Consider the following 72089-nt stretch of genomic DNA (forward strand, 5'->3'; position numbering starts at 1 on the left):
TGATGCAAAAAAATGCGCTTGCCTTTCAAGTATGTTATCTCTCATTTCAATGGAATTTTTCAAAGTATTAAGAAGCGAGATGCCCGGTTCTGTCTACTCAGTTTTAAATTGGCATGAGATTCTGAAGTGTTATTGGTGCCCCTGGGTGTTTCCTGCCGTTTAGTTTCAGGCTAATAAGGAAGCACAGAGGTTGGCTAAATTCTGCTAAGAATACCGGAGTGCGCTGGAATACACTCAAAGACAGCTCTTTTGAGAACGCATTTTATCATACCAGGGACTTTGTTTTCTTGGCTATTGAAAGCCTTTGTGTGAGAAATCAGAATATTTCTCATCTCTTAGCAAATCTTTCACGAGGTCTAAACTTCTGTGTTTACAAAACCCTCTGTGACATCATTAAGTGGTTTTCATGATAAATAAACAATAGGCAGGGAAGGGGCCAATAGAAAATGCCATATATTTTAGAAAGAAATGTCTTTAAAGTCCTTTATTTATTTTTCTGCAATTTGTGCCTTTTACTGCGCTCCAAGACATCCCTATTTGTTTGCATAACCCAGAATCTGTTACTGCAGCTGAATAAAGCAGATCTGCTCAGTTCCCTCCTACACAGCTCCTTTTTTTCAGGAACATAAAACACCCCCCAAAGTGTTTTAGCATCTCCTTGTCTTTTGCGGCTTGCTGAATCAAAATCACTGAATTTGAGGCAAGTTCAAGATCATTTCTTTCAAGGATTCATTCTTTCTTCTGGGCTTGAGAAAGAGACCAGACAATACTTGTTCCCACCCAAATCCTGGGCAGGGGTCCTTTTCACCCAAGAAATTTCAGATTTTACCAGGGGAGCCCAGAGTCATGCTCTTGACTGTGGTCTGGGCCTGCCTAGACGGTGCGCATCATTACAAAGGAGCAGTAGCTGGTTCCTTTTTACTTTCCCACCAGCTGTCAACCTGCAGCCTCCTTTTCTTTCCAAGGGAACAGCGTTTTGATCTCTGTTCCCTGATCCCAGGGAAGTTTCTGTCACACCACTCCCAGCCTGTGAGAATCTGATCTGCTTGCTTAGAAGACAGGAAGAGAATTTGTAAAGAACCTCTAGGCATACACCTGTTCACCATAACTCTGGCTTTCTGAAGACCCGGTTTCAATGGTCGTACTCATTTTGTCCTATTAGCTGCAGAAAGACCAGGCGCTCTATGCCTAAAGTCCCTGGAAAATACAAATTCCTGGTGAATTCACTGTCATTGATTTTAAAATAAGCCTTACTTTTACTTCCTTATTTATTTATTTATTTAGTTAGTTATTGTGGGGGGATGTAGACAAACCTTGGCACGTGTGTGGGGAGGTAGTTGATTCTCTCCTTCTACCGTGTGGGTCCCAGGATCAAATTCAGGTCATCAGGCATGGCAGCAAGTCCCTTATATTGAGCCATCTCCCTGCTTCTCAAATATTGCCAATGCACCCTCAACTCAGTGGGTATCCGTGGCTTTATTTTTTCTGCTACTGGGGACTGAACCCAGAAGGACTCTATACAAGCTGGTCAAGCACACTACTACTGAATTACATCCCTCAGCTGTTTCTTTCTTCCCTTCCCCCTCCCTCCCTCCCTCCTTCCTTCCTTGTTTCTTGTTTTTGTTTTTGTTTTTTTTTTTTTCAAGACAAAGTTTCTTGTGTAGCCCTGACTATCCTGGAACTAGCTCTGTAGACCAGGCTGAATTAGAACTCAGAGATTCACCAGCCTCTGCCTCCCAAGGGCAGGCATGAAAGGTGTGAGCTACCATCACCCGCTGTTTTATTTTTTGACTGAATGAGAAAAAGTCTAAAACAATTTCCTGTTTGGTGGCAGGGGCAAATGTGGCCATTGCCCCCACAGCTCAGTTAGTGAATGCTAAGCTGGTGTGTTGGGTGGTAGAGTCAGGGAAGCCAGGATGCCCTTGGTGCTCACAAACTCCATTGGTGCCAAATCACAGTTCTGTGGTTAAATGGAAGGGGTCAAAATCCCCCCATAGTGGTATTTAGAGAGTGTAGGGCTGTGGAGTCCATGTACAATAGAGATCAGAAACAGAGATGAGACAGAGTTATGAAAACTGTAGGTTTGGTTTGGGAAAGAGAAGCCACCAGCCAGGCCCTCCAACTGGCTTTAAAGAAGGGAGCAGGTTGGAGAACAGACGTAAGGGTGTGTGTGTGGTAGGGCATCTTCTTAACTAGTTATTGAGAGTGAGGGCCCGGTCCATGGTGAGCAGTGACATCTCTGGGCTAGTGGTCCTAGATTCTATAAGAAAGCAGGCTGAGCAAGCCAGGGGAAGCAAGCCAGTAAGCAAGCAGCATCCTTCCATGACCTCTACATCAGCTCCTGCCTCCAGGTTCCTGCCCGGTTTGAGTTCCTATTCTGATGTCCTTCAGTGATGAACAGCAATGCTGAAGTGTAAAGTCAAATAAACCCTTTCCTCCCCAAATTGCTTTTCAGTCATGGTGTTTCATCCCAGCAACAGACACCGTAACTAAGACAGTGTGTCTGGATTCATACATACCTTTGGTGATGCATCACTTCTCCTATTAGGTTATCTGGACTTGAACTCAGTATAAAATGTCAATATGATCACATACCAGGGATGGAGAAGTGAGAAGCCACAGCTTCCCCTATGGTCTTCTTTCTAAGATTGGATTATTTCTGCCCGCTGAAGCTTCATGTAAGTGGGGCAATGCGTGAAAAGGAGTTACCTTCATAATCAGTGACTGTCCCACGGGCCAGCGACACTCTTGGCCCACTGTAGAGATTTTAGGACATGTGGTTTCATAGGTAAAGGAGGAATGCTCACGAATTTCCTCTAGAATCTACATGTCTGTAGGCAGTATTTGCCCAAACTGCCTTCATTTTTTCTTGGTGTAGACAAAGTCTTATGGGAGCTGTCTGGATCTCCGAAAGCTTGGGTGTCTACGTAAAGGCTGGGGGTACTGCATGGGCTCTGCTCACTCTTGTCTCCATCCCACCCTCTAGCACCCTATGCCTGACTAGAGTCCTTCTTGGATTCTGAGTCTCCGTGCCATGTGCTTAGAACTCTGGAGGGATTGGATGTAGCATTCAGAATGAATCACTGAAGGTCTGTGTGGGCAGCCATGAAAACCATGCGTCCAGGATAAGCTGAAAGAGATGGTGGAGACCAGATGTCTCTTTTACTGAAGCATCTCCCTCAGCCAGAAGCCACAAGACCCACAGGTTGTTTCTGCAGGCCATCGTGGACATCCCGGAACGCCAACACTAGTTGTGGCTCTTGATGTTGGCCACCGCTGAGTTGCCCCATGTCTGAGAAAATAGACCCTTTGTTTTGTGGCACATGAAGGAGAGAACTCCAACATTTTCCTTTTTGAACCGGGGTAAGGAGGGCAAATTGATTTTTAGGGTTTGAAGTCTTGATTACATCCAGATTTTATTGTCAACTCGAGGGACTGTTTTCTGACCCTTCCCAGCATGCTCCTCAGTAAGCAAAGAAGCCCAATGCTATGCTTTGACTGTGTCTTGCTGAATTTATGATTGGGAACCTAATTCCTCTACATGGCAGGGTCGGGATATGGAGCCAATAGATGTGGGGGTCAATGATGGAACCATGATGAATGGTTCTTGGCAGTTCTCAATCTCATGGAGTTGGATTTATTGCCAGGAGAACAGGTTAGATAAAGCAAGTTCACCCTTCATGCTTTGCGTAGAATACACATGCTGCTTGCTGCCAAGTCAGAGCTGCAGGGGCCTTCCTCAGATGCAGTTGTCTGATTTCAGACTCCCAGAACTGCAAGCCAACATAAACCCGCATTCTTTACACACCATCCTGTCTCATGCTCTGTTCCAGCAATGGCTTAAAGCCTAGCTAGCTGCAGCTGACCAACACGGTCTGCAAGAACCTTCCATGATCTCTGACTTTCCCCAGATCTAGAATTTACAAGCAGAATCATGCATCACTGACTGAGAGGGAGACTTGCTGGGCCCTGAGGACTTAACTACAGTGTACTTCAAACTTGTTATATAAACGGAATATTCTAGGCTTCCTCAGAAAACATCTTGTTCCAGGCCAGGCACAGTAGACCTGGCCTGTCAGCCCAGCATTTAGAGGGTAAAGGTGGAAGGAGCAGGAATTCAAGGCCAACCTGAGACACGTAGTAAAACGCTGCCTTAAATGACACAGGAGCTGGGGTGGGGTGGGGGAGTTAAACCGTGCACTACTCTTGCAGAGAAGTAGAGTTTGGTTCCTCTCACCCACACTGGGTGTCTCACAGCCCCCTGGATCTCTGTGCACTCTGTGGGCATGTGTGCCCCACTACCCGCTCCACTATATGCACATAATCAAAGCAAGGCAAATTTAACAAACAATAAACGAACAGAGCATCTTGGTCTTGACTTGTCGGTTTTGTCCTTGAGCCTGGAGGCCCTAGAAATCCTTTGAGCATTCACGGTCACTGGGAATTCCCTATCAGCGTGAGTCGTGTGACCTTGTTCTAGTGACAGTGAATCTGCTATAACCAAGCTGAGATGAATGCCCATGGGAAATACATTAACACACTTTAGTGTGCTGGTGAATCGTGAATAAATGGATTTCTTTTCTCTGTAAAGACTTATATTACATTAGAAAGTGATCACGCAAACTTCACATAGACTCATCATTCATGCATTTGGGGTGGTATATGTAACATATTTAAAAAGCAGAAATAGGCGAGTCTAGAAGGAAGGCAGGGAACTAAGTGGCTATAAACCCAACTCCTGGACAATCCCTGAATTGTGTCTTAGAGTCAGTATAGGTTTTCACTTTGAAGACAGTATCAGTATCAATTAAATTGTCAAATAAGACATATTTCGTGGGATTTCTTCCAAATTCTTTGTTTATTAAACTTAGTAGACATTAAGTTAGTATTTTCATTTTGGATAAAACCCCTCAAGTATGCACCGCGACTTAAAATATAATCTACATATAAAGCACTCTGGTACTCCATGCCATCGTTATAACTTAACACCACACGGAACGCTACTGCTCCATAAAGTGAATTCTTAAATACAGGACCGACTGCTCCTGGATCGTGGCCTCCATGTCTGCTTCTCTCTGTGTCTCGGCGCCTGCCTGCATGGGTTCCCCGTGAGCAATAGCACTTGGTGTCTATAGCATCAGTTGCGATAACACAAAGGAATGGGCGGCCATCCCCTCCTCCTTCCTAAGGACCGTGAAGCAGCTAACCCTGAAAAAGATGGCCCTGGAGCTCACAGCTGGGGCAGAACCAAGTAAATGCAGAGAGGAAGCCGAATCAAACCAGTCTAATAATACAGTGGCTTCTCATAAAGACTCCATGTTGCACAGAAACGGCCTCCAAGCAGGTCCCCAGTGAGGACGAGTCCCACCCAGGCCTCTTTCACCAGTGAGCCACTGGAGTACTGAAAAGCTGTCTCCGTGTGTGAGGATGGCATGGCGGAGGTGGGGTTCTTCTTCCCACTCCAACCACAGTGTGAGCCAGGAGACGGATGCCTCACCTGGAGAAAACCGCCACAGATGTTATCACTCCCGTGGCACTTAACACACCCTAGGTGCCCTTAGCACCGCTGCTTCTGACTGTCTGGGAAATGGGGCCCTTCTGAATTCTCCAACTGGACCAGTCTACTCCAGGGGTTAAGCAAGCAGCAGGCTATAATCTGAGTCACCAAAGCAAGTACATGGCACCCATCTTCGCTCAACAATTGAAAACTAGTGCTAGTAAACCCGGTCTAAATGACTTTGAAGATTTATAAACACCTCTCTCCTCGACATTCTGAAAGTGGTGATTGGCATTAAGGCTGGACCAATGATTTAGCTGAACCTTGCACCCCCTCTTACGTACACATTGATAGCCATATCTCTTCTGTATTAATACACAGGGTCTTGATGGCAGTCCCAAGCCAACTCTTCACTGGATTCCAGTGCCGAAAACTTGGAGTGTGGAAGGGGATTGGAGAAATAAGAGAAGCGATGGCAGAGAAAGCTGCAGCTTGACATGTCTATGTTTAAAGCTCAGCTCAGAGATACACAGGGAAGCGGAAGGGCCAGAGTTAAGAAGCTAGCTACTATCCTCGCTGCGGCTCCGACACACACTAGCTCCGACTTTCTGCAGATTTAAAGTGCAATCACTGCTATGAAGTTCTCAGGCCAGGGATCAGGCTGGAAGAAATTCAAAGCCGAAACTTCAAACACACTGCTCAGGACTCAGAGGCTGGAAGAGGGGACAGGGGAGAGACAATGGCAGATCTCAGGCATTCAAGTGCATCAAAAGAATCAATGTCTATTCTCTGTGTGAAGAAAAGTCATAAACGGTAGAGTCTTGCTTTAGAAAATATCTCCTATCGGAGGATGCTCCAATGCGGTAGAGTCCAAATGCAGGCAAAGAATGTAAGCACCAGGGGCCCAGCTGTCCTCCCTGCTGCCCTGCCAAACAGATGGGCCCGACTGTCGTCCAAGTCTTCAGCCCTTGGGGAGGAAGAGGCACACTGGACCAAGGGCATCTGGTATGAGGTTGCCCTCTTCTCAGGCCTGTCTGGACTGGAGCCATCGCTGGGCCTCTGGCCATTGAACAGCAGGTAGCGGCCCCGGGCATCTTGCTCCATTTTGAAGATCTCATATTCTGTGTGAGGTAGTTTGATGCCCAAAGCCACACAGCCATTGGTGTGTGTCACGTCCTGCTGGATACCCACTTGCCAGGAGCCCTCAGCCCCACACTCATTCCCGCTGAAGACATTCAGGAGGGAAGCTGTGGCTGCATCCATGGGCGTGACCTTCATATGATTCACTGTGGACAAGAGAGATATCCGTGACTCTCGGGGGACAACTGGGGAGGCAGACACTTCCAGCAAATGCTGGGGAACACTGTCTCAACAAAGCTTTCTTTTTAAAACAGTCTGATTGCTTGCCCCCACTGACCACAGTAATCACAAGAGCAAGCTCAGGTGGGAAGTTTCATATGCTGATCTGAATGGTGGTCACACCAAACAGAGTCAGTCAACTCATAGTATCACACACTCTGAAGCCACAGCTTAACTACACAGCCTCATGGGGCTACTGCAGCAGATATCAGAAGCAACCCAGACATGGTGTAAGGTATAAGGAGTGTGTGCCTTGGTGTTGTGCAAGGCTCCTCATTTCACAGAAAGGACTAGAGAAACTTTGAGTTTTGGTATATCCAGGGAGTCCTGGACTTAATTCCCCATGAACACATAGGGATGGAAGTAGATTTGTGCAGAAAACATGGGTGACATTTGATGAGCCCATTTGTGAGTGTGATATATAAAGCATTCCTCTAAAGTGTTCTTTGGGATACATAACACCCTCACAAAATGTTGAATAAACTCAGGTTTTATTTCTAAGAAGAGGTCTTGAAGCATCCGATGGTCTCATATCAAACATGTATCTGCATTAGCATCTTCACAGACTAATATGGACCCATCAGCTGCGCATCTAAATGCAGCTATGCTGCGAACAAGAACAATATGGAGGAATAACTACAAGCCTCAGTTCTTTGTGGACCCTTGGGGTCCTCCCAAGGGGCTACACTTTGCATACAGCACAGTGGGATTTGGGGCGAGCAGACATTTTCTCCTTGGTTAAGTTTACAAGGCCAGTGTACAAGAGCAAAGTTCCTCATCAAAGGAGAGCAGCCATACTCAGGGCTTCCTTGAGGCAACCAGACAGCTCAGACTGCTGCCCTGGAGGAGTCACCCAGTGACTTAGCTTCCCTCATTGTTTGGTATTACAGGATTGGCACTGCATTACAGACATTCAGACTTAACACTAAAGCAGCAAGACCTCCCTTGTGGTAGGGGCAGGCGCCTCCTGACCCCAGCTTCCCTGCTTGAGTGAGCAGTGCACAGCACGACCTTTCCCCCATGATGCTCTCGTCTTCAAGCCTGGGACAAGCGCTTGTGTGCAGCCCCAGCTCAGATCAGAAGTACCGACTCTGAGCATCAAGTCGTAACTGACACCTGCTTCAGATTCCTCATTTAGGAAAAGTACCCAGCACACAGTAAGCCTGATGCTACCAGAGAGGCTGTTAGGCTCCACTGCAGACACATTCTTGACTCTCGCATTACAGAGGCCTGCATGATGGTTTGGGTCCCATTGTACCTGACTGTCACATGGATGCCTGGTACTAGCCTGCTTGAATAGGAAGGAGATCAGATGTTATCGCCAAGGATGTTGCGAGGCAGTCATGGCTCTAGTCTCATCCCCAGCATCTCAAGCAGCAAAGACGCCCTCTCGCTGAGGTTCTGCCCTAACAAATGTCTCAGAGCTGCTCTTGAGCCGTGCTGTGAGAAGCAGGGACAGCAGACTTACCTTTGAACACAAACTCTGTGCCTCCCATGACCCTCGAGGAGAGCACACCGCGGCTGTAGCGGCCTCGAGCGTAGATGGTGAAGGTGGGGTGTTTGCAGACAGGGTCCGAGTAGTGGTAGTAATGGCCCTCCCAGGTATTATTGTTGTCGTGGAAGATGAAGTGGCGGGTGAGGAAGAGGACTTCAGGCCGCACCTCACAACGCTGGCTCACCCATTCCCCATGTAGGCCGATGGTCAGGTCTGCCTTGGGGGGCAGGATGGGGGGGTGGTGTTCGTCAGAGCGGTAAATGATCCGGCAGGCTATGCAGGCATGGTTGTGGTTCTGCAGCAAAGAAACCAAGACATTTGGAGACTTCAGTTTTCCCATGAGCTCAGTATGCATACACATCCCTGAAAATGGGAGCAGGGAGGTTCACCAAGATTAGGACTGGACACTCAGGACACCATCACTTGACCCCCAAAGCAAATGGTTGTGAACCAGCATGTGTTTGTTGGAAATTGAACTCGGGACCTCTGGAAGAGCAGTCAGTGCTCTTAACCACTGAGCCATCTCTCCAGCCCCACAATTACATTTTGTAAAGCAAGAAACTGCAAAATATGCTAAGGAAAACAGAGCTGTGACTATAGATGAGCGGAATCTCTGAGTCCCTTTGCTAAAGTGAATGAGGGAGGTACAGGAAGCAGACAGGAGGAAGTGGGGAGGTCTCTGGAGCATGTGCACGAGCTGTCCATGTGTGCCACGAGCCTGAGGTTCAGAGCTTCTTAGCTTTCGAAATGTCTGCTTTTCCAACCTTCTGCAGCTAAAGGTCCACAGAGAAGCCATGCTCTCACTTCCAGGAGGCGTGCCCTGTGGGTGGTGTTTTCGCTGGTGTTCATATATATCGCAGATGTGAGCTCTGATTACCCTACTTGCCTGGAGGCTTCAGAGTTGACAACCAAAATCTCTGGCTATAAATCAGGAGAACTGGTCCTGGGCACAGCACCATGAGCCTGCCACCTAATCCAACCTACAGGATAACTGTAATCCAGGGGTCTTCTCCAAGTTTCTACTCCCTCAAAGTCAGTACAAATCGTCGTGTCCGTGCTCCTCCCCTCCCCCTCCCCCAGTGAACAGAACATGGGCCAGGGCCTTTGATCTCAGTCCTCTTACCAGCAAGGCACAGCTCACGGGGACCTGCAGCCCCACACTCCCAGCCCATCTGTATCCAGGCCCATAATCACACCTTGATCCCTCCCAGGACAGGAAAACACTTGTTCTCAGCATTTTTCCTGCAGTCAAAAATTCACCTCCTTCACCAAGGTAGGCTTGTTGCCCTCGTACCTGTGACTTGGCAATGGTGACAAGCTTGCCTTTCCGGAAGACTGTGGTAAGGGTGGGAGGGTAGGCAGCTGCCACCTGCCTCTTCCACAGCCCCACCAAGGGGAAACCCTGTACTCACTTGACCCCTTCATCCATTAGATGAGCTCAATTACAGCCTATAGCAGAGAATGTGTCCTTTGTTCGGGTGATGTGTGGTTTGTAGATGGCGAGATAACTAGGGGTGCAGAGTGAAGGGGAAGGCCAAGCTGTCCCTGTCCCAGAGTCCAGGTGCATTTTCTGGCCAGGGTTCCCTGCAGAGAACCTCTGGGCACACAGGAGCATCTAAACTGAGCTCTAGTCTGTGATCAGCAGACCATGGGGAGATAACAAGTACACAGCCCAAGGGAAACGAGTGCTGATTCTGGGCAGATAAGGGTAGATCTGGCCAGACCCTGAAGGCCGAAGCCAGCCCCACTGCCTGCCTCACAGCTGGAGGCCATGACAAGTCATTTATTTCTCTCTCTTTCAGCTTCCTCACTTACACACTTGGTGTCTATCACAAGGTACACTCTGGGACTCCTGTACAGAGCAGAGTATGGCAGAATATTATTACCACATTCACCATGAAGCCAATTCACAATGGCACCAAGGCCCTGTCCAAGCATGGCGGTCTAAAGCACCTGCAGGTGGCCTGCATGCTCCAGAAAGGGGAGGCATCAGAAGCTGATGTTCAGTCAGGGTCAGAAATATGGACCCACAGGGTCTCCAATGGTCCACACAGAGCTGGGGCCCCTCCTTGCCACCATCTCCACAGCAAAGATGCTTGCTGCCTACTGTGCCCGCTCCCCAGCAGGCCCTACCAGGTTCTGTGGGCTGAATCACTTACTTTCACCCATCCCAACATCCACTTCTTCTCCATCCCACTCTTCACAACTTGAATTTCTGCATCGGCTGGGAATTTAGGGACATCCACTGTGCCTCCTTCACTTAAGGCCTTTCAAGAAAGTTAATTCTCAATCCCCGAGAAGATGTGATTTTTCCCTTCAGCACTAGTCTTGGTTCAAGGAAAGCTCAGTGCTGATGGGAGAACATTGAAGATCAAGGCTTTTTAGTTCAACGGGAAAAGACTGTGTGAGGGGAGGGCACAGCTGTCACCCAGGCTGCTCCACAGTGCACCATGAGAGGCAGGTTGGATATTCATGAGGAGCACTTCTTTAAGAAAAGGAGGCAGAAGTCTGGGACTCCACAAGGATTCTGCTGCCCTGTGGCTCCTCCAGATGAATGGCATCCCTGAGATAAACAGTTTCAGTTGGGCAGAAGAAAAAAGCAGGCTGGGCGTGTTTGAACCCGCGAGCCTATGGGATCTGGGTTTGTGTGCAGTGACCAGAAAGAGCCTGGCTCTTAAGCACGAGTGTTACCAAATTCTTAATCTGATTGTTTTTGTTTTATTATGCATATATATATATATATATATATATATATATATATATGCTAGAGTACTGATCATCTTAGTAAATTTTAAGTGCATAGTACTGTGGCATTAAGTATAGTCACATGGTTAGGTGGCCACCACCACTGCCTATTTCTAGAATCTTCTCATCATCCCTAACTGAAATGACTTTCCATCCTTCCCTTTCTTAGCCCCGGCAACCACCCTTCTACTTTCTGTCTTTGAATATGACTGGTTACAAGGAGACTCACACAGTATTTGCCATTTTGTGACTGGCCAATGTCATTAGCAAATGTACTGTAGGTTCAAACATGCTGCGGCATATTTCAGAAAGCCCTTCCTTTCTAAGGCCTAATCATTCCATGCAGAGACACAGACCATGTAGAGACACATGCTGTAACATGTTTCAGAAAGTCCTTCCCTGCTAAGGCCTAGTCATTCCATGTAGAGACGCATTTTGCTTATCAGTTACTCTGTTCGGAGACACATAAACTGTTTCCCACCTTTTCGCTTCTGTGAATAACACCATGAACGTGGTTGAATGCCTATGTATTTGCATTTCTCTTTCAATCTTTTTGAGTATCTGCCTAGACGTAAAAGAGCTACAGCGTATGGTAATACAGTGTTTACTTTTCAGAGGAACAAGCCTGTGTCCCACAGTCGTTGCACCATCTGACCCTTCTATCAGCAAACTAGAAGAGTTCCAATTCCCCTACATCCTTGCCAACATTTATTTTCCACTTTCCCCCCCTTTGGTAACAGCTGTCCCAATGGGCAACTTGGTATCCTATTGTGGTTTAAATTTATACTTCCTTAACTATTCGATAAAGAACATACCTGTTATTTGTATGAATTCTTCGGAGGAAAGCCTGGTTTGCTCCCCTAGTCCCGTTTAAAACAACGTTGCCGTTACCATTAAGCGACCAAAGATGTCATAAGCAGAGGCAGTGTTTTTGGCCTCCATGGAGAGAGATCAACAAGGTGACAGTTTTAGTCATGGGTGTGTAAGGAGATACTTTTGTTTGTGACTTAAACTTTAACAGTGCTTTTCATAAATTCTCATACTCTTCGGCATGAATAAAAATTAAAGGCACCTATAGCAGTAATTTCACAGGAGCAGGGTGCAAAGCCTACCTGCTGTGATGTTCTACAGCCCCTTTTCTAGGGTGGTTTAATGAGAGAGCCTTTAAAAATGAGCAGATAAGAACTGCATTTGGAGACTTTTTCAAGTGAAAGTTGATTTACACCCCTGACTTGCTGTACACTTGAGAAGTATCTTTTCCTGAGCTCGCGGGCTTGGCTGTGTACCGCTCCATTTCCCTCCAGGCTAGCAAGGGCTATTTAAAGTCAGGGATTCTGTGAGCACATGATATGAAGGTTCAAATCAGAGGAGCCAGGAGATGTTTCCTGGCTGCTATTCTTTACACCCACTATGAAAAGCTTTAATCTAGGGACCTAGGGCACTGTGGAGAGGCAGAGTACTTGTCCGGCATGTAAGTGATTCTGGGTTCCGTGCTCGGCATCAGGGCTGGGGTGTAGACTTAACTCAAGAGGGCTGGAGCTAGAAATAAGCCCCGGGCAAGTGTTCTCTGAAAAGAGGAACTGGTGTTAAAAATGGGAATTGACCTCGTAGCCCCCAAGTACACCACACTGCTGGCAGGGAGCAGGGTTTGCCTCGTCTGCACGCTGTTCCTGGGCAGCAGGTTCAAGAATTGTAGCCTGTGCATATGGACACGGGATTTGGAGCTTCTTAAGCTTTCCACCGTCCCAGTGGGAACCTCAGTGCAGCTCACCAAGGTGCAGAGAGAGAATGACTTAGGCCAGATGACCCTCATGAACTTGGCTCTCTAATTTGGTCCTGGGGCTTGTGGAGTGTGGCCTTCATCTCCTTCAGCTCTTAGGCCTGAGGTTCCGCAAACAGCAAATGTCCCCTCGACAAGAACTACAGCCCCATGGAAAAGGGCTCTGGGGCTGATGACTGATGGGGGCTCTTGAGGCTTCTCCTGTTTCCTGCCAACATTTATTTCGGGAGGGTTGGTCAAGAGCATCTGCTGACAGTGCCCACTTGTTTCCACGGACTTCCCGGAATGGAAGAAATTACTTGAGAAGAGCTTGTGAAAGATCAATCAGAGAAGCAGGCTGGACACAGCACAAGCCTTCAAAGCAGCAATTCTTGGCTAAAAGTTTTTTGTTCAAGGAGAGAAATGGGAGTAGATGATGGAAACTTCCTTTCCATTGGAGCAAACTTCCTTTGCTCCATTGCATTAAAAAAAAAGGTATTCATGATTCTCATACGGAATAACCATAAGTAAGCGACGGCAGCCATAGTCTCCGGTGAAAGCTCTGCTTGCAACGACAATTTGCAGCGGGCTGGGTGACATTTCTGTTGCGTACAGTCTCATATGAAGACCCTCCCTGGCATCCGCTCTCAGGCCAAGCCCAGAGAGCTCTCCCTCACATTTCCCAGGTTAACTGATGAGGCTCCAGATGGACAGACTGACAGGGAGAACGCTGTCACAGGTTAGGTGAGAAGGAGCTGAATGACAGAAGTCACATTTGTCCACCTGGAGAGATGCTGTCTGTGGGGGCAACATCAACATCCCGCAGTGCTTCCTGGGTCTGGATTCAGAGTCAGGGACATGGTCAGGGATAAGGACACTCGCTGCACTTGAATTTGAATTTCTCAATTTCTGTATGTGTGCACACACATGAAATCAATAAATGTAATGAATAAATCTAGATTCAGATTCTAGACCATGACCCCTGGTTCATTTAGATCCCTTAAAGGGGGGCAAGATGACGCCGCTGTCCACAGAGGAAGCATCTTTGCCTGCTCCCCCTCCTGTCTCCCCTAGCTGCTGAGACATACTTTTCAAATGGCCAATTTCCTGCTTCTTGGGGGTTTCACTCTGGCCTCTCAGTGTTCTTGCCTTTTAAGGGATGAAATGTTTACCGCTTGCATTGTCCCTGACAACAAATCTTTCCTAGCCTGCGAGCTCCTTAAATAAAGCAACCCTGCATGCCTGTTTGTCTGCCAAAAAATCTTCCGGAGGAGTCAAGAAATAACAAGATCCATATCGGCAACCAGGGCGTGGCCGCAGCCCTGCAGCATAACCACAGTGTGACCCTCACCGTGGTCAGAAGCCCCAACGGCCAGTTCTGGGTCTGTATCTACTGTCAAGCATCTGCTGCAGAGTGAACACCTTGGCCCAATAGGGGGAAGAATTTTCTTCAGGAAAATTTACCTAAGAATGGCCGGGGAAACTATCTCAGGCCATGACTCTCCAGATCTGAAGCTTTGCACCATATCCATCTCCCATCATCTCTGCAAGGGCTTCCACAAGTACCTGGCTCCTTCCCTGAGCTAGTGTTGATGTGGGATGGCCTTCTGTATGTGTTACTTTTATTGACTAATGAATAAAGCTGTTTGGCCAGTGGCTTAGCAGAGTAAAGCCAGGTGGGAAATCTGAGCAGAGATATAGAGAAAAAGAAGGTGGAGTCAGGTGAGCTGCCAGCCAGCCACAGAGAAAACAAGACATATAGAAAATGTGGTAATGCCATGACCACGTGCCATGTGGCAACGCATAGACTAATAAAAATGATTAATTTAAGATGTAAGAGCTAGCTAGAAATATGCCTGAGCCATCGGCCATATAGTGTCGTAATTAATATAGTTTCTGTGTGATTATTCAGGTCTGGGTGCCTGGGAAATGAAAGTGCAGTCTCCGTTTACATAGTGTCCTGTCTTCTCGCCCAGTAATCTCACTTCATGGACTCAGGGTCCTAACAACTAACCTAGCCTGCAGCAGCAATGGGCTGAGAAAGTCTCCTGCCCATAGAGTCCGCTCCAGGCCCTCTGATGTCATCAATACCAGGAAGTTTCATGGATCGCCTGTCCTTTTCACACACAGTCAGCCCTCTTCATGCACGAGCTTTTATCTGAGGATACATTCAAATGCAGACCAAAACACTGCGGGGGAAACACTGCACTCGTACTGTTTCTGCTTGCTGAATCCTGAAGGATAGTTTATATATACTCGCATCATCTCAGAGACTGTAAGTCCACCAGTGATGGTTTAAAGTCTAAGGGAGGTATATAGAACATCTATGCACACACACTCCATGTCACAGGAACTGTGCTGTCTTGGAACCAATGCCGTGCAGACAAAAGTCAGCGCCTTGTAGAAAGCCACGATTCTCAAAGGAGACTGAATTACAACGTGATGCTGGTTCCCAGCCTGACTTCTGTAGAACTGGAGAGTGTGTCAGAGTTCTAGCCCTTTTCTTCCTCTGTAGGGGCCAGGAGCTGTGAAGGCCTGATGCCGCCCTCTCTCCCACCCCTAGGTAGCTACACGGTTAGAATATGTAAGACAAGCAATGCTTGGGGGTTGCTTTTAGACAGCCTCTTTGATTTACAATCCTATGGATGAATCCATGGAGAATTCTAGAGAATGATCAGTTCCATCTGCTTAAAAGTCTTGCCCTTTCTAAGGCTCCTGGCAATGATTTGCTTTTCGGAGTCTATCACTGTATTTGAACTTGGGTGTACATTCCAACTACATGGCTCTAGTGAATCGAGGCGGAGGGCGGCGCTGTGCTGAGGTTAAACTCCCACTTGGAGTATCTTTTTAGGGGTTATTTTAGGCCACCTTGATTTTTCTTAATGAAGAGTAGCCAATTCCCTGCTGACAGAACTCCCCACACACCTGAGTCCGCAAACGGCATTGATTTGCCAGAGGACTCAGAGCCTCAGCGAAGCTGTGTAAAGCCTAGGAAAACAAGTTGACTTGAAGTTTCTATTTTTACATGGTGTCCTGTTTCCACAGGGGCTAAGACCAGTGGTTTCAAACTCAATTTAGCATTAAACTAATTTTCAGCCAGGTCTCCATGGACCAGCAATTAGGGGGAGACAGAGAATTCAAAGCTAGAGATTCCAGGGCCCCTGCACACAGACGTGTGTGTGTGTGTGTGTGTGTGTGTGTGTGTGTACTCTTTGAAGACACTCACTCCAGGCTACTTCCTGTCCTGGGCCAGACAGCCACAACCAGCCCAGACAACCTGCTGCTGGAATGTCCCATGGGCACAAGCAACTGGGCTTTACCACGTCCAGAGACTAGAATAATACCGGGCAAGTCCATTCACTTTTCCTCTTGGGGAAGGATCTAAAAACTTCCTGAGGGGCATCACTGTGCACTGAGGCCAAGAGGCACAAGGCAAGGGACAACAAGAAAAGAATGGGCCCTTTCAGCTGCTCAAGCCTGAGGCCTTTCACAGCCTTGCAACCATTCTGGCTGGGCAGCCACAGTGGTCCCACAGCATAGGTCTTCCTGGGCTTCCAGCGAAGCCTAAGCCTTTCTCTCAGTGGGCTACAGTTATTTATCCATGGCTTCACCATTCCTTAAACTTCTAGCAGGGCTTTTTCTTTATTTGAATTTTAATTTTGCATGGCAGTGGTGTTTAGGTTCTACAAGACCATGGAACAAATTACAGAAGGCAGCTAAAGGAAGCCTCAGACCCCCACCTCCACCTGTCTTCAGAATTCATCGCTAGGTTCCCCTTCCTCACACCCTCTGCTCCTCCCTTTCTTCAATTATTAGTTTCATACAAATGACATCACCTGAAACATGCTACTCCTCCCCTTCCTTATCCCTGTTATGAATTACATTCTGGATAAACATCACTTCCTCAAGATCTTCCACCCTTCACGTTTCTGGAATCTTGGACCCGGACCTGGGGTTTGAGGAGCCTGATTCTTGGGAATCTGGAGAAATTCTCCCACAGCTGCCTCATCAGAAAGGAAGAAGACAGGAGGAAGTGTCTCATGGCGGGCATCAGAGAGCGCTTGCACATTCTCAGGCCAACAAAGCCTCATTTCTCCAGGAGCTGCCAAACCAGCAGGGCTCCTCTCTCCAGCCCAAGGAGACAGGATAGACAGCATCCTTACAGTTCCTCCACAGCACAGGAAAGAAGTGCAGGGCTTCTAGAGGGTCAGGTAAAGAGCGCTCACCCCGACTGATGCCAGCAAGACAGCTGTGTTCTAGGACTGGCTCCCATTTCCAAATTCCACATGCTTGCCAATTTATCCAGAGTTCAAGAAAATATTTTAACTCTTTAGAAATAAAAACTCCCCTAAAGAAGGTCAGCATTGTGCCTGTCACCCTGAAATCGCATGCCAGGGCTGGATGACGGGCTCTGAAGGACCCCCCCCCTACACACACACAGGAGCCACAGCCAGATAGACCCTGACCAGGGAGGAGCATTGACCAAACGAAGGGTCCTCCTCAAGCATAGACCGCAGCCAGTAGGTAAGAGGTTCACCCAGAGACCTCCACAGCCTGAAGGCACAGCAGAGAAAGTAGGAGGAAGAGATTCAGGTAAGAGAGGTGGGGGAGGGGGCAGGAAACAAAAAACAGTTCTCCTTCTGACATTCAAAAGGAGCTTAAGACATCAAAGAGAGAAAGTGGGCACATGCTGGCAAGGAAACAGAACCAGGCCCTGGGTGTGCAAACAGTGGCATGGGGTCAGATGGGGGGCAGACAGCCTGACCTGACTCTACCCCTCACTACTGATGGGATGGGATTGCCTGACCTGACTCTACCCCTCACTACTGATGGGATGGGATTGCTGCTGTTACTTTGGGCCTTTGCTTGTTTTCCAGATAACTTAGCCTTATACTGTAGCTTAGACTGGCTCTGGTACTCAATATCCCACCATGTCACCCAGGCAGACCCCTCCACTCTCCTGCCTCAGCCTCTTGAGTGCTAGGATTAGTCATGAGCTGACACACTCGGCACGCAGCTGCTCTTCTGCTCTCTGGAAAGCCCATGGCAGGGATGAGGGAGCTGATAATGGCTCTGCCTGCTTGGCAGATTGCCACCATGGTTTGGAGTAACAGACCAGACACATGGTCTGTTAGCGTGGGGTTAGTGGACACCCCGGGCCACTTACAGTAATGATGCATAATGGCAAGTCGGTTCATTTTCACTCTAAGGACATCTCACAGGTAGGTGTGACGTTCCCTTCCCTGCCCCTATTTCTAATGCGGTTCTAAGCAAGATGGTGTGCACCTGTGAGGCCTGATGCAGTGTATAGATAAGGCTACCAGCCAGCCAGGACTCAGAACAGGGCTGGAAGCTAGCAGTTCATCTCCACGTCCCTTAAAGATCTGCTGAAGCCTGGCCTAGGAAGACACCTCCAGCAGCTGGCAGCACCCTGGTAATCAGCTCCTCCCCGCGCCACCTGTACTGTGGCTCCCACACACAGAAGGGGCAGAGCTTCAGGCCCCTCGCTCATCACCGTAAGAGAATCCCAGACATTCCTCAACTACAGGCTTCCCTTGCCTCTTGGGTGCTCCTGAACACTAAGGGTGGAGCCCAGGAGACCTGCTTCCTCTTCCTTAAGGGAAGGAGGCTGCAGGAGCCCCACCGAGTCCTGGTGGGGAATTGTCCACAGCACGACAGCACAGCCCCAGAGAGTCTTGCACATAGCTCGCACACAGGGCAGAATTTTCAGTTTTCATAACAAAACTCCATGACGTGAGCTGACAGTGACAGACGGAAAGACAGGTGGCGCTGCCACATCTCCAGCGGAGAAGATCCTGGGATGACTGATGAGAGGTGAGTAAACTCTATGAATACCATGAAGAAGACCTTAGACAATGAGTAAAAGCCAGCCCGAGCTCCGTGTTTAGACCCGCCGTTCTCAGCACTGTTCCACCGAGGCTGATTCGCATGACTGGGGGACCCTATAGAGTAAAACCCCTGACGCCTCCACCAGGCTTGACTCTGTCTGCTCCTCCCAGCCCAGAACTCCACAAATGTCTGAGTGGAAACGAGGGAGTTATTCATTGACTGACATGATTTGGAGCTTAGGGGAGGAGACAGCTTGTGGATCCCAAATATTACTAGACCACAACTCAATAAAAGAGCATTCTAAGGCTTAATGGCTTCCTACCCTCCTCAGTCCACCTTCTAACCACAGCGGCTTCCCAAGTCATTTAAAAAAAATGGGAAGAACTTGGGTCTAGAAAGAAGAGATTTGGTTCGAATGTTGGCACTGAAATCCACGTGACCCCTTAGGACCTTAGAGGGCCATGGTAGCGTGTCTCAGGGGCTTCTAGTGCTAGGGTGTGTGGTGTTGATGGGAGTCTTTTGCGGCATGTTGTCATGGTACCCCTCATGTTCCTCATGGTGTCCTCTGGGCTGCAGTTCTGAGATTGTTAGAGTTATTTGTTATGAGCACCCCAACTACCCCCCAGAACACAAAACAAGTGGGTGGCAGTCCCAGGACTCCCCGCTACATGTCACTTCCCAGCATCCCACACTTCATTTACTTTCCTGAAATACCTCCTCTGCGAGATAGAACCCTACATTCCTCAGGTCCCCTGGGATCTCCCTGACTTGCCCCATGGGCCACCTGTTTTCCTTAGTCCAGGGAATGCAGACTCTGCAGGACTCTGTGGTCAGGTGGGTGGATACCTTGGCATTCTGCAGGGGAGGCTGGTAACTGGACGGCCGGTAGAACACCCTCTGGGTAGCATCGGTGTGGATGTCGCCCAGGAAGAGCTCCTCCACCAGGTGGTCCAGGTTGTGGTGGGGATATTGTTTCTCCACACGGATGAGCTGCAGTTCGTGCATGGCAAAGTTCACAGCCTTGGTGCACTCGTGGCTACTTTCCTCTTGCCACAGGTCATAGGCTGTGTCCTGTACCCAGAGACTACCAGGAGCCAGGAAGCCTGGGCAAGTTCGGTTCACCAGTCGGCTGAGTTGTTCAGCAACTGCCTCTGTATGGCAGATGACTTGCACGCTGTGAAGCTGATAGTCGGCCTCGGTGCCCCCGCGGATGATCCAGGATGCCTGGCGCAGGCGGATCTTGCCTCGGATGATAAGCGTATAGGTGGGGTTGGTACAGCGGTTGCTGCCATAGTAAAACTGGTAGGCCTTGAAGGTGTTATTGTTGTAGAATCTGTAAGACCTTGTGATGAACTCTGGCCCCGACCTCACTTCACAGCTGTTGAAGAAAAGAACAGGTAAATCTTGAGTAAATCCAAGGGCACGTGAAAGAGAGTAAGCCCGCGAAAAATCAATCTATTGAACATTCACAACAACTTAGGTATCCTGTCTGATGACCATCCACATCTGAGGAAACTGAGGCAAAAGAAACATGTTCAAGATCGCACACACACACATATATGCACACACACGTGCGCGTGCGCGCGCACACACACACACACACACATACACATGCGCACACTCACAAAAAGCCAAGTTCTAGAGCCTGACCAGGAATCTAGACAATTCAGCCTCTGCAACTGACCCTAACTATTCTCATCTAAAGGTTTCTCACTCTTTGTATGTGAGGAGAAACAGGGACCTCACAGAGAAGTTCCCTTCTTACTGGATAAGAGGGGACAGTGTGCTGCTGGTCTGTACAAAGAACAGTTACCTGGTAGACCAAAAGGATTCAAGAACATTTCAAATGACGGACCTTGTCTAGGCTGGTATGAGATGCCCTTTGTCCTGAAATGGAGACTTGGCAGTACTGGAAGTTTGCTCTTCTAGCCACTCAAAAGTATTATTCTCTTGGTGGGGGAAACAATAAGGCAACTAAGTGGGAGCAAAGCTAACATAATAAGAGAGACCAGGATTCCTTGGGTTTGTGTTGGTTGACAAGGAGAACTGTCCCTAGATAAAAGCTAAGCTCCCAAGCCAGAAACTTGTGACTGGGTCTACGGAGCAAAATAGCTCATGGGCTCAGGGATATTTTAACATGGTTTGTCCTCAGTCCATATAGACACAGCAGAACCTGCATCAGTGGAGGGAGGGGATTCCTTGATTTATTGCCCAGAGTTTGACTATGAAGTGGGTCAGACCTGGTCTTTCCAGTGCCGACTCAGCTCATCAGAATCCAGCCTCTGCACATCAAGAACTCTGAGCCGAGCTGACAGACAGCATGGCTAAACCAAGCAACTGGGATAAAATCCCAAACACAGGTGCTTCTTAAAATCGTCAACAGTTTAGACTTTGAATTGGCAGACCGATGAGCAGTAACTAGTACTTATGGGTACTTCTGTTGTGTAAATATATCCATTGATGTTGAATAATGCCTTGTGAATATAAAACACATAATTCTTTGAGCACTGGCCACTGGAGGCAAAAGAAAGAGACAAAGACTACTCTAGGCTTTTGACCCCAAGAAACTGGAGTTTAGTGTGAGCTGTGCTGGGGGTCAGTGGAGGCAGAAGTGGGAAGACCTCTTCTTTTTCATTTTGTTCTCTTAACCTCAGCATCAACAGCCTGTGGAGTCTCCCTCCTGAACTCAGTGTATCTCAGACCAACCATCTCTCCATTGCTCCCCCATCCCTTCATTTAAGCCATCGTCAGCTCTAGCAAACATGCGCAAGGCTCTCACTAGTCAGTCCTGGCTTATGGCTGCTCCCATTCATTTGCCACAAAACAGCTGGCGTACCCTTTAATAAAGCCAAATCTCATTTTAAGCATGGTCCAGGCATGACATCATTCAATCACTTTCGAGTTTTCCTAGATTAGAAGACCTGTTAGCTGGATACAGGGGCACACACCTGCATGTAGTCCCAGCTACTTCCGAGGCTTAAGCAAGAGGATCACCTGAACTCAGGAGTTCAAGCTTAGCCTGGATAACACAATGCAATGTTGTCTCAAAAAAAAAAAAAACCCAACACAACACCACAACGAGAAAAAGCCTAGCCCAGATCAAAAACAGTAACAAAAATACCTATTCTGAAAGATAGTTCAGAGCCACCTGCAAGGAGCTAGGTTGCAGGTCTGGGCTCAGTGAGGTCTCCAAGGTGGTCAGGCCATGCTTACTCTGCATCCAGCCATAGCTTGGCTTGTTTCTCTACATAGATAATTCTTCCTGCAGGAAGAGACTAGATGTTCAAGGCCCATCCTTACCCTAAAATAAGGCTCTCTCACATTCTCCTGTACCTGCTGTCATTCCCCCCTGCCTCCCTGGGTCCCTCTGTAAAACCTCTGATAATAGAGACAAAGTCTGTCTGAGTCACCACTATATACACAAAATACACACAACTGCTTGGCCCACACAGCCACCTAGTAAATAACTACTTTTGGATCATAATTTTACATTTAAAATTTATATGCAAAGAATTTATCATAGTTATTTTAAGAGACACATTTTTAGGGGGGAAAAAGCTCAATGTCATCATTTAATTGAATTTCTTTTGTCTTACATCCATTCGTGTTTGGTTATTTTCCCCAAGGTCTCTGGAGGCTGCTATCCATATCCCAGGAACTGAGTATAGGGAGGAGTCATCAGATCCCAGTTAGTCTTATAAATGCTCAACAATTTAATGGGTAGAAAGAAAATCGCTGATCTGCCTCTGGGCTATTTTTAAAAGCTCTAATGGAAGATAAGCCAGAGCTCAAACTGGGATTAATCTCAGCTTCACAACACAGTGAAGAATCTAAGAACTGGCTAGTGGAGGCGGCTCTTAGCTTACTCCCAGAGCCCTGAAGCCATAGATTAAGTTACCAGAATATGGCGAGAATATTTAGACCATAAGAAGCTTTGCAGTCATGTTTCAGGGCTGGTGAAACACAGACGCTTAATTTCACTTGCTAATGGTTTCTCTTTATATGCAAGTGGTCCCACCGAGTTCAGTAAACAAGGATCTATTCACTCGTGCTGTGCAGTTAGCAGTGCTATGATACCACTGCTGCTTTTGGCATAAGATTTCTACAGCTCGTAGTTCTGTTTGCTTAACCAACCATCATTTCCAAGGGTTTCCTGGTTCTTAGTTTCTGCATATTGCACGAAGCCAGCATCTAAACCCACCAGAGGGTCTTCCATAGACCCCACTCTCAGACTGCCCTCTCCCCTTCCTATCTCAGCTCCAGCTCTTACCCTGTGGACACCCAGTGGCCCTCAATGGTTGGCGGCATCTGCACAGTGATCCGTGCACCATTGTGGAGGTGCTTGAGCATATGGTGGCACTGTGACTCCTTGAAAGCCCTCCAGGCACTTTTCTCTAAGGACCGAGGATGTGATCTGCTGTCTGGATGAAGGAGGGCAGAACCCTCTCCCAGCCCTGAAAAACAAAAGCAGAAAGTAAGCAAAAGAGGCAGCAGCAGGCCTGAGTAAGGTAGACAGTCGTGTCTATAGTTGGGAGTGATGGCTAGGGCAAAAGCATGCTTACTCCCCCAGGCTGCACACGGGGCTCATGCCAAAGTAGGGAACATACTAGGAGATCATTTCCCAGGTAAAAAAACAGAGCCTGTGAGCACCATAACAGAGCTTGCTTGGGGCCACCCAGTGAGCTCTTTGCAAAGCCAGAGTTCAGGTGTATTCACCTAGGTTTCTTGGTCTTCACAAGCACCTGCGTGTAGAGCCATGAGTAGACCTTAGGAGGTCAAATTAAGAGAGGCACATTCCAGAACAATGATTCTCTGACTTCCCAATGCTGTGACCCTTTAACATACTTCCTCGTGCTGTGGTGACCCCTCAACCACAAAACTATTTTCATGGCTACTTCATAACTGTAATTTTGCTACTGTTATGAACCATAATGTAAATATCTGTGTTTCCTGTTGGTCTTAGGTGAACCCTGTGAAAGGGTTGTTCCACCCTCCAAAGGGGTCTCGACCCACAGGTTGAGGAACACTCTTCTAGAGGCACTGAGAAAAGGGGTGGGGTTGAAGGGAAGCGGCGGGAAGGGGTGTCAAGAAGGGAGCCTTCACAAACTGACAAATTTAGGTGCAGGACTAGAAAAAGCAAAGAGACCAACACTGGTGAAAACATAGCCTGGAAGATGTGGAAAGAGAAGGGGCCAGAGGAAAGCTCTGAACCCTGGCAGGGATCTGCTCCTTGGCCAGCCTCCCATATGCTATACTGAGTCACATATTATCTGGCCACCACAGACTCCAGATGGATGCCCTTGTTATGGTTTGTCTAAAGGCTTATGAATTAGAATCTTGGCTTTCAGATTCGATGTTAAGAGATGGCCAGACCTTTCAAGAGGTAAAGTCCAACAAGGGGTGTCAAGGTCATTGTGGCTGCCACTCTTGAAACCAGCAGGCTGCTCACATTCAGATAGCTGCTATCCGTGGGTCCAGCGCTCAGAGGATGGGGTGAACTCTCAGGGCACAGTCCCAGCAGTTAGAAGATATAGGCCTCTGTATATGAACTCTCAGGTTTTTCTTTGTAAAATCCTGCACTGTTGACAGAGCAACTGCTTCTACGCCCCAGCTCTCTTCAAACACAGTTGGGAGCCACAGTGTGGAGGCTCCTAGGGGCACTAGTCAACTAATAGAAACCTGAGTGGGAGATTCCTGACCTAAGCTGGTGGCAATATGTCATGGTTTGAATATGGAATGTCTCCATAAAGGCTTATGGTTTGAATTGTTTTCTCCCCAGCGGGTGGCATTATTTTGGGAAGCTGTGGAACCTTCAGGAGGCTGAGCCTATCAGGGAGATGTAGGTCACTGGGGATAGGCATTGGAAGGTTACAGGCTGAGCCCTGGTGTCATTGCTTTCTGCCTTCTAGTCAGCCCCTGCTCCCACCACCATGAACTGCGCTTCTCTTCTTTACTTTCCCTGCCATGAAGGATGGAGCCTCTCTGACAGAAGGAGCCAGAACGAAAGCATTCTCCTTTGCTGTTGTCAGGCATGGTGATTACAATGGGGCAAATGCTACTAGTACAGGCTAAGGCCAACACCACTGCTAGGGCCTGAGCTGCTTGCAGCGATAATAAAAAACAGGCAATTGCTGTATAGTGACATCATTATTTACAGTCATAGTCATGAGTCAAGGGCCTCCATTTCTATGTTTTCATGGAGGGAAGGTGCTTCTTCTAGTGATGCTCCTAGCACCACTTTCCATCTCACTTGTCATCTCCCAGATGGGTGACCTGGGCAATGGAGGAAGAATCATGCTGCCTAAACTCAGACATTGCTGTCTTTCACTAACCAGCCTATTAACAAAACATCACACACACACACACACACACACACACACACACACACAGCTGCTGCTCAGATGTGGCACTGAGCCAGGTAGGAAGTCTGATGAGTCAGGAGTGAACCGCTGACAATGCTGAACTCTGTGATGGACACCATCTACACTGTGTGCACTCATGGAGTATTTACCACAATTCTGATCATTCAGTCCTGATCATCCATATTGATCTTTCATTTGGTTGTGAACTATTGTAGGATGCAAAAGTGCCATGCGTCATACCTCCACCAACTCCAACAGTTATAGTTAACCCAATGGCATTAAACATTCCTACATATCCCTTGTTAGGCAATCAAAGAATGAAATGTAATATAATCTGCTATCTGGTGGGCCAATAATATGATCAATTATAACGCGACTAGCTTCAAATAGATCTTAATCAAAGTCCCGAGGCATGAGAGCTGGAGAGGATTCTATTTGAAATGTGACTCCAGCATTCAATAAAAATGCCAACATCTCAGTGGTGACCAAATTATGTTCTAAAATTTGATTTTCAAACTCCTTTACACTCTATGCATGCTTTATCATAAACTCCTGGCTAATAAAAGCCAGGAGTGCAAGGGATGGGGGTGAAGTTGCCTGAGCTGGACAGCTTAGTTTAAAACTAGGTTTGATGCTTACAGAATTTTATTCAACTCAAGACTTCAATGGCAGTTGAGATGCATTATTATTTATTACCAGAGACAAAACACTTGCATTTAACAATGACATAATGCTTCAACAATGCCCATGAATCATTCACAGGAGCCTCAGATGGCTTCAACATTTATCTGTTCAAGGAGACTTGAAATTTTCCTTTGGCCTTTTGGGGGCAAATGTTTATTTGTCAAGTGTCTATATACAAAACACAAACACAGCCTTATATTTTTGCGGCATTCTCATTTTCAAGCCACCAAATACGTTGGGTGAGAAAATATGGAATTGTAGTTATTCTCCCCATGATAAATGTTTGCCCCATTGAGGACAAATTAACACCCTTCATGGTGGTTTCCTCCTCATGCTCTGAGAGTTAATTATCAGCAGCTTATAAGAGAGAGAGTGTGCATGCTGACTCAATAGTTTACCTTCTGATTTTCAAAACCAACCTACTTGCAACTAAATTCAAAACAAGGAATACACGATACCTACACAGGAAACAAGAATGGGGGAAAAGGGAATACTTCTGTCCAAGTCACCACAGGCAAAAACAATGTCATGGATCAGGAGTTTAGCCCAGTGGCAGAGTCTACCACTCTTCCTAACTGATACCTATAGACCAAAGAGACTGTGACCCCCATCAGCAGTAAGATGCACACTCGCCACACAGATCTTAAAGCAGAACAAAGGGAGGGAGGGCATCTTGCAATTGAAATACACTTTAGGTTGAGGAACTCGCACAAATTACTCAACCCCTCTGAGCTTCGGCCCACTTATGTGTAATGAGCACACAATGCCACTCCTCTTGGACTTGGTCTAATTTAGCACAGTGCATGTTATGCACTGTTAGCACTGCTACTCCAGGTAATAATAGCACTCTCAAGCCAATCTCAAAATCTCTCTCCTAACAAACAGTTAATGGTGGTCCAGAGCTGGCCTCCCTTGGAGCTCTGAGGAGAACCAAGTACTCAGAACTAAGCCTGCGCTGGCAGACACCATTCTATGATGATTCTACAGAAGGGAGCAAAAGGTGGGGCTGGCAGCCTGTGTTCTATAACGATTCCAAAGAAGACATCAGGGAGTGGAACACACAGCACCACGCACATGGTTGTTGACAAGTTCTACCCAGCTTAACAAATACCTATTAACTATTTGTATATTTTAGAGTCAGGAAGTACAGTATGAATTAAGGTAAGTTTTGTTGACTTGGAGGTCTGGATAGGAGATGGTAGAGCTGACTAAGGGGCGCTCTGGGAATAAAGCCAGGGGTTCAAAGGCAGAGGCAGCAGTGATGGTTGGTCATTAGATGGGTCATTCAAAAGAACGGACTCACATAAGGAAGGAGAGTTATGGTTGTGTTTTTAGTCAGCAGTAAATGAAGTAAAATCCATTATGCAAATAATTGGAAAGTAGGAGACAAATGCCAACCTACTATATAACTCTCGGTCATGGGCACAGCTTAGCAACCTGCTGAAGCAGCCAGTTCGGCCAGGGAACAGACGGCCAGCAGATGTAAAAGACTCAACAAGTGCGACAGTGAGTTTATAGTGTGTGTGTGTGTGTGTGTGTGTTAATAATTGTATAAATTTACTTCCCATAACAAGCTACCTGAGGCTAGAAATTGTTTAAATTAAGTTTATTTTTGAGTGTAGAGTATGGTATTGACTTTTGCTTAGCTCTGCTGGGGTTGTGGCTTCTCACACTGTGGTGGCTCACAGCATCCTTGATAGCACTGTGAAGGGGACACACTCAAGAACAGGTAAGGGCTTCAGGTGATCTGTTAAGGCAACTTGCTTTTGAAAGAACGTAACTCATTCCCTGAGACCAGCATTAGTTCTTCCCAAGGGCAATGCCTCTAGTGATTTAATCCCTAACCACCAGGCCTCACCTTGGGGACCACCTAGCAAGAGGAGCAGTCCTGGGGGCTGACCAAACCTGGAACTGTGTGCATGCTAAGACCAAGCCTAGAGATTTGGGCATGCTAAGCAAGTACTCGATTGCTGAGCATCTCCACCCTCAGCCCCTCTTCTCACTTCTTTACAGGGTCTCACTAAGTGGCCCGGCTGTCCTTGAACTCACTCTATAACATTCCTCAGGTTGGCCATGATCTTTGGAGTCTTCAAGAAACTGTGATTATAGGCATGTATCAACACAGCCTGGCTTAGGTCACCCTTTAAAGGTTCCACTACCTGACTTCACCACACAGGTTCGTATGCATGAACCCTTAAAAGGCACACCATGCCTTAAATATGTTAGTGTCTGTCTTCTTTCTCTTTGTAGGTGGATAACACTGTCTCTGGATTTTTTAGCTGATGTGGAAACTATGGATGACCTTATTTCTGATGCTGCTTCTGTTTAAGGTCCAGGAATTAGAAGCTCTATTGATGGAGCCTTTTCAGTTTTGGGAGAAGCGAAAGTCAACATCATTACATCTCACCACTTCTTTTTCAAGGATCTGAGCCCTGGACTTCCGGCCAACCCAAGGGCCTCCATGGTCACACACCACTTGACAACTCACTTTTCACGTGGTCTCATTTGGTCAATCGCTAGCTACCACTTAGATAGGGAGACACTGAAGGAAATTTCTGAACAGTTGGCCACAGTGCCCACTGACAGAGATGCTCCCACCACTGTCCCCAGTCCAGGGGAATTCTGAGTAAGTCAACCATCAAACAACTTCTCCAGAAAATGATCTCAAGAATGGCCTGGACCCAAATAAAATCATTATGGCAAAAGGGTGGTGTTTCTTTTTTCTTATTATTTTGAGGGAATGCAAGGATAGGAGTAACGTGGAAGTCTGAAAGGCAACTGTTCACCTATTGAAAACAAATTAAGTTCTGTGAGGTTAAGCATTTATAGATTATCACTTTCCAAATATTACACAAATCCCGGAACTGTGCTCACCATGTATGCATAGGGGCAGACATGTGAGTGACACACTCCCACGGGCGGGAGAGTGACTGCATCCAGCACTCTCAGATTTTGCTGTGATCGTCTCTACCAACATACTCAACAGCAGCCTGCTGCTCAGAATAGCCAACACCACCAGCAACTAAGACCCAGATTTGCTTGAATCAGGGTAAAGCACAAGGTCGACTTTTACACTGAACTTTGTATGCCAAATAACAAGCCTAAGTGCCCAGCTGTTCGTATCACTTGAAGACACAGGTGATGCTCTTGGAAGGTGGTACCTAGCAGAGCTTTCCAAAGGACGGCACTGGGACTTCTACTGCTACCCACACATCTCCTTCCTAGACCTGTGGTGCTCTCAGGAGCAAGCCAGGCTACTGAGAAACCAAAAAAGACCCCTGAAGAGATGGGAAGGGAAGAGAAGGGAAAGGAAGGGAAGGGAGGGGAGGGGAGGGGAGGGGACAGGAGGGGAGGGGAGGGGAGGGGAGGGGAGGGGAGGGGAGGGGAGGGGAGGGAAGGGGGCAGTGGTTGCAACATTCATTTGCTCAACAAAGGGCAAAATAACTACCATGTGTTTGGTTCTTCCTTATGCAAAGTCCCTGGTTGAGTATATGGGTCCAAATCCTTGATTTTTCAATAACATTTTAAGAACTAAATTATCTAGATAGGTTCTGGTTTCCAAATGCCTATGTAAAACCTATTGGGAAGTAAAATCTTCTAAGCCAGTTTTTAGATAACACCATGCAAAATTCACCGAAAAACAGTACTTATCAAGCACGCTTGGAACTGCATAAATTTTCGGTCAGACCAGTCTTTAGAGACAAACTCTAATACTTAAAACACAATATTAAAAAGTAAATAAATGCAATGTCAACACATTAGAGATACTGTCTCTGAGCGGAGGGTTTTGAAGAATCCTTTCCTCAAAACTCATTCTGCAGCTTTCCCTACTTTACATAATGTGTGTGCCTCGATAATCAGAGGGGTGCAGTATCTCAAGTCAGCACTAGTGCTGATACAGAAAATGAGACTGATTAGCTTAACTACAGGTAATTACTTAGCCATGAAATCGCCCTGTCCAATTAAACAAGCAGTCATTACTGTAAAGCATGCTTTGAAGTGGATGCGGAGAGATAAGCTCCAACATCGCTCCCAGGTCCTGGAATAAGGGCTTGTGTGCCGCAGATGGTACCACGGCTGAACACCATCGGGGCCCTGGTGCACACCACACTCTCTTGTGTTTTTAATTCCAAGTTTATTTCTAATGACAAGCAAAAATTAAGAGAAATGCTCGCATAATCTGTGAACCATTATACAGAAAATATGTATCCTTTAGAAAAAATAATAAAGTGAAGATTCCACATTTCTGGCTGCAATGATTTGATTAGTGGGCATCTTTTAATACCTACAAAGACCTTTGGACTGGATGTAGGCTGAAATGAGATGGCCAAGTCCTCTGTATGTATGTGGTGTGTGTGTATGTATGTATATGTATATATATATATATATATCTGTATATATGTATACCACATATAAATGATAAATGCCTATGTAACATATATGTATGTGCTATGTACAGTATATGTCTATTTATAATATATCTTCTTGTGTGGTGTTTGTGGTGTAGGTGGGTGATGTTTATGTGATATGATATCTGTACCATCTATACATGTGTGGGTATGTGTGTCTTTGTAGCTGTGTGTGATATGATCTTTGTCCCGCATATATTGTTTGTGTGTGAGATGTACATGTGTGTTTTATTACACATGAACCGTGTTTGTGGGGGACATGGATGCACACTGTCTACATGTACATGGCATGTGTGTATTTGTATGTATGTATGTGTGTATTTGTATTTGTATGGTACATGTGTGGGATTCCCCAAATCAGACTAGTACAATGACTCACAATGGGCCATCCTCCTGGATCTGGGGTTCTCGGAGTCATTTCTTCACTACCACTAGATACTCATCAGGAATTCCCAAGAAAAGAGAAAGCCCCTCCTCAGCCCTGCACCGAGCAAGCAGTGGGCTCATGGACAAACCTTCTGAACAGTGGCTCACTGAATGACTAAAACTGGAGAGCACTTACAGAACGGAGAACACCTACAGACTCCCATACAGAGCCTTTCTCATAATTAGGTAGCTGCCACTCTCTTTTCCAGAACAATTCACCCTGGAGCTGGGGAGAACCCATAGTCCACATGCCTACGGTCATGACACAGAATCACCAGGTCCTGGTAGAGGCTGGCAGGTGTTTTTCCTAAGGCTCCTGTGTGATCGCTGCAGACCTGCTGAAGGCACACCTGCTCCATGTGTCCTGTGCCTCCACACCTCACGAGCGCCATGCCAGCACCTATCAATACGGTCACATGACCCAGCTCTGTTCAGTTCTTTTATCTTTTAGGGGCAAAGAATGCCCATGGTTACCACTGAACTCCTCAGCCACATGTGATGTAAGTCAATCTATTTAACAAGCGAACACTTAACATCTGTCCAAGGTCCTTGTCCCCGACTGTGCACAAATAAGTTATGATCCTTTTCACGATGACAAAGAGGGGAAAGGAACAGGGAAGAAAATGTTTTGTTTGTTTCAAAAACGATTGTCAGGAAAATGACATTTTGAAGATCTCTAGTGCGTTCCATTCGAATGTTTTCTTGAAGCTTGTTGGTGAAGCACTGATTTGGCAATTGGCAGTTTTTAAAAGTCCACCCACTTCACTCCTCCCCGTGTGTGTGTGTGTGTGTGTGTGTGTGTGTGTGTGTAAGTTCACGCGGGTGTGTATTCCTGTGTGTGAAGGCCAGAGCACAACTTCAGGTGCCAGGCCTCAGACATAACCTACCTCTGCCTTTTTTTTCTTCTTCTTCTTTAGACAGGCTCTCACTGGCCCACTGTTCAAGCAGACTAGCCTGGCTGACCAGGACTATGCCCGCCTCCACCTTCCCAGCACTGGGGTTACAAGTGTGCTTATGCAGGTTCTTGGGATAAAACTCAGGTCCTGTTGCTTGTAAGGCAAGCAAGCCCTTTACCAACTGAGCCAATCCTGCAGCCCCGAATGTCTGATAGAATGAATGAAATCCAAGGGAAGGCTTACAAAGGTCTCCACTTCTCTGAGACGTCAAAGGAGTCTACAAAAGTAAACAGGGTTGGAGGAACAGCCTGCTCCCAACATCTGCTCCATGGTGGAAGTGTGCTGGCTGCACTGTCAGGGGAGCCCTGTGTATTCCACACACCTTCGCTAGCCTGTGTCTGGAGCTGAATGAGTTCTGAAGTGTGACATGCGAATCTCACCGCCTTTTCATCTCGGCAGAGAAAACGGTGATAATGGATAGCTGCCAGCTGTGCACCTCTGTGACACTCAGGAGGTTTTGTTTGGATTAAGAAGGGCAGTTGTTTGCAGACTCTGAGGGGGAGGGAAGCAGACTGATGGGCACACTTCCATGCACACTTTGAACTTGGGTCTCAAGCTACATGTACAGTTGTATGAAAGAGTAAAGGTCCAAAGCTCCGGGTCCCGTGAGAGCTAATTTACTCACTGATAGGACCTGGGGGTGATTTATGACTTCTAGTGAATTGAAATCGAAGTGGCTACGCAACTGAACAAAGACTGGATCCCATACAAAATGGCACTGCCACCAGTATCCTCGCTTGAGTCCTTCAGAAAGCCTCCTGTGTTTTTCTCATTAACCTCGCTTGTCTGTGCAGCAAATCTATACACGCAGTCGGAAATGTTTTAAAGTGGCTACAAGTATATTTAGAACCATATAACACTTGCTTTTATCTACAAAATTGCTATCTATCATGGCAGTTAGTAAAGCATGCCTACGTATCGGGAAAGAAAGCATTAACCCATTCAGGGATTTCCTTCTGACTTGTGTCTTCTACTGAAATGATTAAGCAGGCTCCAGCTTTTGCTACAGAACTTTTCAGAAGCCTATAAAACCCCTATCTCTCAATGGTACAGCTCACCAAGCCACTCTCTTTGGTTACGTTGATTAATACCTGTTTTCTCTTAAAATACTTCAGACACATAAAAACTCCGGTAGGGAGGGATTTCAAACCCTTTCTGGCGCCTTATACTTATATCCTAACTAGTTATAGCCAAGCTTTCTTAGAGCCTGAGCATTTGTAACTCGAATAACTACTCTGTGCGTTAACTTCTTGCATGGAATCCCACAACCCCCTCCCTGGATCTAAGTAGATCTTGGGGTAACTTTTGTTTTAATAATTGCATCACTGAAGTCTCAATGTGAAGTTGCATTGCTTTGTGAAGGTTTATCCAGCCTGTCCATTGAAGCTTTTCCAACTTCCCCTTTTATCTTCAGTGTTCGTCATGAACACACACACACACACACACACACACACACACACACACACTGGCCTTGTTCCTGTTCATAGCTCAGACTGCCTCCTGCATTTACTCCTTCTGTCTTGTTCATCTCCTGGCACTGCTGGAGAGACTTCCCCAAAACCCAAGGAGGAATCACAGACTCCTGACTTAAGTGTGAGAGATTTCTGGCTACATCGGACCAAATGATACATGCGGATATGCCTGCTCTTGCTTTCTGCCAGCTATAACTATCTCAGCTGAATTGATAAGTGGGCATATCATTACAGCCTGTTTCTCAAGAGTTGGAAAAAAGGCTCAGAGTGGGGCCATAGTGTATTTCTGGGGGTGGGCCCTGAAGCTCAGCAGGTAATGATTTTGTGCAAGATAGTCTACGGACATGAAACTTCTAAGCACCTCTTCATTTGACAGTACTACTATCTCCTTCCGCAGACAGTATAACAGTTTTTTTTTTTTAACAAGGGGGCAATTTTGCCTGTTTCATCCTCTCTTTTTTTTTTCTTGTGTGTGTGGCAGCTGCTGTTTGATCTGCTCATTGGCTCTGATTTGTTTCATGTTTCAGCCAAAGATTAAAACTGCTCTGTAATTCTAAGCAGATGGGCCTAGAAGTCCAACCCTATAATTATACCTTCTCTCTTTTGCCCTGGAACTGCAAGCGTTCCATCCTGACTTTTAAGACACTGGGGTGGCTGGGACTTGGTGTACACCTTGGCAATCAATCGGGCAGGCAGGTTCACAAAGCCTTCGGGGGAACTTCGAAATCTGTTCCGGCAGGACTACAAAGAAGCCTGTGGCTCCCTTCCCTTCTCTTGATTCTCTGGGGGGGAAGGGGGGCATGCGACCCCACAGTCCTGGTTCCCGAAGGGTCAGCAGCAAGCTTGTTGAGTGTCTTCAGTGGGTGTTGAGAAAGGACAGCAGTTGAAATCACTTGGCTGTTTGAAATGTCAGGTGTCTGACCACTGCTCTGGACAACAGAATGACCAAGCATCACTGCCTGCCACAATTATCAACAACCACCTGTCATAAAACACACCTTTTCCACCCCAATGCAATCGTCTTATTTTGCCCAGTGCAATTTCTAGAACCCCTTTCGAGCGCAGATGTCTGGCGAAGGTTTTTTCTACAGCCTGGGGAACCAGCGCTAGCAGCAGCACAGGAAGACTCGCTCCACACCAGTGCGAGGGATCCGGGCGTCCAGCTCCTTCCGTCTAGCTTTCAAGACCCGCTACCAAGAATTCCCTAGCGCCGGGAGAACTCAGCAGCACACACTAAATTTCAACGCGGAGCCAAGGTGCGGGCAGACTACAAACACTGGTCCTCAGACAGCAGACAAACACCCGCGAGACGTGTCCTCCCCATAAACCATCACAGCTTTCTCTTTACAGTCTCATAAAGGCCAGGACCTCACCGAGCGCCCTTGCTGCGCTCTGACAGCGGTGGAAAAGGGACCGCAAAGCCTGCGATTTCGTGACAGTTTACAGCTGGAAAGGCCCACAGAGTGGACACAAAAGTTTTCCGTCGCCATGCAGCTACGGATGTGAGAGATAAAATGTGTCTGGGCGAGGTTCGCATCCTTCCAGAAAGGACACTGCCTGTTGCAGCAAAAAGCACTGTAAGCGCCGCTGGGGGAAGGGGTTCTGCGCACCGGCCGGATCGGGCAAGCGGACGCATCGTGTCCCGGGCGACGGAACTCGACTCCCACCGTCGTCTCTGGGCCATAGGGAAGACGCGACCCTCTACCCACCCCAGGACTCACCGTGCAACAGGAGGGCTGGGAACAGATATCCGAGCAGGATGCGGAGCACGCGCGACATCTCCGGGTTCCTCGGGGCCTCGCTGTCGTCCGTCTCGGTCCCCTTCTTGCTCGCGCGCGGGTCGCTCCGGTGCGGGGCGCGCTTAGCTCCTCGGCCGCAGCCCCCGGCGGGCGCCCGCCAGGCCCAGCCTCAGGCGGTGGCGCGCCCCATTGCTGGTGGGCGCAGCGCGGGACTGCGGGGCCCGCGCTCCCTCGGCGCCGTCGGGCCCCGGTCCGCGTGGGGTTCCGGACTACAGCCCGACCTCTCCGCGTCCGACCCCGATCCCTTGGCTCCCAGCCCCAGTCCCGAGGCCCGCCCCGGCGCACACAGCTCGGAGATGCAGTGGCCGCTACTGCCGCCGCCGCAGAGTCTCTTCATATTTGCAGAGCGCCGCGAAAGGCTCGGAGGCGGGGCCAGGAGGGGCGGGGTATCCACGAAACCACGCCCCCACATCCCGCCCCTTCTCCCTCTTTCCTAGCCCTCCCTTCTGCCTAAGGGCTCCCAGTCTCTCCTCCGCCTACTCGCTATCTCCTCCCACTCCTCTCCCACTTCCTCCAGGGCTCCAGCTCTTTAGCCTTGTCTCTCTCCTCCCTCAAGGGCCCGCCTTTCCCCCTCTGCCCGAGCACACCTCCATCTCTTCACCCCTTTATCTGCGCTTCTGCTCCGTTACCGCCCACTCTGTGAAAGATGAGACCCTTGGACCAAAGAGGGAATTGCAGCTTGTAAGCACCGTCACCTTCTAGCTAGGAAGGCCGTGTAGTGAGCCATTCATCCTCTCGGTCTCCAACCTGGACAGCTCTGGATCCATTCCGCTCCGTACCACTAGTAGAAGGCATTTATTTGTGAGGGAGTAGTGAGGAGGGTCGTCAGGGCTTAGGTTTTCATCAGCGAAGCGTAATTTAAAAAATTGGGGGCTGGATGTGAACTTGAGTGCGAACTTATGAAAGAGAGTGGAGGGAGCTGAGTTCTGGAAAACTATTGGAGCTCTAGGCTCTCGAGGACACAGTGTTCTTTGCTGCCTACTACCAGTCTATGCCTAGGCGCCTCGGGGAAGCACCAAAGCCTTGTAGCTGGCCCCTACGTGTCCAGCGCAAGGTTTAGACTGCGAGAGTCCTTTCTTTTTGCCACCCCTTTCCTGTTAGGCTTGTTGAAACTGGAGAAATTTCGTAGAAACTGCATGGCCTTTTCCGAGTCTTCTCCTCCAGCGTGAATAACCACTACTACGAAGCTGTTTTTATTTGTGGTCTGTGGTCTGCTCAAGTTCACTTTGAACTTTATATCCCAGGACAGGGCGGCTTCTTCTCTTTTACTCCTCCCATTCCGGGCAGTCCTGTAGCTGACTTACCTGGGAAGCCTTTCCTCTGCAAAGGCCTTGCCTGGGCCTCCTCTTCTCCCTGGAATAAAAATTTACCAGATCCCAAAGATGACCATCAGGTCCCCTTCTCCTCAGATTGGGATAGAGAGCAGACATGAGACCAGATGGAGTGGAAAACATTTCTTGACTCAACTCTGCTGGTGTTTTTCCTAAATAAAACACTTGAGCTAAATGCTTGATTTCCCAAGAGGGTTTTCTGCCCCTTTGAACAATGCAATAATTCAACTCCTTAGGCATTAGACTTTCAAAACTAGCTGGATCGTAGCATTAGCAGAACAGAAAACAGATGAGGATGCCTCGGACAGTTCCCACTCTTCCAGGCTTCTTTCCTTGGGCTGGCCACGGGTGTTTTGATGTGATGCTACTGATAGCCTTTGATGTGTTTTCATTCTTGTCATCAGTATCCTCCCACCATTAATAGTGGATCATAATGCGCAGCAGCTGCCCAGTGCTCAAGGATCTTGAAAGATTTACCAGTGCCACTGTTTGCAGATCCTGCAGACGAAAGAATCTCCGTGTGGGCAAGCATGAAGACCTCAGAAAGGGCATCCGAGGAGCGCACTTGCTCTACCCAGTTTTGCCAGGCGTTGATCAACCTGGTGCTTAGTCTTGAGGAGCTGATGATGACTTTGGGGCTCTCAATGTCTCCCAAGGATCAATTAGATTTTCATCTTAAACCTTGACCTTGATTCCCTCATAGATGTTGGGCAGTTGGCAATGGCGCGAACAGTGCACTTAAGAAGAATAATGGCTTTGTCACCAGGAGCATGTGTTAGATCGTACTGAATTATTCTACATCTTTTAATCACCCGAGGATTAAACACCTATTAGAGAATATTTGAAATGAGCAAGGGTGGTGGTGTGTTTTGTATAAGCAAAACTGTGGAGGTCATTCAACACCTATCAGCAGAAAAATTAGGCAACACACTGTACTTCAGTAATGATTTGATTGTATTATTTAAATAAAAGAGAATAATACTAAGAGGCTCGCTGTAATTTGGCATCATTTTGACAGTCAAGTTCTTTCAGCTTTTGTTTTTCTAGCTGGTCTTTCTGATGTGGCATAAACAAAGCCTGAATGATGTCAGCAGTTTGAAATCTGTTTGGTCAGTTGATTTTCCCCCATGCACTCTCGGAGATCTAAGTGCTGGACCATCTCAACATGATTGTACCCAGACATGTCCCAGTGGACTCCTGCCTACTGAGATCTAGATCCATCCCAACAATGGAGCTCATTGTCTTCATTATCCTCCCTCCTTTCCTCTTTTCTGCCTTTTCTCCTCCTCCCCCTTCTCACCTCTTCTTCTTCTTCTTCTTCTTCTTCTTCTTCTTCTTCTTCTTCTTCTTCTCCCCCTCCTCCTCCTCCTTCTCCTTCTCCTCCTCCTCCTCCACCTCCCTTTCCTCCTCCTCCTCCCCTCCTCCTCTTTCCCTCCCCTTCTCCTCTTCATCCTTTCTACTCTAGACCATATTGAACATATTCAAGGTGTTGCCTAAGCTGCCCTTGGACTCCTAGAGTTAAAGGATCCTCTGGCTTCATTCCCAAGTTAACTGGTACTGCAGCTGCACCACCAGCACTTTGAGTAGGGAGTAGCTTTTAACATCCATTATTAGCTTGCCTACTTTTAGAGAACAATCATGAAAAAGCAGAGTATAAATCTATCCTGGAGTGATTGTGGTGGGCTCTGTGCCCCGAGGAACAGAATTGGGGAAAACATCCCTAAGGAGACGAAAGGCCAATTATTGAATCCAGAATCCCCAGAGCAATGAGTGAGAGCCAGGTGGTTCAGGTCTTGGTAATGATGGGAAAGCTGAACAGGATTCTCTAAGTAGAATCAACAAGTGGGTTGGAATATTTGAGCTCCTCACAAATTCTTTGACTCTGTTGATGGAGAAGTTGTGTAAAGACCTGTGTTCTCAGCCACGTGGCACTCTCCAAATTCCCAGGATTTGTGCAGTTTCCAACTCTTCTTGAGCATTCAAACTGTTGACATCATTCAGACTGTGTTTATGCCACATCAGTAAGACCAGCTAGGAAAACAGCTATTATTCACCATTCTATTCTTGAGTCTCCCATCTGTTGGGGATTCTGAGCAGGAATTGGTGTCGTAGGGGATGTGGTACAGCCCACAGCATTCAGGGTTCAATTTGGCTTGATTTGCAATCGTTGTTTGAGGCGTCCTCCATAAATCTCTGGCATTTGAATGCTTGGTCCATTGTTGGTAGCCGTATGGAGAGGATTAGGATATGTGGCTTTGCTGGAGGGAGTATGCCACTGAAAGCAAGATCTGCATAGTCGAAAGATCAGAACATTTCCTATTTGTGTTCTGCTACCTGTTTGTAGTTTTGAGATGCGAGCTTTCTTTCAGCTGCTGCTCCAGCCACCTGCCACCTCCTGTCTCCTGTCTCCACTCTGAGATGCAAATAACAGCCACAATGACAACAACCCAAATGTGAAAGAACCAGGTCATTGGGCTCCAACCTCTTGGCTGTGTGACTTTACGCATGTTACCCTGACCAGACTCCGGTATTCATATTTGACCAGATGCTTTCACATAGTTAAGCATTAGATAAATGGATCATAAAACTCATTGACAAGAATGAATTTAGACTACACCATGTATTCTCAACCGTGGCAAAATCAATCCCCAGAGGGTGAAATGCTGCTTTGCTATTCATTGTTATTTATAACTTTTGAAGAGTATTTTATTTGCTACGGTGGGTCATAAAATACAAACAATTCAAAATGAACTATAGTTATGACATGCCCTACAACCCATTGTTTTAGTTTGACATTATATAAATTTTCATTAACCTAGGCTTAGCTTGAAGGATGTAATTCTGAAGGTGGTAAAGAGATCTAGGTAATGTGTGTTATTTATACTTGTATTGGTTGCTAATATGATTCATATTTAATGAACTAGAAATGTAAGTTTATGGACAATGAAAATCATTTTATTATTCCTCAAGTTCAGCACCCTACACTTGTCATATGCAACTGCAACTTGAGACAACTTGGCAGATTTTCAACATATTTATTTGAAGGGAATATTTATTTGAAAATTAATTTAGAGAGCTGAAGGCTGACATTCAGACAGAATAAATTCAAGGACATGTTTGTATGTGTTAACATGGTTATTGATTCCACATAGAATCTAATTTTCCGGAGATACAGTTAAGCATCTTTCTGCCATGTGAGTACCCATCCAAATACCAAAGTCAATGTCAAGAAGAAAGTTCTGATCTGAATTGCATGGCAAGGACCAATGGGGCCTTTCACAGCAATATCAGGGGTGCCTGTCTCCTTACATGCTCAGCAGCTCAGTTGGAGCTTGTTTGTCTTTCGTTGTGCTAGCTCAACTGTCTATCTTTGCAGATGGGAAACTGAAGCCAAAGAGAGCAAATGGTCTATCCAAAGTTACAGCTTCATAGTATTTCCTCCATGAGTTTTCCAATAGTTACATGCCACATGTAGCTCTAGAGCTCTATCATGCATCTCCTAACCCCCCATTAAAAATGTTACATGTTTGTAGACATTTACATACTTATTGCCATTGTTAGCATCATAGTTTAATGTGTGAAGAAGTATACACTTAATTTTAGATTGGATAACACCATCTGTAAAGTGAGCAGGTGGGTCCACCTGATGACTTTAAAAGATCGCTTGCTGCTCTCAAGCCCTGAATATTAGGGATGCAAGTAGTCCACACCTTTGTGCAGCTGTGTTTTTAACTGTGTATAGAAATAGAAATGAATTATGTAGGAAAAGCCCTGGCCAATAGCATTCCATCTCTCTGAATCCTGGATCTTTTGAAAGAGGTCAGTATCAGCACCAGATCCAACACAGTCAGTAGTGATGCTTAATCTCAGCCTTGTGTGACACTTTCTAATTCTCAAAATACATTCAAATTTCTTAATTTTCATGTAATTTGGAGACGTCCAGAGAACATCGGGGCCATTCTGAGGGGAAAAGAAAGACTATCCTTAATCTAGAGGCTTCTCTGAAGAATCTGATGATTCTGATACTCTCGTCCTTATGGAGAAAACAAGACCTTCTTGAACAGACACAAGCTCTGAGAACCACCAGTGTTCTGATCATGTAGAAGGAAAATGAGCTAACCCTATGAACATAGGAAACTCTCATATTCTTATAGTTCATTTTTCATATTTGTCTTCAAATTTTTAACAGGCTATAGCAAGCACCTAAATTATTAGTTATTCACAGATTCTCAGTGGATGAGATAAAACCAAATATTTAACCGCTATGGACATACTGAATCAATTGAAAAACAACAGAATTCTGGCAAATGAGATTGTGAAAGCAGACAGAGAAGTAAGACACTCATCAAGTACACACTGAGCCCTTAGGGAGTTCCTGGACCAAGAGTCAGACATGGTGACAAGTTCACCCAGAACAAGCCAAAGGGAGGACTCTTTAAGAGTGGACTAAGCGGGCCCAGATGGCTGGTTTTGCTTCCTAGGGGAGGCCACACAGTTATGAGGACAAGAATAGCCCACAGGGAGGATAAGTGTCCCAAAGTACAGCTTCTACCAGATGCCCAGGAGACACAGCAGGAAGTCACACCACAGAGCTGCACCACCCTCAATTCTTTTGTTCTCTTGGAGTTTGAGAATGTTAACTCTAAAACAATCAGTAGATGCAGATAGAAGAAAATGCTGCAGTGATAGCTTTAACCTGGGGAGGCAGCATCTTACTTGCGGTGAGTAGTGAGAGTGGGGGCAGCCAGCCAGGAGGATGAAAGCCAGGAGGACACCAAGGCCCTTCAAAGTCAGAGTTCTAGATTTCAGACCTGGGAATCCGGCTATCTTCCCCTCCACCTTTTACTTCCAGATTTTCCTTTATAACAATCAAAAAAATTGGAAACCACAGACCTAATGACATATTGCTTGCTAAATTGTTTAGTCAATTGTGTATATTCTTTTAACCATGTACTGTTAGCCTTAACTATTACAGATTCAACCAATAGCCAATGGAACACTTGGGGGAGAGGTTGTACTGGAAATGAACAAGCACAGGCTTTTTTATTATCTCCATTCCACCGAACTAGGGTACACCAACTACTTATATATCATTTATGTTGTAAAATCATCTAGAGATGATTTAATGGCTACAGGGAAAGATATGCATATAGCATGTGTATGTACCATGTTGTATGGAAAGTTGTATTGTGTCATGAATTGAGCCTCTAAGGATTTTCTTATCTATAAGGGTCCTATAACTAAGTCCTTTGTAAAAATTAAGGGACCCAAGTCTTTCCTCTACATCTTCTTGTTGATGTTGGTACTTCTGAAACTAAGTTGGACTCTCCTGTCCAGGCACCCAAATAGTGTTTTACTTTGCCGTAAGCTCCTGGTTTTTAATCATTGGGTATATAGATAAGAGATGTAATCTTGTTTTGTCTTTATTGTTTGGCAGGGTCTTACTATATAACTCATGATGGCTGTAAACTCACAGTCCTGCTCAGCTTCCTGAGTGCTAGGATTACAGGCACACACCACTGTGCGTGTTTCTCATTGTATGAGTTTTTAACAGTGTGACTGTCTGTGTTACTCCTGGTTTTGCTTTGTCTTCTCTGTAGGTTAGTTTCCATGCCCCCTTTCTTGTGATAGGGAGTTATGCTTTTGGTAAGGGGGACTATGAAGAACTATGAAGAACTATGTAAACCAGATAAACCATCTCCTTCCCAATTTGATTTTGGTCATGGCCATCATAGCAATATAAATCCTGAGACAGACAGTCTTAGAATAAAACACTTGTCTAAGGAGAAGAATCTCTTCTTGATCTGACAAATATTCACTGAGAATAATCCTTTTTCTCCTTGTATTCACTTATTTTTGAAATACATACTTTCTACTGTGGTAAGTCTAAGCAAATGTGTATGCCGAGGGCTATACACATTATATCTGCTATATATATAGCAGATAGACTCATTTGAAAGCCACTGGTTTTCCTGACTTTTCCAAGAGCATTCATTTCATTATTTCTGCCTCCTTTCAAAATACATGAGACAAGAGAAAGAATCATAACGACACACCTGTCAAAGTACTTTCAACAAGAAAGGCAGCATCCCCTGTGATAGGCATGTAGGTCCTGGGATCCGTCAAGTGGGATAAAACTTGGCTCTTGGTTTACCATCCGAGAGCCCTTGTGCGATGTAACAGGAACGTTGGTGATGAAGTCACTTGTGAGGGTGGACAGTGGGTTAAGAAATGAGATTGCAGGGAGAAAGGCTTCTTCCTTTCCTCTGACGGCGGCCATCAAGTGAGCCAAGATGGACGCGTACAAGTACATCCAGGAGCTGTGGCCGAAGAAGCAGTCAGACGTGATGCGCTTCCTGCTGAGGGTCCGCTGCTGGCAGTACCGCCAGCTGTCCTAGCTGCACCGGGCTCCCCGCCCCACCCGGCCGGAAAAAGCGCGGAGGCTGGGCTACAAGGCCAAGCAAGGTTACGTCATATACAGGATTCGCGTCCGCCGTGGTGGCCTCAAATGCCCAGTGCCCAAGGGTGCGACCTACGGCAAGCCAGTCCATCATGGTGTGAACCAGCTAAAGTTTGCCCGAAGTCTTCAGTCTGTTGCTGAGGAGAGAGCTGGACGCCACTGTGGGGCTCTGAGAGTCCTGAATTCTTACTGGGTTGGCGAAGATTCCACATACAATTTTTTTGAGGTTATCCTCATCGATCCATTCCATAAAGCTATCAGAAGAAACCCTGACACCCAATGGATCACCAAACCGGTCCACAAGCACAGAGAGATGCGTGGGCTGACATCTGCAGGCCGCAAGAGCCGTGGCCTTGGAAAGGGCCACAAGTTCCACCACACTATGGGTGGCTCTCGCCGTGCAGCCTGCAGAAGGTGCAACACTCTGCAGCTCCACTGTTACCGCTAATAGAAGTAATGTTTGTACAATTCATAACCAATAAACAATTTAGGACCGTCAAAGAAAAAAGAAAAAAAGAAATGAGATTGGGTATTTGCTACAGTGCTTGGTCCTTGCAGGAAATTCAGCAATGGCAAAGGCTGTCAACAAAGAAAAGGGTGCCCAGGAGGCCACAGTTCTCAGTCATACCCCCACCCCGCCCTCACAACTGGGGCATTGTGCTGTTGTCATTTCTTGGAAAATAACAAGAACCTTGTGAGTCTATGAGAAGTCATCATGAGGCACATAGTCAACACTACCCTGTTTCAGACATGGTTTACGTGCTCAGAAGGACAGTTTCATCAGAAGAATACAGAAGACTATCAGACTCAGATATGGATTACTGGTGAAAAATCTTTCTTTTCTTCTCCTGCTGCTACTCTGGCTTGGTCTCCACTTCCCCTTGCTCAAAATGCAGTTCTTTTGATCGTTCCTCCTAGTAAGAGGTGCCGAGTGGAGCGATGTCATGGTCTTTTCCCTTCCTTTTAGAAAGACTGAGTTTGCTCTCAGTTCCTTGTCTTATTGCTGCAACATGAAGGAAGAGACTGTGTTGCTCATATTTGATGGAGCAGTACACCATGGTGAAGTTCTGCTGATGGAGTCCTGAGGGACCTGATCTGTCTACATCTCAAGTCAGGAGCTGGGTTGAGAAGCTGGCTTAGCCTCCTTTCTCCTTTCTATGTAGTGTAGGACCCAGGCCATGGAAATGGTACCTCCGGTATTTAAGGTTGATCTTCTCACCACAATGAATATAATCTAGATCACCTCTTACAGATATGCATAGAGATCTGTTTCCGTGCTATCATAAACTCCATAAAGATGAGCCAGGACCATCTCATATAGTCATATGCTAAGATATAAATAATCCATAAATCCTAAGCCATTAACCTTCATCAAAGTTTTTCCTTTGAAATGGTGGTGAAGCCTTGAGCCTGATCTGTGAAGATAGAATTGGCTGGCATTCACACAAGGCCCTGTCTCCTATACAGCCCCCAACCCCTGAGCATCTTCCCAGCACTGAACACTTGGTCTGAGACTCTGCCTGCCTTTCTCTTTGGGGAGAGTGGAGATGTGTGGGCGAGGTTTGCATTTGCTGTGTTTGTTTTGGGTTTACAGGAAGACAGATTTTCCTTTCCTTCGCATTATATAGCTCCAGTCCTTTTATTTATTATTTTTAGCTGGAGAGTTTGGTAATGCTGTTGGGTGTTGACTTTCGGTTCTGTTCTGACTTGTAAATGTTATCTAGTTCTCGTCTGTTTTCCACCTTGTGTGATATAGATCCCATATCTCAATTATCTGAGCATTCTGTTGAGTTTCAAAGCCTTTTCCCACAGAGCATGAAGAGAAAAGAAGAGAAGCGAAGAGAAGAAAAGAGAAGAGAAGAGAAGAGAAGAGGAAAGGGACTAGCGACAGGTAGTTCCCCACATTTAGGTAGATTTCAGGGTTTTTTCTTTCATTTGTTGTTCTTCTCCCTCCTTCTCAGGGTCCTAGGGCCAGTAACAATATTGTAAAAACCCACGGGCTTACTGACAAAGTACAAAAGTCTCTGCCTGCTTTTCATTCTAAACCTTGCCCTAAGGTGCCTTGTTTCTCTGCCTTACTTTTTTTGCTGATGATCCCCCACTATCATCCAGCTGAGGGTCTAAGCTTCTCAGTCTCTCTTTGATGAGATAGTAGCCTTGTCCTTGAGCTCCTCTACACCGGAAGGACATGGATTCATTCAAGAGCTGGCAACATTGCATCACTAAACCATACGTTGATGACCCCGCACATCATATGAGAATACTACCCAATATGAAGATGCCAGAGACACATGAGAGTAGCAGCATATACCATTATGGACTTTGCAGACTCCAGATGAATCTCAAGATAGATGGGCGTTCCCCCAAGTGATGATAGTGGTGTGGGGCTGGATGGAGTGAGTTATGGCTGGCCCAAGGCCCAAGAAAATGACTTTGGCATCTCAGTATCACCTGAGGAAAAGTTAAGTCATTTTCATAATGGACGGACGGACACACACACACACACACACACACACACACACACACACACACTTCATTATGAAGATGAGCCTCTTGACATGTAAATATGTGGACAGACTTGAGTATCTTAGGATATCCGTTTGTATTGCAGAAAAAAACCCTCAGTGTTCTGAAAGAGGCGAGCAGGGGTATTTTCTTACCAGACTTCTGAAGAAATTTCCCCCCTTTGCATTCCATCGGATTCAAAATGCTTTGAAGTTAAAATTAACAGAAACAAAGGGACAGAAAAGAAACAGTAAACTTCAAAACATCCCTCTGCCCTTGGTAAGCTTAGCAGTCTCCTAAGTGTTGGGAAACTGAGAGAAAAGCTTCCTTCTGTTCCACGACAGAGCGCATTGTCTGTGTTTATTTAAAAGTTCTCCTCTGTGTATTTTCTTCTTCCAAACTAGAACAACTTCTTTTAGACATATGAAGACATGGCATCTTCAAACTATTAAGTTAATTTCATTTCAAGTGGAGAAGTTACAAAAGCAGAAATGGATGACTTAGCTTTAATTAGTTTTCTGTTTGGGGCGCTCTTCAACTCACAGTCCATAAAATACACAGAGCAGCTAAAGCTGTACATGAATCCACCAACAATGAAAAATAATAACTAGTGCTAAACGGTATTGTATTTTATCTTATTATCCATCTTCAGGAGGCTGCTAGGCAACCAAGTGTTCTCACTGGCTCTCCCTCCCTTCCCAGTCCTCCCTCCCGCCCTCGCTCTCCTCCTCTCTATGTGGTGCCTTCTTCATGTTTACAAAATACACATGGTAATGGAATACACTGGAGGGAAACAGAGCAGAATGGACAAAGTTAATGCCACCAGCCGCACTAGTCTTCTTTGAGAATTTTAACGTGAATGTGCACACAAAGGAGGAACATATTAAAACCATAGAGCCCCAAACTAACTTCTTTTATGTATGAAGTGTAGACGGTGTCACCGGATTACAAAACATTGCTTTGTCAAGCTAAAGCAAACCATCTGTTCAAAAAGACAAGTGCACGGGGAGTCAGTACTGGGGCTCCTAGCTACCCTGAATGGGCATTTAGTACTCTGATTTTCTCTTGTCCAAGCACCATGAGGACTTAGTCCAATCCTGACACACAACAGAGACACTGGGCTATGTAACACTGATGCGTTACGTTCTAGCAGGGATGAGAAGAGATGCCAACAGCACTTGGAGCAAATATGCGACGCGGCTCCTCCAGCTGCTAGCTTAGTGAGGAGTAGCTAGCCTCAGAAACGGCCCTCAACATCAGGTTCCCACGGGTGGGGACCACAGCTTGCCAAGGGGTGGAAACCATTGTCTATTCTCTTCCTTCATACTAGGGACTTGGCATTGCTTTAAACAAGTTGTTGTTGTTGTTGTTTTGCTTTGTTTTCCTTTAGTTATATTGAAGCAACGGCCAATTATGACTGGCTTGACTTGGCCGCTTTGGTAGCCATTTTCACGTTTGCTCTGTTGGCAGCTAAGACCTGAAGACCTAGGTTAAAAACTATTTTTATTTATTTTTTTTTGTTTTGTGAAAACTGGATTATGGTGGATTTGGAATGAGCTTCTGGAGGCATGGAAACAAATGCCTGAATATCTGTGCATGGGAATGGGGGTGGGTGGGCAGAGGGTAGGGCGGAAGAGTTCCAGTAGTTAAGGGTGCAGATGGTAGCTGACTGGCCTCATTTCAAACCTTTACTGTGTCATGTGACATCAACATATTCCTCAAATCTCCCCAAACCTTGTGTGTGCCTTCATGAAATAGTAGAAAAGGTAAGGAACACAAGGAAGGTCTGAAGAGAAAAGCTTGGGTGTGCCGTGCCAGTGCCTGGTGAACCAGCAGCCTTTGGTTCAGGGGCATTACTTAGTGATGGCCAGCAGGCCTTGAAGCCACCTGAGAGTAGTCAAGCTAGACATGACCTTGGTAGCAAAGCCGCAGACCAGCCTAGTGTTAGGAATTCCTAACACCTAGGTTGATTGAAACAAAACCAAGAGCTCATGTTGGTGAAGAGAAAACTGCATGGCCCTTGGTCCAAACCATGCAGACAGCTGAGTAGACCGTGCCCACTAGACCCTGGAGAAGGCCAGAAAACCCGCCCTAGAAGATGGTGCCCGGCTGCCTCTGCTGCCCCACGTTGGTCAGAATCGATTCTAAAGGTCCTTTCTCCTGTCATCAGCAGCTTCAGCCCTAAATTCAAGGTACGTGAATTGGTTGGGTCATATCGTTGTCACATGCCTAAACCTCTGCCTTTCAAAGAGGTTGGCATTCAAAGTTTCTCAGAGGAGGTGGCTTCTACAAGTAGACATATGAATGGTATGTGTGTTCTTGGGGGAGGGGTACAACAAAAATGACAGGTGTCCCTTACAAGGTTCCCCAGCAGATATCTTTAGGGTCCCCTCTAATCTTTCACTGTTTAGCACTCTTAAAATAAAATGTTTCAAAAACCTAAAGCATTTCTGAGTGCTGAGTACAATGCCACAAGTAGAAAAATCCCATAAATTGAAGAATTCCATGTACAAGGTTATTGAATACTTTATAAAAGTAACTTCATACTTTCTATATAAAGCACACATGAGACACTAATTTTGTGTTTAGAATTCACTCCCCTCTCCAAGCTAACTCATCTTTTTACATAGATATTTTAACATCTGAAAACTCCACAATCCACAAATCCAAAATCCTTATTATCCCTGGCATTTTTTTTTTTTTTAAATTGGCTGAGGACTCTTTAGCCGGTTATAATGAACTGGTTTTCCTACAGGCTAATGGCAGATGGAAAACAGGCTTTCTGAGTAGGGAACAGGGCAAGGCATTTTTTCTTATACCCTGGATTATGTTAACTGCTTTCATGTTCAGAAAGGATGCTCACTTATCACAGCCTTAAAACTGAGCTCAGTTCATGGAAGGTCTTCTGCGGTTCTGCATCTTCGGGCAGGCTCGTGGGCAGGGAGAGGGGCCTGTAGTCAGAGCACACGGAGTCATTTTGTTTTTCTATGTCAGAGCTGGAACCCAGGGACTTCACATGTGAGGAAAGCTACTCTGCCCGCCGGACGACAAGCCGGTGCTTTGGCAAGGCCTTGGCAGTCTTTTATTAGCTTTGTGACTTGGGATTAGTCACAGCATATCTCGGGATGTCAGTGTCTTAATTGGAAAAAACAGGCAGAGCCAGCAGGGTAACTGTCTAATGGGGATGTGAAAAAAAGAAAGCCAGTGAATTCCATGATGGATCCTGGAATGCAGACAGTGTTTGATGCCCCTCAGTGATCTGGTCCTTGCTCTCTGGCTACCCCAGAGGCTGTGGTGTAGCCACCCTCCAGGCCCTACAGCCCTCCATGTCTCTTCTTAGATTTTAAGTAGCAGCACTGAGGAATAGATCTTGCCTGGGAGCCCAGTGATCTGAGTCTGGGCTTGTAGTGTCAAACAGGAACCCGGAGTTTCTTTGATCATGAGAGAGCACACATCTTGAGTCTGGCAGGAAGCCAAGGACAGAAGACAAAGACAACGAGAGGCACAGGAGTGGGAACAGAAGCATCAGTGCTGAACACCACCACCACCCCCCCCCCCCCGGGCTCAGGCACAGGCAAGTCTCCACTACCACTCTAGGCAATACTCCAACAAAAGTTCTATTCCTGAGATTTCGCCCAGGGAACCGATTCTGTGTCGTGAATATTTTGCACCCTGGGGTGCTGTCTGCACTGCTGCCCTGTGGGCCTGCCTGATCCTACTGCTAAAGCCCACAGGTCCACAGGTAGTGACCTAGCTCCTGTGAGGTTCCCGATCTAAAAGTCACCATGTACTGAGTAGAACCAGATCCTGCACCTTCAGCTACTACAGCAGGAAGATTGCAAGTACAAGGTCTATCTGGGCCTTCAAGGTCAAAGCTGGCCTGGGTCACTTGGCAAAACCCTGTCTCAAAATGAAAATCAAAAACTGGGCTAGGGCTTGAGCATCAGTGACAGAGTGACTGCCTGGACCGCAGACAGTCTTAGGTTTGTCTCTTAGAACTGCCAAGGAAAGAAAGGAAGCTTCAGTGGGTAAGGGAAATCTGGTACCCAGCCCCTGAAAACCCCCAGGTTCTGCAAACCTGCCTGGTTCTGCTGTGGAGCTCAGAGGGAGACTAGAGTCTCCTGAGAGAGAGTGGGAGCTTGTGGGAGAGAGACCAACAGCCAGGACAGGATGAATGTCTGAGGAAGTGGGTAGAAAAAGAGGTCCTTGGGCAGTAGTAAGGTCAAGTCAGAGAACTGACCTCGAGTCCTCAACACCTTGGCCCTGAGGTCTCAAAAACGGCCAGGAGGTGAGGTCAGCATCTCTCATTGGGAGTCCCGAATCCTCACTGCACTGAGGCCCAACCTGACTATGGGTGAGGTGAGAAAGCTCTCTGGCCTGTCCTCTTTGCTCAGGGAGCGTTGATCCCCAGGTACGTTTGGGAGGTATTGATACTCTTCCCATGGTGGTGTGTCTCTCACTAGGGAGAGGTCAGGCTGCCCAACTTCTCAGGATGTAGCTGGCTTATGGAGATTTTGCACCAGTCCCAGTGTGTACGTGGTGGCCTCTGCCCCAGCCATAGATTTGAGAGTGGAGGCCAGAACCACATGCAAGCAAACACAACCATGACAGCCAAGAGGGTAAAGATTGGTTTCCGAAACAGCATCAGTGTAAATCTCTCACCTCTCAGGAGGCAGGGGTCAGAAAGAACACAGTAGGATGTCTTTTTACTGCTACTCTGGCAATAATAATAACAATAATAACTAAATTTAATAAAACATAACTAAATCAACATTTCTTTTTAATTCACAAGGTAGCAGGCTATCGTCTGTATATCCGGAAGTTCCAAGTTGCAAATCACATGCTAGGTCCCATGGGGTTTGCAAAGTTTTGGAGGGACGGAGGCATCTTTCTTCCCAGCTCCCTGCTTCCTGTGCTCGGGGCTTAGCCGTTGGCTCTCACCATGGCTAGAAGCTTTGCAACAAGACTGTGAGTCATGAGAAGCTGCTGTACCATCCAGTGCTTCCTGTTCTCTTATGGGAAACACTCTGAAAGGTTGCACAGTGTATACACTCATGAGAGAGAGAGAGAGAGAGAGAGAGAGAGAGAGAGAGAGAGAGATATTATTAATGAGTGAGGAGGACTGTGGAAGGGAGAAGGCTGGTCACTAACTAGCTCAGAGAAAGTTCTGACTATAGCAATCATACTTTCTAGTTTTCAAAATGTTGAGATAAGGAGTACAGATATTGTCACTATCAAGAAATGATACGTGTTTAAGGACGTAACCGAATTCCAATGGGCAATGTGTGTGCTTTCTGAAATGTCACTGTGAGACTTACAGACATGCATACTTTGATATTTGTATATATGAGTTAAAGCAAATTTAATATAGAAAATCCTCTATTCTAAAAAATAAAAGGCAACATACTTCAGAAATTCTAGTTCATTTTTTCTGGATAATAATTGCACGCTAGTGGAGAACCATGTAGCAGGGCTCTGGGGGTGGGGAAGGCTGTGGCTGGAAGCTCTGTCTTGGGGGAGAAAACCCATCTCTATTGGATCTATAACGGGCCGACCATGATCTTAGCGTCTTAGCAAATGAGTAAACAAGTCAGTGAATGTGCTCCACAGATCCTTCTTATGTGTGGAACTTCTCCAGGACCAACAGCATTGTAGCTAGTGACACAATTGTGCGGACCTTTACTTGGTGTCTGTTCCGCAATACTGGGACAGCTCAGTGGTTTTAATGAACACGAGTGATGTAGTCAAACAAACTGTAAACAAAACCCAAACTCTGTTATTAACAGCTTTCAGATAATTTTAAATAAATCTCCCAAGTTATTGCATTAACAACTATTTTGCTTAATGCTGGGCCTTCAGTTCTCTAAGTGATTCAGAAATGCAAGACCCTGGACAGACTTTGCCTCCTATTGAATAGCAGGGATTTCTGTCCCTAATTGCTTGCAGGTGTCTCTGCAGCACCCCTCCCAGCTCTTCCAGAACGTGTGCCCTCTCTCAAGGATGGCAGTTTCCTCCTGAGTTACAGTCTGTGTTTGCAGCGCTAGTTCACGGAGCCCGGCTGCTAAAAGTCAGGCGTTTGATGTGGTCAGCATCCCATTTCTCCTCGTGTGTTTGATGGATGTTAATTAGTCGTTTTAGGTTCCCTCCTAATGATTTCCTTTTTAAAGTCACCCTGATCGCATACTCTCTAAAGACAATACCATATAAAGCACACATCTGAAGTGTCACATGTGACTCATTGCAAACAATTATGTTTCTTCATCTCATGGTCTCCCCGCCCACCCCCTGGCTTCTTTTTCATTAGTTTCACTGACTTTAAATGTCAAGTAAAAATGTTAGAAAAAAACCAGTTAAATTATATTCACATGAACAAGTTTCCTCAGAAGGCAGAACTATTTGTTTGACCAAAACATATAAATATCTCTATCAATATTCCAGGACATATGTGTGAGTATATGCATACATATGGGTATGTTTAGATCCATATCTTAGGACACCAAATGGCAATCATAAGCTTTGAAGATTAACTCCATTTTAAAAAACAAAAAGAGGGCAGCGCAAAGAGAAGTAAGCTTGGAAATACGTCTGTATGCCATGTGAGATGCATTTAGGTTTTTCAAAGGGAATCAAAGGCTTTCAATTTCAACAGAAGTAAATTGCTGTCATTATTAATAGCAGACATGTGGCAGTGTTTTTAATTGAGACCAAAAGTGGGGGGTTCTTCCCAGTACAGACAGTACAAGCTGGGAGTTAGTTAGATGCTCAGCGACGACCTTGAATCCTTGGAGCTACTGGTCTCTCTTTCTTTTTGCAATGCCCACAAAATTCCACGTCCAGCCTTAGAGTTCATGAGGGAAGCTGCTTTGAAAACTGGAGCCATGCTTAGATCAAGAAATGATGCCTCCATCCTGGCACCCCAATATTAGGTGGGGGCAGCCAAGCCAATAGCCTTGAAGAAGAATTAGGGCAAACTTGACCCACAGAGGTGCTCAGAGGCCGTCTCAGAGAGCCTTCTTTGCCTTCTCTGACATTCCTTTTCCTAGGATTACATATTTCTCTCCAACGTGGTTCAACTTATGAAGCTAAATATAGCTTAATAAGTCTGTTCTCTTTATAAAAGGCCCAATAAAACTGCCATGGCAGTATAAACATAGATTGATCTCACCTGAACAACTGCAGCACGTAGCCATGTGGCCTTCAAAAAATTTATCATTGGGTTGTGGAAAGACCTGTCTGAAAAGGAGGGTGGTGGTGGTGGTGGGGAGACAATCAGGGCAATAGGAAACAAACCAGGGTAAATCAAAGATGAGGGGGAAGATCTGGGAGGAGATGGGTGAGGGGGAACTGTGATCAGAATTTATGGTATAAAAAAAAATTCTTTTAAAAACTGATGGTGATAGGAGGTAGGTCCATCCGTCCTGTATGAAAGGGCTAGGGTGCTGACTGTGGGAGGGGGTCATGGCTCTGGCTTTCTGGGATTAGTGATCTGGGGGGGGGGGAAGAATGCATCACAACCTGCAGGAAGATTGATGAAGCATGAAGTCCTGGGTCCCACTCCTCAGAGTCCGACTCTGTAAGTTTGAGGTCACATGGAAGGATTTCTAGACGCATCTAGAAAATTCCCGGGGGATATGCATGTGCTTTGTTGGGAGCTGACTGTTCTGTCCACTGCTCTAGACAGATCCTGGGGATGCTGATGTCCTACAAAAGGACATGGTTGGGTGAGTTTTGTAGAAGAATAAAGAAGAGGGTCACTACGAGTATGTAAGTGCTTGTGGGGGCCACAGAGCGAGCCTTGTAGAATGAGGAATACCCTTAGGACTGGAAAGGAGGCCTGTGGCAGGGAGCTCCATCCTTTCATTTGCCAGGGACTGAGAAGTTTTAGCCCAGAACCTGAACTAAAACCAGAACAGGCCTGGACAAAGCAGTCAATCAGTGGAGGATCTGTGACCACAATCTTGTGATTGATTGCCTTTTGCATTCTTTAGGGTATGTTCTGTCATTCTCTACTGTCTCCCAGCTGTTGCCTAGGCATAGCTCTCACCCAATGCACCCAGTCGTGGCTGTGCATTGTTTGGTACCCAGAGAGTCTTCTCAGGCCTTCGCTTTCCTTAAGGGAGTGTCAAGCCTTTCCACTGGAGAGTCACCCTTGACTTCACTGTAGTTGTGGCCTTTTGTTCCTGGTCCCCCTTTCTGCATGCCTGTTTTCCTAGTCTTTGTCCCAAGCTCCCCATTAGCGGTGTGTGCATTCTTGGCCTTTTGTCAGTCTTTGGGCGTAATGGCATTGTCTTTAAAGTGACTCACATGGGTTGGTAAGTGAATTCCTATGGCTCAAACTCAATCCCCTCTTGAGTTTTGGCCCATGGTGCGTGGGTGCTGCCAACACAATCTTTGTGAACCCTGTTGACACAAGGGGAGGGTTTCAGGGCTGCCCAGGGAGTACCTTCTACCAAACAGCATTACTAATTGGAAGTAAATCCAGGTTTCAGCATGAGTCGACGGGCTTAAGAGAGCGGCATGCAATTGCTGTGACACTCCAGTGCAAATAGGCTCTTCAGCGTTCCGCCTGTGGTGAGGCTTTCCCAGCTTAGCGTTCAGAAGCAGGTAAACAGCTTGGAAACTATAGTTGGCAGAGTGAACGGCACAGGTATGGCCTTACTCTGAGCAGAGAAAAATAGCTGCTTGTGGCCTGAATAGAAACCTTTTCAATGGACTCTTCAAGTACCTGGGCTGCACTTTATTGTAAGGACTGTGTCCTGTAGCTTCATCGGGGCTGAGGCCAGTTAGCTGAAAGGGGACATGGGGAATGCGACATTGGCCACCTTTTTCAAGGTTGGGATCTGAATCTCTTAGGGGTCTGAGGATAGTTGGAGAACTCATCCACAGTGTTCATTTCGCATCTGCCTAATAGTTTAGACTCATGATTGAGTATTTCCAGTGCCCAAATAAACACATGGAACCAAGAACCCTCTAAAAAGAAAAGTCAGGCAAGTCCCCCTTGTCCAAAGAAAAATTTTCTTCCTTTCTTCTTAATTAAAAAAAAGTGTGCACATGTGCAGTGAACACATGTGTATATGCATGCGTGTGTAAGCATATGCATTTGTACATCAAGAGGTCCGAGGAAGAAGCTGGGTATCCTTTTCTATCACTTGCAACCCAGCTTCCTTGAGAAGCTGCCTCTCATTGAATCTGGAGGTAGGCTAGTAACTTGCCAGTTTTAACGATCCCCTTGTCTATATAACCTCCAGCACCGAAACTGTATTTGTGCTGGCTTTATATATGGATTCTGGCTACTCACTGCATCCTCTCCCAGTCCTGCAAAGAAAGCCTTCTTCTGTGCTTCTATCTAAACATCGTTTGTCCAGGGTATCTTTCCCCTAGTTACTGATGGATGTTGCTTCTCACGCTGGCATCCTTCTTTGCTATGTTCTGCCCCAGCATCTCTGGCTTGCTGTTCCTTCCTTACCCAGTGCTGCTTCTGAGCATCATCTTTGCTTCCCTCACCTTCTGCTTCCCTGTGCTTCAGGCAGCCAGGCCACAGCTGTCTTCATCATTCGGCCACCAACAGGGAAGAGGGTCTGGTAAAGGAAGTGAACTCACTTTGATGAAACCGTAATGATCGTTAGAAAAAAGATAACTGTTTGGGGTGGCTGATGTCTTCTTGTGTCCTTCAGTTTATAGAGACTGAATGGCAGGCAGTTTGTGTCTGACAAAGGCCCTTCACAACTGACTGTGGCTGTGCACGGCCCTCTCCTTCCCACCCATCACTTTCCCATTCTCTGAGATCAAGTTATTTTTCTTTATTATTTTTTTTTTGCAAAACAAGTCATAGTTGTTATAAAAATTCAAAGAGTGCAGAAAAGATACAAAGGAAAGAGGGTAAGGGGAGAACCACTTAAAATCAGAAAGAATTGAATGTCATTAGTTGTGAGAAAATTCCTAGCCATCTTTCTATGAAGACACAAATAAAATAACTGCCAGGCTTATAACATGAAATGTTCTTAGTCTGATGTCCTGCTATGAAACATATTGTTTTTGTTCTTGTTGCTTTGTTTTCTGTTTGTTTTTGTTTTATCTGTTTATTTGGTTTTTTTGAGACAGGGTTTCTCCAAAGCTTTAGAGTCTGTGCTGGAACTCACTCTATAGATCAGGTTAGCCTTGAACTCATGGAGATCAGCATGCCTCTGCCTCCTGAGTGCTGGGTTTAAAGGAGTGTGCCACCATTGTCCAAGACTATTTCTTACATTAAGAAGAAATTTACGTATAAATAAAGAGATTGAATGACTGTAGATCAGTATTTTTTCTACCATGAAAGGTTCTTTCCATCTGTCCAAGAGCAGTTTCCAAGTGCTTGTCTTTTCAGCTCTGGATGGGACAGGTTCGTGCCTGTTGAGAAAATGGGACATTTGTGTACTTTTTCTCATTTAACTTTCTTCTGTTATTATTTTCCCATTGAGCGTTACATTTCTACTTCATTTTGTAGCCACTGGTTGTTTAGCTTTGGTCCTACTGGCAGAGGACCTCTGTGTTGTTCTTTCACTGTGTTGGTTTCTTTATTTTGATTTATCACTTGCTTGACTACGTTTCATTCTTAAATGCCAGAAAGGAAAACTTGGCTGAGTGTCAAATTCCTGGATCTTCCCTCAGACTCTCTGGTTAGGAATATGAGTCCCTAGTTTCTCCATTTGGCCCTTGGCTAGCTTGATGTTCATATGCACTGTTTTAAATAAGGACCTGGGTATTATATTTCTTGAGTTCTTTCACACTTGGGGTATCAGACCTGTTATCTTTGTACTTGAATGACACATTGATTGGGTGCAACATTCTTGGATTCTGTTTTTTTTTTCTTTCTCTCTTTCATCACGTTGGTCTAGTGGATTTTGGCTACGAATATTGTTATGAACAAGTCTGAGGCTAGTCAGCCAGAGCCCACAAGCTTCTTTCTGTAGATACTGAAGAACTCTTGATTATCTGCCTTAAAGGTTGATAATGATAAGCAAACATCTCAATATTCATCATCTTTGTACTTGTTTCCTGTGACTCATACCCCTATTAACTGGAAGTCCCTCTGTCTCTACATCTCAGGATATATATTTTTCCTGATATAAATATTTTCAGGATTTTTATTCTGCTGCCGTTTTGAGTATACTCCTTTTATCTGCACTCACGATCTCTTTACATTTAATCTAATTATTTGGAGCCATGCTTTTATGGGAGTGGTTGATTGCTTACCCTGTTTTCTTCCCTGGTGTTTCTAATCTTTGTTTTCATTTGGCAATGATTTTACTTTGATGCTCAGTTTAACTCCTTCCCTCTGCAATTTACTCCGGTGTGCCTATTTACAACTCCTATTTCCCCCATACTTTTATAGAACTCTTTTTGTTAAAGACTGGGTCAATGATTTTATGTGCTGGAAAGTTTATTTATGGGATATTTGGCTTCAGATGAGTACTTCACCAATTAAACTTGCAAATCTTAAAATCTAGTTTTAGGAGTATAAGTTTAACTCACAATCCTTATTGTTCTATTTATAAATATAAATTTGGCACAGATAATCACCCTTGTAAGCTTCAAGGACTTTATCTCCATATTTATGTTGAAGGGTCCTGTGCAAGTGGATTGAGGCTTCCCCAGCCAAAAATTCTAGGCTTAGGTGGAGTTGTTTATCAACCAATGGAGCTGAGCCCAGGATGAGGAATGGGGCTGCGTACTTGGAGGATGATGGTTCTGGTCAACAAAGGACGTCAAGTCAGTTCCATGGGTCATGTTCTGGACAAGGCAACTGCAAGAAGGCGTTCTGGGAACTGAATTCCAGTTGGCCTTAAGCCAAGATCAGGCCCTACCAAGGATGTGTGGGACCAGTCAAAGGACACTTGTATTAGGAGTTCTTCCCAGAGAAGCTGCCTTTTTAAAGAGTAGTGCAGCATCTTTTTACATGCCAACTTAAATTGCTACAGCTGATGTCCATGTCTGATTTACACAAGGGCACCCTCACAGTGGCCAAGTGCTGGTGACGGCTCCAAGCCATCGACAACTATTCAACATCCCCATCGTCAGCACTGGCTGCTGAGCGCATGCTCACTGACAGGGGAGAGTCAGTGTTACCTGTCAGCCCATGGTGGTTTCATGGGAAGGTCTATGGTTCTGTCCACAGGTTTGAGATCTCTGATTTGCAAATAGGTCATATGATACCCACGTCACTGCCATGATGAATTGTGATAGGAGAGACTCGGTATCCCTCTCTACTGCCTTTGTGAGGTTGTGTGCTATTTTGAATTTTTCTTAGAAAGATATCAGTCACATTACAGTTGTTCATGAATACATGCTTTAAAAATTCTACACTGTAAAGCTCTGGAGAGTTGTTAACTTTTCTTAAGTTATATACAAGTTTCTTCCATTTTGTAATTCTATTTTTCTGATGGGGTCTATTGTCCTATAATGTTCTCACTTCCTTTTCTTCCTCACTTTATTGCTGAAGATTTCATTGTGGTTAAGAAGTCCCCTCCTCTTCTGCTAACTAATAGATTACTTAGAATGACAGAGTCAGGAAAGTCTGTGTCCCAAAGGCATCAGGATGGTGAAGACAAGGTCAGAAAGTTCTCTCTCCTCACAGAATCTGTGACTCTTTGCTAAAGACAACTGTCAGGAGGATTTCCTTGCCCCTGCGGCTTCCTCACCCACCCACACCTGCATGGACCTGGGATGCCATAGCTCCATCCCTGCAGAAAGACACAGTTGTCTGTTGCCAACTTCGTTTGTGCTTTTGCTCATTCGACAGAAATATATGAACATATCGCATCCTGTGAATGTTGGAGCCAGAAAACGAGAAAGGTCTTGCTTCAGCTGACGGTTCCTGATCAAAAGATGTACCTATCTGCACCACCATTTTCCTGATTTTGGAAAAAAAAAAAAACAACAACAACAACAAAAAAAAAAAAACAGTGTTCAATAAAAGATACTCAGTTCTTTGGCCCTGAAAAGTAAAGTGTTTTCCTGACTTAAGATAAAAGAGAGACAAAAAGTCATAGAAATGTAGGAAAGCCGCAAGGAGGTTCCTGGGCAGAGCTCTGACTATGTGTTTGTCCCTTCCTGCCACTATAAAGTTGGCTTCTAGAGAACAATAATTTTTGTATGTCAAGCTGGTGCATAGAGTAAGCTCAGCTCTCGTAAAGCACTTTGTTTTTCATCCCGGATTCCTCAAATAAAAACTATCAGAGGGATGTTGTCAAATGCAATGACTTGGGCAAGTGCCTGCGCTTGACATCAGAGCATGTTGGACAGCCTCCTTGCTGTGTGTCAGGAGTTCTGGTGGAGGTCACAGCTAAGGAAGCAGGAAATCAAAACAGCAGCGTGGAGCTAGCTAAGTTTGGAAATCTTGCCAAGATATAGCCTTCCAGCCACGTGCAACTGAAGTGAGCCAGTCGGTTTGCTCAGTCATGAAATCCACACTCCTTCTGAAGCTTGCTGACTTGTCTCAAACATTTACAAGCTCTGAGATGGTGTGCTTATTTGGGGGTTGACTTTTCCAGAGTATGTTCCTCCTTGCTGGTGTGACTCGCCTGTGATTCCAGTGTGTTTTCTAATCTGCCGTATGTATATGTAAGAAGACTGATTTAAAAATTGATTTTATGTATGGACACTTGTCACTGATCTAGACCCTACTGTAGAGCTATTGCAGAAGAGCATGTGCTCTGGTCTAGGACACAGAGAAATGTAACTGAGCTGGAGGTTTTCTCATGGCAGACCAGCCAATAGCAGTCTTAGTAGGCTGTGGGCTTTGTCTACAAAATTGTTGACAGTTAAGAAAGATGTGCCCATCGGTTCAATAGTGGCAAGTTTGATATTCAGGTAACCAAATGATTTCTGATTAGGTTCAAGGCCTATTCTACAGAAGGACATTCACATCTAGTACTGTAAATCAGCTCAAAAGCCTGTGCATAGGGAACTCATAGGCCTTGGTAAGGTAGCTATTTCAGTGGTTGCTTTTATAAGTAGACACGAAGAGCTCATCAAATTGCTTTCTGAATAATTATGTTTATGACTATAGACTGTTGTTGCCAGATTTTGTCAAGAACTTTTTCCCCCAGAGGTCAATGTTAACTACAGAGACATATAACTAACAGGTCAAAGGGCTGACAGAATGTTCCACCCTAGCTAGGACATGTACATTTCTCCCTCAAGGCACAAGGGACATCTCAGAAAAGTGACCAGAAAGATGGTAAGAGACAGAGGGTGAAGTGTTGGGAAAAGCTGTCTTCCAGGAGCGATGTGGCCTTTGCACTAGGGAGCTTAGAGCAACTACGATGACCTATACAAGATGGAGCTTGCTATCCCCTGTCACAGGACAGACAAGGGTTCCCAAGGTCTGAATATCTATAGGCAGTTAATAGTTACTAAAGAGGGAGAGGCATTTTCTTCAGTGATACTGTCACTAGTAAGGTGCCCATGCTCCTGGAAGTGGTCCCTGACCCGTACTTCTGTAAGCAACCACAATGAAACTCCTTGGGTCGCCAAAATCAAAACAACACCATGAAAACATAAGGGAGACTAGATGGAAAGGAGGAAATTAGTGAAAATGGAGGGGTGACAAGAGATGATAATGGGGTTGGATATGATCAAAATACATGTATAGACATGTAGGGAAATGTCATTGTGAAACCAATTATTGTGTTTCATTACTATATGCTAGCACAAATTTAAAATAGCTTTAAAATCAAAGGAACTTTTCAGTAATAAGAAAACTTGCTTAAAAAATTCCATTTCCAAGTCTATGAAAAAAAGCAAGCTAACACTGAGAAGAGAGACACTGACCTTAGGCACCCTGTTTAACTGCCGGACGGTGTCTCCCAGGTTGAGGTAGCAGCAGTGAACCGCAGGCTAGAGAACCTGGCTCGAGGGTGACTCCTGCTTTCTTCTGGCTCCTGAAGCAAGGAGCTCACCCTGTAACCTGAAGTCACCCCCTTCAGGGTCTTCTTGGTCAATTCTCTCACTTTCCTAAGCTAAGGTGGCATAAGTGCATTGTAAAATGTCTGCAGCTAATGGCACTTCTTCACGGCTCTCAGATGGACGCCTCTTCACAAATGCGAAGCTCTTGGGAATTCTGCCTTGTTTCTGGCTTCATACATCCACGGAGGATAGGGTTCTCTGGGAGGTCCGTGTGCAGCTCTCAGGAGCCAGTGAACATGTGATGTTACGTGACAGCAGGGAAGCAGTGCTTCAGGAGAGAGCTGCTGACCTGAATAGGAAGACTCCATCTTGAACGTTCAGATGGACCTAGTTTCACCACAGAAGCCTGTGAGAAGGATTCTGGAGCCAGAGCTCGGCAGTGAGAGTCAGCCTCCATCGCCATCGCTGACTTCAGTGGGAAAGGCTCACAGCTGCCTTCACTTCTGGGCAAGGAGGACAGGAGTTCTCTCCCTACAGTAACTCGGAAGAACACCTCATTTTTAGAGCCCAGGGATTTTTTGCATTCAGCTTCAAAACCTACAAAAGAATAAGCTCCTGTCATTTTAAGTCATGAGTTTGTGGCAACTTTCTCTGACAGCAAGCAGCAATGAGGAGCTGAAGATCTGATAGCAAACTAACAGGAATGGTAAGACCCAGCCACCACCAAAACTTTGCATCAGTTGCTACCCACCGATCCTATCTCACCCACACAACTGACCTGAGATTGAAAACATACGGGGGCAAAGACTCATCTTCACTTACAGGGGCAAAAACTGCATCTTTACTGACCACTTAGTGACTTGATTTTTGTTATAAGGGGTCCTGGAATTGGTTGCCCTTTGGAGCCCAGGATGCAGTGTGGTTTATTATAACATCATTAGGAACTAGTTTGCAGCTTAGCTACCACTCTCTGCAATCTTTCCGGACCCTATGAACTCACCCCTGCCACTCAGAGCTTCTGGATCTTTTCAGACTGTGGGTTTTCCACATCTCTCAGTCCCTGGGCAAATGTCACCTCCTTCAGGGAACCCTTCCATGCTCCCCTTAAAGTGGCTACAGACCCCCCAGAGCACATCTCAGTACACCTCTGTTCCAGATTATAGTCTAGTATTTGCAGAAATGTCTTTTCTGATGGACTGGAAATTACACAAGGAGGGGAACAACGATCCCCGAGTTATTTTAGTACCCACCCCCTACAGTTCAGAATTCAGAGATCTGAGCACTGCAACTTCCAATTGCGAAAATAGCATGGATTTAATTCAAAGGACATTTCCCACAGAAGCTGCTATATTTGTTGCAGTTCTGCAGTCATCAGAGCCAATAGCGCACATGTGCAATGTGGAGCCGGCTTGGGCAATGATAGAGACTGAGAAGTTCCACGGTATAGCATCTGCAAATGGGAGACCCAAAGAGACAAAGGCAAAATTCAGTCCAAATCCAAAGGCCCTAGGACCAGCACAGAAAAGAAAACCTCCGTCTAAGACAAGAAAACGTGAGATGAAAAGAGAAGTCTGAGCTCCAGGAGTGAGGCAGAAAGAAAAAGAGGGCTCTTGTCTCCATGCTGTGCAGGCCCTAGAAGGCCTGGAGGATGCCCGCCCACACATGGACACACTCTGCTTTAAAGCCCAGGAGTCAGATGCTAATCTCATTGGAAAATGCCTTCACAGACGCATTTGGGGATGTGGCATAGGATTAATCATTCTCTTGAAGACCCCCTCCCCACACTGACAAGAGGCATGTGTGCAAGGAGGCCTGGAGACTCTGCCTTTCCTGCCCCTTGCCATCATCCCCCTGCCTGGAATATAAGCTCATTGCATTTTTATCTCAGAGCAAACTTATGCAGTGTGTTCTCTCCATCACGGCTTTTATGTCAGACTTCTTTCTTAGTTTTTGATGCAAAGTTCTTCCTTTGTTAAGGTCACTTGGTATGCATCAGGAAGTCCTGAACCAGGACTATGGAAAGGAGATGTATTCAATGTGAACTAATTGGGAAGAGTAACAAATAAAGGGGCTCGGTGACCCTAAAATCGATCTTTGGAGGGCGCTGATAAGGTTTTATCTTAAATAGAGGGTGGGTAAAAGGTTTGTATAAATAAACAGCCCTGGTCAAGTGTGGGGTCCTTGTCTTTGCTCATTGGTGACTCATCATTGGCTCTGGTCCAGCCTAAGAGCAGTCAGATAAGTTGGGAGAGTCCTGGAAATCTCATCTTGAGATGTAAGGTCTGCCTTTGAAAGGTACCAGAGCTTCAGGCTTTTCTTCCCCGTAGTGTGAGATTCCAGGGGAAATTAACCCACAGAGTCTGTTAGTTCAGTTGTCTATCAGAAGAGAAGGGCATGTCTGTTATCTCTTTTAGATGCTCTGCCCTCCTGACAACAAGGCTTACAGCATTGTTGCAAAGCCATCCAGAGGCACTGCAGACAAGCAATTTTGCACCCTATGAGTGAGACACATGTCTTTTGCTTAAGGAAGAAAAACAGTAGGCATTGCATTTTACATTATAACTTAGACGCCATCTGATGTCTAATTAAACTGAACACTCTCCAGGGCCAGCTTTACTACATCTAAATACACATTGTTAATATCCTGTGTTCCCTGTCTTGAACCACCAGATCCTCTGCTACCCTTCAGAAGACCTTGGCCTTGAACATATTCTTACGACTTCTGGAATCCTCCATGTTTGGTCATTGCTATTTCTCTGTGCTGTGGCTTCCAGTCTGGATTTCTCCCATGGGCCTGCCCTCTACCGTTTCACCTCTTCTTCAGGAGGATGGCTTAGCTTTTGACTTAGGTTTCTACATAAGTGGTTTTCTCTTGCCTTGCTCCCTTGTCTCCAAGCATCATAGCCCAGGGATAAACCCTACCTGAAGCACTCCGCCTCGTCTGGGCATGTAGACTCCACCTAGCCCCGCTCAGGTGCAGTGCCTCAGGTTCTTAACTGCGTGGGAGGAAGGATCAGACAGAGTGACATTGCTCAGGGCTGAAAACCTGGGACTGCAGTTGGCACTCCCTGAGTCAGCCTCTAGCCAACTTCACCCCCCTGAGCCCAACCCTGGCTCCCTTCCTGGGGTCCTGGACTCTGGCCAAAGACAGAGAGGCATAAAGGTACTTCTGAGTGACCCAGGTGAGCTGATTGCCACATTGGCTGAGCCAACTTCATTGTATTGTATGCCAGTTTTAGGATTCACGCAGCCCTGTCCATTATGGTTTACTTTTCTTTGGGGGGAATATTTGATTTCCGGCTACTTGCAAGTTTTCATTTTCTGCTGACTGATCTGTGTGTAAAGTTACTGTGTGAGGGTGTAGCTATCTTCCAGCTCAGTATATGCTGGCTGGACATGGCTGGGGTCATCTGCATCCGAGCACCGAGTGCTCATTTTCAAACCATCCCCCAGTTAATACTACTTGTGAAGTTCATTACTTGTGGCTTTGTTAAACCTTGTTAAATTAGAAAAAAAAAATTGTCATTTGTCATTGGTCCAGATTCCTCTGCATTTGTAAAAAACTCCCATTTGGGTTCTAGGGCTTGTGTACTGAAAACTAAAACTATCAATTTCACTATAAATGTATATAGCCTTGGCCTTGACAGAACTTTGAAATTGGATTTCTGTTTTCATTTCCTTCTCTTTATACATGGCCTTTCCTCCGTATGTGAAGCTTTAATGCTCGAAGTGGTATTATGACACTGACCTTGGAGCCATTGAGGATGGACACTTGGCTGTTGAGGGCTGGTGAGGCAGTGTGGTCCCCATGTCAGTTGTTGAAATTTACTGCTCACCTACTCAATTTCAGTCCCCTCAAATTCCAATAAAACTGTCCACAAGCTTCTTTCTCCATCAGTTTCTAAATTCTTTTGTTAGTGAGACTAAAAAGCCAAGAATGGAACCTCAATTTCCCCAGAAACAGTGTCATTTAGAAAAAAATGTGTGAATCTGTAGATTGTTTTTGGTAAAATTGCCATTTTTACTGTTAATTCTGCCTACCCAAGAGCATGGGAGATCTTTCCACTTTCTGGTATCTTCTTCAACTTCTTTTTTCAAAGATTTAAAGTTCTTGTCATACAGTCTTCCACTTGTTTGGGTAGAGTTACTCCGAGATATTTTATGCTATTTGTGCCTATTGTGAAGGGTGTTGTTTCTCTGATTTCTTCCCCAGCCCTTTTATCATCTGTGTACAGGAGGGTTACTGACTTCTTTTTAGTTAATCTTGTATCCTGCTACATTACTGAAAATGTTTATGAGTTGTAAATTCCTTGGTAGAATTTTTGGGATTGCTTATGTAAACTATCATATCATCAGCAAACAGTGAGAGTTTGACTTCTTGTTTTCCGATTTCTATCCCCTTGATCTCAGCCTACAGGGATTCACCAACCCCACATCAGACAGAGGGTTGATCTCCAAAATATACAAAGAACTCAAGAAATTGGTCATCAAAAGAACAAATAATCAAAAAAAATGGAGTACAAACCTGAACCGAGACCTCTCAACAGAGAAATATAAAATGGCTGAAAGACACTTAAGGAAATGTTCAACATCCTTAGTCATCAGAGAAATGCAAATCAAAACAACTCTGAGATTCCATTTTACACCCGTAAGAATGGCCAAGATCAAAAACACTGATGACAACTTATGCTGGAGAGGATGTGGGGTAAAGGGAACACTCCTGCATTGCTGGTGGGAGTGCAAGTTGGTACAGCCCCTTTGGATGTCAGTGTGGCGATTTCTCAGAAAATTAGGAAACAACCTTCCTTAATACCCACTTTTGGGTATATATGCAAAGGATGCTTAATTGTGCCACAAGGACATGTGCTCAACTATGTTCATAGCAGCATTGTTTGTCATAGCCAGAACCTGGTAACAACCTAAATGCCCCTTGACTGAAGAATGGATAAGGAAAATGTGGCACATTTACATGATGGAGTACTACACAGCAGAAAAAAATGACATCTTGAATTTTGCAGGAGAAAACATTTTGAGTGAGGTAACCAAGACACAGAAAGACAATTATCACATGCACTCACTCATAGGTGATTTTTAAACATAAAGCAAAGAAAGCCAGACTACAACTCACAATTCCAGAGAACTTAGACAACAATGAGAACCCTAAGAGAGATGTACATAGATCTAATCTACATGGGAAGTAGAAAAAGACAAGATCTCCTGAGTAGATTGGAAGCATGGGGACCTTGGGGGAGGATTGAAGGGGGGAGGGGAAAGGCAGGGAGGGGAGCAGAGAAAAATGTAGAGTTCAATAAAAATCAATAAAAAAAAGAAAAAATTAAAAAAAACAGGTTGGAAAATATAATTAGTCATGAAGAGCCCAGCCCTTTAACACATTGCCTGGCTGAACATCTGTCTTGTAAGAGCACCCAACTCCACCACCCCATAAACCCTGCTCTTGGTTGTCTTTGGGTCAGAAATCACACTGAATACATTGTTAAGGAGAAGGTATTAGGAAAGCTGTGCCATTGATGAGATCTTGCCTATGAACTGCACCCTGAGGAACAACTTAAGTAGCAAAAAATGAAACTGAGCTTCCAGGGAATCAAAGATTCAGATGAGTCTGGAGAGCTCAGTCTTCGCTCCGGTAGGAACTGTGGGTCAGAGCTACCTAGCTCTGCACAAGTTATGGGCTCTAAGCAACACCCACTTCTGGGCTATGCTTCCTCCTGTACAAGACGGAAAGGAGGAGGATTAGAAGAAATGTATTTAAATTGTAGCTAATAAACCGCTAGCAGATTGTGAAACAAACTCAGTAAGGCCAGCTCCCATGAGATGAAAGCAGGATAGGACCAGGCAGAGAAGAACATGATACAGCATGTTGTGAGAGCTGAGACTGTCTTATTTTTCTCAGAACTGCTGGTCACCCATTGCTGGGCTGTGGGGAAGTGTGGGGTGTGTGAGTTACATTATATCCACGGGCAGGAGACGGTCCCTGGGACACGGTGCTGTTGCAGATACGTGGTGGTTGTTATCTGTGCTGAGCAGCTTACAGCCAGTCTGGCCAGGCCTTCACAGGTGACTCCCAAGATCAAAACAGACGGCTGGACTTAAAGTAATTGCTCGGATGCCCTTCCTGAGATTCTTCTGAATACTGTTAACTTCAAAGAACCTACTTCCCCATTGAAGAATGGGTATTTTAACATCTGCCAGGCTCACATTCCATGAGGCATGACAGTATACAGAATGTTCTGGAGATTGCCTGATGAAAGATTGCCAAGGACCAGAGCTTAATAACATTGTGTAAGCCACATATAAAAAGGGGCCAGGCTCAAAGATAAGCAATAGCATCATAGGTGACATCCTTAGTCCTGATAGGCCATTCTCTCCCTGTTTGTTCTGGCCAGGCGTTGATGGCAGTGACCGAAGAGGATTAAGCAATTCTTGATTTGGTGAAGAGACAACAGATACAGAAACATAAGAGTGTGACTCTCCCAAGGATGTTGGAGATAAGGGGATCAGTGGGAAGTTTGAACTTAGGAACACTGTGTTTTCACTAGCTGTGTGTAGGTACCTTTGCCCTTTGAAGTTTCTCATAGGACTAATCAGCATCCATCCATCAGCGAAACCAGAGATGGAGTCCTGAGACAAAAAGAGAAGTAATATTCAGTCAGAGACTGTGTTAAAACCTTGAACAAAAAGATCTCAAAAGAGAAAACACAAAAGACCCATAAATATATAAGCACTGCAAAACGAAAGCTACAGTTGAGATTCTGCCTCACTCCAGTTAGGAATCTAACCAGGGTGTTGTTATGACTTGAATCAGAAATTTTCCCACAGGCTCTTGCTTGGGATGCTTGTTCCCCACCTGGTCGGACTGTTTTGAAGGCTGTGGTGCCTTTAGGACTAATCCAGGAAGGCAGAAATAGGTCATTAGGGGCAGGTCTTCAAAGGTATACCAATCTCCAGTTCCAGAGTGAGGGTCACAGCCTATGGTCTCTATTTCTTCTTGTGCCATGAGAACAGCTGCTAGCGCAAGCTCCTCACACTATGGGTACCCATCCATCTATCCCTTCCCTACCACGAGTCAAAGTGAGCCTTTCTTTGCTTTCATTGTTTTGTCAGATATTTGAATTACTGACCTGTTGTCAGTAGGTGTATAAACAAATTCACTCATTCTGTAAAAGAGTACGGAGGTTCTTCAAAACAGTCAAAATAGAAGTACCATGTGATCTAGCTATCCACCCCTAATATATATGAAGTCGTATTATGATGCGAAAAAGTTATTTGTGTAGCCATGTTTACCAAAGCACTAGGTACCTACCAATACAGAGGAGATAAGAGAATGCAACAGTGTACTCGCAGCCCATAAAGAAGAAAGAATTCTCACCATTTGTAGGAAAGTGGACAGAACTGGAGATCATTGTGTTAAGCAACATAGACAGATGCAGGAAGACAAGAACTGCATTTTTTTCTTTTAAATAAAAACCAAACCAAACACACAAATGAAACCTGGAGGTAGAAGAGGGACCATTAGAGAAGGAGAAAGGGTTGGAGGTGGGGGAGGTTAATAAAAGGGGTGAATTTAAGCAAAGCATGAGAATCGCACATACAGAAATGAAGTGTATTAACCTGTATAAGGAATATGGATGGGTAGCAATAATCTTAAAAGCCAAGGCTTCAGCTTTCTGATTGTTTGGAATAGCAAACACAAATGCAGGATTTACTGGTTCAGCTAAGACGTTTTCCATCTTAAGCTTCTGTTTACATTAGTTTCAACTGCCACCTTCCATGTTAACCCAAGGGCAGAGAGCACCCACATGGGTGTGAGAGACTGGATTTGCCCGAGATTGTTAAGCAAGGGGACTCTACCTACACAGCCTTACCTGGCAGGCACAAGGATGGAAAATGATGTGCGGAATGTGGTATCACCAGGTCTGAGCATGGAGGGACTGGGGCTGGTGTAGGCCTGCTGGTTCTTGACTATATCCTGCAAAGGGGCTGGGGAGCTTGGCTGACTTTGTTATACAGATGGGCTTGTCAGGCTACCGTGACTCCTCTACTGTTGGCTCATCTAATGTGGTCTTTGTGGAGGACATGTGTACCCAGCTTGAAATCCTGGATCTCCATGGCAACTAACAAGAAAGGGAAGAGGTTGGGGTAGGGATGGAGTGGGGTGATGATGGCAGGGATGTGTGGGACTCACAGAAGCAAAACAACTGCTTGGCACGCTCTTCTCCTGCCCCTACACACCTGGGAGATGAGATTGCCATCAGACTTTTGGAAGAATACACTAGTCTGTGTCGAGGGGAGAGGTGACTTTGTGGAAGAACCTGGCCGGCAGGGGAAGAAACAGTGTTTGCAAATGGTGAGGTATGAAAGGAATAAGGGCTGAGACTTAGTTTCTGTCCCTTTACGTAGTAACTGGGGATGGTGAGAAGAAAGAGTGGAAGATGAGTTCTACTCCATGTAAGCTAGATGCTTTCTGGTTACCATGGCAGTGGAAGAATGGGGTAGGGTTCCAGGCTGGAATGCATATCTGCAGAAGGCAGGCCTGGGCTTAGCCATGGGGAAGGTGTGGGCACAATAATTCCTCTAGCTGTTTTCCTATCTGTAAACAGGTTCCCATCCAACAGTTTCTTAATGAGCACCAACTAGATGCTTTCTCTGGATGTTCCATGTTCCTCCAAAGAGTGGCGGAGAGGACTTTAGCTATTGCTTTCGTCTACAGTCTTAGGAGAAAGAAAGAAGAAAGAACCAAGTGAAGCCTGCCCTATGCCGTGATGTAAAAGTGTAGACAAGAAGACAGAAGACGGGCTGGAGGTGGTATTCGAGTACATGATATGACCCAGGAGGTCATGTGCAGCAGCTGTTTCTATGACTACTGATGTCCTGTTCATTTTTCATTTTGTTTCATTTTATCAACGGATACAAGCTAAAGTAATTTTGAAAGGAGGACTCTCAGTTTAGAAAATGCCTCCATCAGATTGATTTATGGGCTAGTGTGTCCAGGATTTTCTTGATTAATGATTGATGGAGGAGGGCCCAGGCCACTGTACATTGTGCTACTTCTGGTGGCCTTGGGCTGTAGAAACTGAGAAAGCCGTGAAAAGCATGAAGAGCAAGCCAATAAGCAGCATTCCTCCATGGCATCTGCATTAGCTCCTGCCTCTAGGTTCCGGCCTTGAATTCTTGCTTTGGCTTCCCTCAACAAACTGTACCCTAGATTATGCAAGACAAATAGACTCTTTCCTCCCTGAGTTTCTTTTTGCTGTGGTGTTTTATTACAGCGATAGAAACCCTAACGAAGAAGACATTTGCTTTCATTCTAGTTGGATGGGCTTCAAATGCCCTTAATATGGAGCTTTGAAAATGTGATCGTTAATCTTGGCTGCCAACTTTGTTATGCTGAGAAACACTTTTGGGACTAGTAAATTACAACTCAGGTGACTGTGAGGGCAGCTTCTAGGGGATTAACTAAAGGCAGAAGATGTGGTATGAACTTGGGGAATCTCTGTTCCAAAGCCTGGGGGCCCAGCTGGAACAAAAGGGAAAGAAAGAGGAAGCCTACTAGCACAAACACCCACTTCTTTGTACCCCTGTATCTCTCCTTCCCAGGCACAATGAGGTGACCAGGTCTGCCATATATATATACATATACATATATTATGTCTTTGTCCTGTGATATTCTGCCTCCCTGGAGACCCAGAGACCCTGAGACAAATAGCTGTGGAATACAATATCGCAATCCAGGAGCCAAAATTAATTTTTCTATCCTAGAAGCTGCTTTGCCAGGTGTGTGTTGAAAACTGCAGCATGCCCTTTCAGGCAAAGACAATGCTGAACCATCCAAAATGGGGAGCGAGCTGATGTATTTTCCTGACACCCCAGAGGCAGTCACAGGGGTCTCCCTTGGGCAATGACCAGCGACCAGCGACCAGCTTTGTTAACCATCGGCATGCATGCCAACCTTTCGCGTTATCTGAGTCCAGAGGTGATGACAGGGGGTGCAGCTTGCCAGGAATCCTGTGAAGGTAATCCCATCAGGCATGCCATGGGTGGGGATTTCAGGCTCAGTGGGGGTGATGAGTAAGCTGTGAACAACTGGGAGAGCTCTTCTATGAACAGGGAGGGCTTTACTGTCTGGGAATCCTGCTGTCTGGTGTGCACGGATTAAAGTAGCCACCTACCCTTTGGGACCTCTGGCAGCTACTGGCTGTGTTTAATGCAAGCTTCAGTAACAGGGGACAAAGGTCAGAGAACTAGAGCAATTTCTGGTGCCCAGCCTTGGTTCTACCCACTGAACCACAATCAGTGCATGTGAATGTCACACACTTTCTCACAGCAGACACTGCAAGGTGCTTGATTCTCTTGTTCTCTTGATTCATTATCCGTCTGTCTGTCTATCTCTATCCATCTGTCTATCTATCTATCTATCTATCTATCCATCCATCCCACCTGGTCCTGCAGCCGTTAAGTCCCAAAGAATCACACAGAAGTCTACATTAGTTATAAACTAATTGGCCCATTATCTCAGACTTCTTATTTACTAATTCTTATAACTTACATTAGCCCATAATTCTTGTCTGAGTTAGCCATGTGGCTTGGTACCTTTTTCGGTGAGGCAGTCACATCTTGCTTCCTCTGAGGCTGGGCCATGACTGAAGACTGAACTTTCCTCTTTCTAGAATTCTCCTGTTTTCATGGCCCTGCCTATACTTCCTGCCTGGTTACTGGCCAATCAGCATTTTATTAAAAATACAAATGACAGGATAAAAGACCACTGTCCCACAGCAGCTCATGATTATGTATCTGTGAAAAATATGGACATGTAGAAGAGCCGGGAGTGAAGTTCAAATTCTGAGGGATGGAAAGCCAGTGGTGTAGGTTCCACTCTAAGGCCATCTCCCTGAGAACCAGGGTATAGACAGGAGAACACTGATGGCTCAGCTCAAGCAGCTAACCAAAATAAAGTCAACCCTTTTCTCTATTCACATCTTCAGTGTAATAGATGACCCCTACACATGTCATAGAAGGCTGTCTGATTTTATTCAGGCCACCAATTCAAGTATATCAGGATACACCCTAATAGGCAAGTGTATAATGCTTAGAGAGCTACTTGGGCAACCTTAAGGCCAGATATGTTGACACATAGAAATCACCACCAGTGCTCACTTAATATTAACACACGAGTCCTCATTTACTGTAAGGTCATTAATACATGATTCCTCATTTACTATGGAAGATGATAAAATAATGATCAATTATTCCAATGCAAATAGCTAGAATATAAGAAGCTGGAGGTAAAACTTAGAGCCATTCAGTTTCAAAACTGTATCTCATCAACCTCTGTTGGTATTTACTTTCATAAATGAGCTAGTGAAGCATCAGGTCACCCATGTCTTGGATGCTGTGTTCTCCTTCACATAGTTGAGAAGGAGAGGCGAACAGGAGACGGTACTGTCAGGGATTCTGCCCATTCCTGGTCAAGGTTAGAGTGTGGCAAACGTAAGAGTCACTGTGAATGTCTTGGACCAGGGTCAGGCTTTGTCATAGAGAGGGAAAGACTGACAATCACAATGGAGGCTGTCTCCTATATGCAAGATGGCAAGTGCTTTCCTCTTCTTCACCTTATGGCTTTCAGAATAGTATCTCAAAGAACTAGAAGGCTTCATATTGACCAAGACAGTGAAGTTGAAGGTCCATACTCCAGTCAGGCAAAATTCAGTTCAATCACTGCCAATGACTGTGACTTTCACATTGGGTGACACTGGGTATGTGGGGGTATGTGTGTACTTGATTGGTCTTTGCACTGGAGTGTCTTCCAAAGCCCTCAGTGGTACAGGCTCTGGAATAATAACAGAACTCTTCTCAACCTCTGAGAAAGCCTATCACCAGAAAACTTGGATCTCTAAAAAACACATTGACCTACTACTATCCTCTGCTGTCACCCCAGAGGGAGGCAACTTGAATTCATTCCCATTTTCTCAAACCCTCTGGTCCATTGGCTCTCAGGAAGCAGCACAGACATGGATGCTGTCTTTCTCTCTAATGAGTTTCTCTGTCTCCCACTGATTTCTGTATAGCAGCAAGCATG

The 72089-nt window shown here is 45.8% G+C and overlaps 1 protein-coding gene and 1 pseudogene across 1 annotated transcript; one reads left to right on the forward strand and one right to left on the reverse strand.

The window, feature by feature from the left end:
• Window positions 1-4848: 4848 nt before the first annotated feature.
• Window positions 4849-35133, reverse strand: LOC121440584 (protein APCDD1-like). The gene is made up of 5 exons (XM_041641342.1): window positions 34736-35133; window positions 22976-23159; window positions 19552-20083; window positions 8325-8646; window positions 4849-6783 (listed from the first exon to the last, which is right to left on the reverse strand). Exons 1-5 carry the CDS (start codon window positions 34791-34793, stop codon window positions 6338-6340), a joined length of 1542 nt encoding a protein of 513 aa, XP_041497276.1. The 5' UTR covers window positions 34794-35133; the 3' UTR covers window positions 4849-6337.
• A 7304-nt stretch (window positions 35134-42437) lies between these two features.
• Window positions 42438-43052, forward strand: LOC121440672 (annotated as a pseudogene).
• Window positions 43053-72089: the final 29037 nt, after the last annotated feature.

The sequence above is a fragment of the Microtus oregoni genome, unplaced genomic scaffold (genome assembly GCF_018167655.1).
Source record: "Microtus oregoni isolate MIOR12 unplaced genomic scaffold, Mior012 000069F_ref0000032, whole genome shotgun sequence".
NCBI lineage: Eukaryota > Metazoa > Chordata > Mammalia > Rodentia > Cricetidae > Microtus > Microtus oregoni.

Excerpts from the sequence above, each read along its gene's own strand:
- LOC121440584 (XM_041641342.1), bottom strand. The coding sequence starts at position 34,793 with ATGTCGCGCGTGCTCCGCATCCTGCTCGGATATCTGTTCCCAGCCCTC. Across the intron at positions 23,160-34,735 it reads CCCAGCCCTCCTGTTGCACG|GGCTGGGAGAGGGTTCTGCC; the intron begins GTGAGTCCTGGG and ends TTTGTTTTTCAG. Across the intron at positions 8,647-19,551 it reads CTCCCCTGCAGAATGCCAAG|AACCACAACCATGCCTGCAT; the intron begins GTATCCACCCAC and ends TCTTTGCTGCAG.